Below are 72,089 nucleotides of genomic sequence, written 5' to 3'. Positions count from 1 at the left end.
GGGTTCCCCATCTCCAGGCCTGCGGGCCCATGGGAGTGAACATGAGCACCAGTGAGGATCTCTTTAGGGAAAACAGGACCCTCTGGGGAGGGCCAGATTCCAGTTAGAGCAAGAAGGAGAAAGCGGTGTTCAGAGAAATGATTAAGATATACAAACGTTTGCCATTAATGGACTGTGATTTTCAGAGGGCACAGTGGAAGGATTTCGGGAGTTGAAGAGACAGAAGAGAATGTAATAGGAGATGCACAGGTGCTTATGAGAATCTGAGTATGGGAATGAGAAGACAACAGGGAACCAGGGTCCTAATAAAGACATGACATGGATAAGGATCATAAGATTATTCCTGTAACTGCAGATCACAGAGGGCTGTGAGGACACGGTGAGTGTTGAACAATGCAGAATGATATAATCAATATGTATTCACCATTCAATTTAATCCATCCAATCTGGCTTCTGCTCCAAATCCCACTGGGAGTTTCCATGAGGATCACCAGCGATGCTCATGGGCCAAATCCGGTCCTCATACACTTGTCTTCTCACTAGCGCTTTGTAGACTTGACTTCTCCCTCCCTCGTAGAGTCCCCTCTCTTGGCTTCAGCAATACCATTCCACCCGGGATCTTCTCCTCTTTCTAGCTATTCCTTCCCATACTCTTTTGTTGGCTCTTTCTCTTTTATCCTGGCCTTAGCCAGAATTTCTGACTCTGATTCCTCTCTGCTTGATCTCAGTGACTGAAACACCATCCAAGCGATACCTTATGTCTGAGCTCCTGACTGGTATATTCAGCTACCCACCCCCAGTGAACAGCTACAACCTGACGTCTCTCAGAGATGTCACAGGTTACATGTCTAAACTAGAACTAGATTTTCTCTCACAAAACACCCCTGCTGCCAACAGCAGCTATCTTCATTTCAGTGAGTAACATGACATCCGCCGAACCGCAGAAGTCAAAACACCTAGGAGTCAGTCCTGCAGCACCCACATCCAAGACATGAAGTCCTATCAACACAATCTCCAAAATATCTTGCAACTGTCCACTTCCCTAGAGCTCCCCAGCTACCACATTAAGCCAGCCCTCACCACCTCCTTCCACCCACCTGCCACCCAGCAAGTCTCTCTCTCCACATCCACCCCTGCTCTCCTCAGGTCCACAAATCACACAAAACCAAACATGAGCTCTTAAAATACAAGCCAAACCATATCATCTCCTTGCTTGAAACCATTCAAAATAAGAGTTCCAGATAAAAATATAGTTGAGTTTATTTATAATTTATTTATAATCTGAAAATGGAAAAGTTCTTTTAATCATGGTTTAAATCTGGGCACCGTTAAGACCAACTTGATAAATATCACTGCTTGAAAATCAAAACTCTGGATTGCAAAATATCAAACTAGGAAAACATACTTGTCACAGTATCACCAGGCATAATTTCCTTTTTTCTTTAACATTTTATTTATTCATTTGAGAGAGAGAGAGAGAGAGAGCATGAGCAGGGGGGAGAGGCAGAGGGAGAGGGAGAAGCAGGCTCCCCGCTAAGCAAGGAGCCCCGATGCGGGACTCAATCCCTGAACCGAAGGCAACGCTTAACCGACGGAGCCACCCAGGTGCCCCAGGAGGTAGCGGTTTTAAACCGGTGAAGGACAATTCAGCAATATCCTTCAAAAGTTTAAAAACACATAATAATGTTACTCAATAATCAACTTGCAAAAGTGCCCCGAGATTTATAATCAAAGATGTTTTGGGGAGAGCCTGGGTGGCTTGGTGGATTAAGCGGCCGACTCTTCATTTTGGCTCAGGTCATGATCTCAAGGTTGTGAGATCAAGCCCCGCATCAGGCTCTGAGCTCAGCCAGGAGTCTGCTTGAGGATTCTCTCTCTCTCTCTCCCCCCCTCTTCTTCTGCTCCTTTCCCCTCCCCCCACTCTCTCTCTCTCTCAAATAAATAAATAAACCTTTTTAAAAAGATGTTTTTGGCAGTATTGTCTGCTATGACAAAACAAAATCAAAAGGAAAGCTACAAAAATATCTGTCAATAGATAATTGGTTAAAAAAAGATCACACATCCATAAAATAGAATATTATGCAGCTTTTTATAAGAATGCAATATTCTGCATGTCAATATATTGCTCAGTGAAAAGATAAATATAGAACATAATGTAAACATGATCCCATTTGTTTTTTATATATATAAATATTCAAGTATTTGCATAAAATTTGAGGGAAACACAAGAAACCTTAATAGTGACTATCCTTCGGAAAAGGGCAAGAGCATCAGAACAAGAGAAAGAAACACGTGTGTGTATTTAAATGTATAAAAACAAAACTTTTCTTTTTAATCAAAATATTAGGCCATCTGGGCAAGAAGACTGAATTATTTAACTTTTGCATTTCTATGTATTAAAATACAAACAACTAAATGCTATACAATTTAAAAAGAAAAAATCTAGGCCTAAAAATGACAATTACAATTGTTTTAAAGTATCTTCGATGACTCGCCACAATCTGGAATAAGATCCAGCGTTCTTACTAGAGTCTAAATCCTTGACCTTGCATGATCTGGGCTCTGTCCACTACTCTTCTCTGCTGATAAACAATATCCTCATTGTATTCTTTGAATTTCTCAAATATACCATAGTACCAGAGCCTCAGGGCCTTTGCATCTGCCAGAGATATTTTTCCCCTGACTTTGTATGGCTAACTCCTCATCCCTTAGGTTTTCGCCTAAATGGCCCCTCTTCAGAAGGTCTTTCTCTAGTTACTCTAAAGATGTTCCTTCATCCCCAATTATTACCTCAGATCCCCATTTGATTCCTTCATATTACTCTGTAATTTTTGCTTATTTTTTCTGTCACCTTTTTTTGGAGGGGTGGGGATTGGGAACCATGTTTGTGTTGTTCACTTCTGTGTCCATCTCCAGAGCCTAGCATATAGTGGGCGTTCAGTAGAGTAACCATATAATTGATCATCCAAGCAGGGACACTTTTTTTTTTTGAGAGAGAGAGAGAGAGAGCATGTGCAAGCAAGAGGGGAGGGAGGGGCAGAGGGAGAGCGAGAGAGAGAGAGAATCTTAAGCAAGCTCCACACCCAGTGTGGAGCCCAATGTGGGGCTCAACCTCATGACCTGAAGATCATGACCTGAGGCAAAATCAAGAGTCAGACTCTTAACCGGCTGAGCCACCCAGGTGTCCCCAAGCAGGGACACTTTCGAGAAAGAAGGGGAGAGATTAAAATTTTTTCCACAGTCACAAGTATTAACAGGGGAATCCTAATAAACTTAGAAATGTATACACCCTACAAAAAACACATTTTGAAAATTGCATGAATGACTATTGATAATGAAAAGCTTAAAGATCCATTAGAAAAAAGAGCTCAAAATTGGCAAGTATTAGAATTTGTTTTTAGAAGTTGTTTCCTGATCTCCTCCTCCCTTCCCTTCATGCTGTTGTTTCTTATTCTTGCTATGCATAAACAATAGTGGCAAGACTTCCAATTTTCCTTTTGGCTTGGCCTTCAAATTTAATTCAGCTAGCTAATCTATATGATCTGCCTCAAGCTATAATTCTCCTCAATTCTAATTATTGCCCCTTTACTGCTCTTGACTGAAAAATAATACCATGCAAACAGTCCTCAAGAAAACATTTCTAACTTAGAGCAGGACTTTGTCAAAGCAGAATTCAGAACCACAGTTAAATATAGTGCCAATTACCCCTTAAGTTCTGATAACTAAGTTAATGAGAATCAATTTTATTTTCTACTGCTCAGCCAGAATAGATTACAAATCAGTAAAGATTTAGCCCCATATCTTCCATGATCAATCTCATTAAATAACTCAGCCTCCCACAATGCCCTGGAGTTCCACTCATTTATCAAACCTATTACACACACATGTTCATTCAAACACACACACAGACACACATACAGAATAAAAGGTAGCCTGCAAGACCATAATTCCTAAAATTCCAGGATGCCCAAACATTTCAAGGGGACAGGAATATCCCCTCACAAATTTTTGAGATGATCGCATGAGTTGGATGAACCTAAGTTCAAACCAGGCTCAAGCAATAACTGCAGAACCATTTAGACTTTCTCCCTCCATTTCTAATCTTTCCAAATGAGGTCTGTGTTCATCTACGTGGTGGGGTTTTGTGAGGATTGAGTGGAAAGGAAATAGCAGCTCACACAGCACCAGGCTTATATTCCATGTTCAACAAATGTTAGCAGCTTCCGTGTCTTCTCTCTTCACCCCAAACCTCCACAAGGGACCAGCTTCGCGTCCACAGGCCACATCCACCTACTGTGGTGATTTGGGGTATGGAGGAGGGTGTGAGGGAAGAAGGGGAAGGGGAAGGAGGTGCCGATCCGTGACTCACTCTCCCGTGGAGCTGTTTTGCTTTCTCGGTTCTGTTCTCTGTTCACCCTGCACTCTGACATATGAGAGCCTTTTCTCAGTAGCTGCGCCTTCCAGATACGGGATGTTCTCACAAGCCGACCTGATACAGGCACATCTCCACGTTTTAACTTCACCCTAAGAAATAAGCAATTACACTTTCAGGTTTTTTTCCTATCAAGTACTAGGTATAAAAGAACGCCCTCCCTCCTCCTGGGGAGATAGAAGTGATGCCCTGAGAGACGAGAGTAAACATCCAAGACAGGCCACCAACAGAGGTGGGTGAAGGGTCTGGAGGGAATGACAGCGCAAACACTTGCTGGCTCTGCTTAGGGACACCACGAGCGAGATCCTGAAAGTTGTTTTGAAGATCGTGAAATATCCATGATATCAAATCAGACACACCCGTGGTCCTGTCTCAGCAACTCCCAACAAGACTGGACTCGCCGACCCTGTCCTCTCCAGGTCAACCCCTCGGACCAGATCTCAGACAGAAGACGAAGAGCTGACTCTTTCACTAAGCTTCCAAAAGGGTAGGCTGGCCCTTAAATTTTGTAGCACTTTGGTCTAGGCTGAAGTCATTACCACTTAAAGGACACAACACCCAGCCAAATTCAAGTCCGAGGAACCAAGAGGGAGCTTAGGAACGACAGTTCTGTGGACTTGACTTTCCTGGTTGGTACCAGCACTGGCTCTTCCTACCGTCTCCCTCACCACTACTTTATTTAAACACCTCAGCCCCAGTGTTTTGGAGTGCCTCCATCAGCCATGTTGCTGTATATCCTCATGTTAACAGAGCTCTTAAGAGATCACCTTATTTTCCCAGCCCTCCTGACAGGGCCACTCAGGTTAGGATTCACCTTCTGGGACTCTTACTACCAAAAAAAAAAAAAAAATCAGCTTCAAATTTTTCAAATTCCACAAGGGATTTAATGCCATAGTTTGAATCTTGTCAAATGTATCTGCAACTCCTCCTGATTTTTTTGGTGCAAAATAGGAATGTAATTAGTCATCAGTATTTGAAGTTTCTCTTTGTCTATGTATAAAGCTCCAGCTCAAAATATTTTAGTATCTGTTCTTTCCTTCAGCAACGTTAAATGAAGCATCACAAATTTAGCCTTACACATGATGCTTTTTAAAAAAGAAGTCCCAGAAAGATGTAATTATTTAAATTCAATTTCATAAAGATTGTAACTGCTTGAAAAAAAAAGGAAGATAATTATGAAAACTGTCCCTGATCATTTTGGCTAACAACATGCAACAAAATAGAATAGGCTAAAGCCTGCATGTAAGTGCATTTAATGTAAATGAATGATTTGCTGTAAAAATGATGCATTTTTTTTTTAAGATTTGTAACAACCTCCTGCTTCAGGGCCCCTCTGTAGGGACAATAAATTAGGAATAGTAAGAGGCCAAATGGGGTGTAGCTGGCCGTTCATTTTGTCTTAGAATTGGCCAAGCTGCATCAGATCACATGAGCAAATGGGATCAGGTTGATTTCCTATCATTCTTAGCTGCACTGATGAATTCATCTTCATCCTGTCTCTCTCGAAGCGCACGCTCCCCTCCCCACAGGCCTTTTGGGTCCCCCACACAACATGTTAGTTCAAATGTGCTCACCTCTTCAAAGTCCTCTACACCTGGAATAACCTCCTACATGTTCATCCTGCTCACCTTAGGTTTCAAAGAGGGAGGAGTAGTAAAGTGGAAAGAACTCTGGCTTTCGAGCCAGACAGATCTGAACTCGTAGTCTCTCTACAGCTTTTTCTACCTATGATTCCTTGATCGACCTATTAACATCTCTGAATTTGTCTTCACATCTTTAACAGAATGGTAACACTTCAATATTTCATGGTACTCCTGCAAAGATTAAATAGACTAGTGTATAGGACACGCCCAGCATGGTGCTACCAAATTCTAAACTCTAAATGAGAGGAAGTTGCAGTCTCTAGGTGACCTCCTGGGACCCTGGTCTTCAATAAGACTTCAAGTAGTGTCAGTCAAATATTCATCACTTCAGTCTAACCCAAGGTGCTATAAAATGAGTAGTGATGGTGGCTATACTGAAATATGGGCTGACAGTGATACTGACCAAGTGAACTGCCTCTCTGTTGGATGAGTTATCATCAAAGATAAGGTTCCTGAAGTTTTACTAACAGAGGACCACTCAGCATAGACCTTTATTTACCTTTACTCTATTCAGAATGTTGTAGAAAGTGCCTGTATTTTCCAAACTATTTGTTTATCTATTGCTGTGTAAAACACTAACCCCAAAATTTAACAGTTAAAAATAACAACAACAAAGCAATTTCTTTGAGCCAGGAGTCTAGGAAGGGCTTAGCCGGGGGCCTCTGTCCCAAGGTCTCTCACCAGGTTGCATTCAAACAGTAAACTGGGGCTGTGGTCTCATCTGAAGCCTTGATGGGAGGGGAGGACGGAGGGGTCCACTTCCAATCCCATTCATCTAGTTGTTGTGAAGGCTTGGTCTCTCACCAGGAGGGCCTCTCCCCAGGATAAGCAATCTAAGAGAGTGAGAGAGAACCCAAGGTAGAAATGCGGTTTTTTTATAACCGCATCTCACAGATGACACCTCACAATCTGTCATAATCTGTTCCCTACAAGTAAGCCCCTCAGTCCAGCCCACAGTCACTGAGAGGGAATGGCACAGTAGTATAAATGCCCAGAAGTTGGGATCACTGGGGGCTACCCCTCATATCGTCAGTGACACAATCATTTATATATCTGAAAGCAAGGCTAGCTGACTGCTCTGTGATGGGAGACACTTTGTTGAGTTCCTGAATTGGCAGAGCACCATGGCTCTCTCCTCCACATTTCTTCCAAGTGTAGAGGAACTGGAAACCCACCCCTTTTAGGAGAGTTCATATCCAGTAAATACATCACAGTGCTTTCAGACCATGTTTATAGCCAATGCAGGTTGCATGCAATTTCAGGATGTGCTTTCATGGAAAAGGTAAGTGGGGAGCATGATCCAAAAGATCCTCTGTCACCGATATATCTTTCCAAATTCCACCCTTGGCCAGACTAATACAATGTAGTTAGAACCCTGTGCATTCCCTGGACTGTCCTGGTATTTACAAGCCTTCCAACTTAAGCCTGAATATTTCCAAAGACATTAGTTCAGTCCTTTGGAAATATTCAGGCCATAGTGGAATACACTAATGTATTAAATGTAGAGATGTTACCCGTGGAGTTTGCTAAATGTTTCTCTTGTGACCCAAAAGAGCTAATGTGACATACATGGCCTAACTTGTAATGAGGGTGGCACTTGAGCACTGATGATAATAACGCTTTTTATATTGGCATCCTACTGAGATCTTGGTTAGAATTTTTTTAAAACAATGCACAAGCATATAATGACTTTTTATTTTGTGTCTGGAGAACTAGAAATAATATTTAAATACCACTTCAAGTCAAAGATTACCAACAAAAGAAACACACTGTTAATGTGAAAGCTAAATACCTTTGCTTCAAATGCCAGAAAACATGTATTACTATTACTCATGAGGAACCGACCAATTACGGCCATGAAGGCAAACTAGTAAACCACAATTTTCAAGCCATGGTTAATGGAGTTCTGGGTTCCTGAAAGATGCAACCGAGGACCCACAGGAAAGGGAGAGGGGAAGCCAACTAGACAGGGCTGTGGCCCTCCCCAGCTAGGCTCTCACCTCAACTACAGCTCAGCCTCCATCTGTTCTACAAACTGAGCTTAGCTTAAAATGTCACACAAAACTGATAATTTGCAGGACTGGCAAGTTTATGAGAAGTGCAGTTTTATACATCGTAGGGAGGAACACAAATTATTACAGCAGTTTTGGAGGGCAATTTGACATAACCTACTAAAGTTTAACTCTGGTACTTTGTGTCCCTGAGATTCCATATCTGAAGTACCACAACGAGCTAAGAGTTGAGTCTGGTGTGGCATAAGCTCAAGCAGGGTGATACATTTACTAGGAGAGTGAACACCCTTTGACCGTGGAATGATACAGCTCCTGACTGATTTTGTGAATTAAATTTTTATTTCCCTGTATTGAGACACTGTGACACATAGGTATTGACAAAATTTAAAGGGAAGACCACCTTCAGGACACTGTTTCTCACTCAATGGGCAGTAATTTCTTTTTTGTAAAAGGACCGTTGTTTGTGTTTTTATATCCAGTAGCAAGACCACACCCTGACACAAAGAAAGTACTAAAACTGTTCCCTGAGCAGGTAAGTGAACAAATGTTAGGCAATATGTAAATACAGTAAAGTACCAATTATGTACGCGTGTATAAAGAAAAAGGGATAATGACTATCTTTGCTGGACAGTGGAGCTGGAAATGCCCCCTTAGGAAAACAAAACGGCCATTTCTTATATATTCCCTCACCCATTTTCTACTCAGACCAGAAGGAAGGAAGGAAGGAAGGAGTGAGTGAGTCATGGAAATGATAAGTTAAACAGATTGCTTCAAGACCATGAAAATAATTGTTATATACCTAGAACAGTAGCAGCTTTAAAATTATTTTCATTGTCATGAGGGCAAGAACTATTTTTTGACATCTCCAGGAAATGAAAAAATATGTACAGTTAGTTTTATACTGTCAGTTAGATATTGAGTTACCAACATTATAATTCTACTCTATATTTGAAGTGATAGCATAGAGGAAGTTTGCTTGATCTGAAACATAATTTTCCTTGACACACTCGGTGTCACTCCATAAATATTTTTGTACTTAATGGACAAGATCTGGAAATCCAGCTTTTTATCACATGCCCAGAGAAACAAAGTCTATGCTACAATGCCATCTACGTTGTATTTCTACCAAGAAGTGAAATATAGGGTTAACAACGCAGTGTAATACGCAAGTATTATTTCAACAAGGGCAGGGAATATATCTATTTAAATTTTATATTCAACAGCTAATATGGTATTTGACATGTGGTAGATGTCAATAAATATTTGGTGTTAATGATGCCCCAGTGGTCATTACACACACTCTATTCAGTATCATTTGTCTTTTCTGCTCCACTCCCATCAAAGGGCTTTATTTGGGTATAATTGACATGCCATCAAATTCATTTGAGTGGTAGAATTTATATTCTTTACCAGGTGGGCCAAATCTCTGAAACACCTATTATGTGCAAAGCTCATTCTAAAGGACTCCTGCCTAGGGGCTCCTTCTTAACTACCTTCACACCATGCTACCGCCACATTGCCCCTCATATTATGAATTAGTTGATTTAATAAGGAATGGACTCTAGACCCAAAGGCAGCCAGTCTTCAGGAATCCCTTGGCCCATGGGATGAGTTAACAAGAAAGTTCTGCCCAGTAGGGAGGGTGGTGACCACCTGTACTGATCATATACTTCTCTGAAAGTCCAAACAGAAGACATAGAAAATTGAAGACCCAAAAGCTAAACTACAACACCCAGAATATAGCAGAGACAAAGTGAGAGGCTGCTATCACACTAAAGGGATAGGAGAGAGGAGAGGAGAGGAGAGGAGAGGAGAGGAGGGGAGGGGAGGGGGGAGGGGAGGGGAGGGGAGGGGAGGGGAGGGGAGGGGAGGGGAGGGGAGAGGAGAGGACCCCTGCCATGAGAGATGAATGAGAACATCAGCTCCTAGAATTGAAAGACCACTCCAGCCCAACTCCATGGAGGAGTGAAGGAGCCCCACCTAGGAATGGAGACACAAGGTTTACCGGTGTTCACTGTTTAGCTGAGGCTGTAACCAGTCTCCCAAGGATCCTAACAATAGTTGATCTTGACCCTCGTTATGCTCATTTCAGCAACTTTGTACACAGTCCTTGATCATATAAGCACCAGAGGCTTGTCTATTGCCTTGGGCTGGTAGCTCAACTGGGGGTTCAGTGATTTATTTTCCCCTAAGTCATTGCCAAAACAATTTGGCTTCTAATGAAAATGATAGTAGCAGTAGCTTGCATTTATTTGTTGAGCACTTATTCTTTATTAGGCAATATTTTTTGGATTGAATTTTTCCCATTAATCAAATAAAGTAAGATTGGTCATTATTCCCATTTTACAAATGGCCTAAGTCTAAGAAAATATGAAGTAGCTTGCCCAAAGGCACAGAGCCAGTTGGTAAAGTCAAGATTCAAGCAAGGACTACCAGATGCTATGACCCAGAACACCTAGCCACTAAGCATATGGCCTTGAATTGATTGGTTCCAAAGGGTATGAGTATGATCTGGATCTCCCAAGAAGAGGTTAAGGTCAAGAGAGAACCTAGAAAAGTATGTATAGAATTCCCTGGTGCTCTGTCAGGATTATGACTTAAAAGAAACTATACTGCCTTCCAATCCCTTGAGACCTAGCTTTGTACAATATCAGCTCTTCTTTGTAAAGGCTAACTTTGTGATAGAAATTACTATCTTCTTGACGTCCTCATAATAAACTCATACTACTTAAGGCAGCGTGAGTGTGTCTCAGCTACTTGAAACCTTGAAACAAATGAAAAAGCAAGCCAACAACAAAAAATCTAACTAAAACACATGCTGTTGCAAGGAAAAGGCATTCATCCTCTGTTTCCTTCAAATAAAGAATGGATAATAGAGTCAGGAAGACAGCAAGATGGTGAACATGGTGATTATATCAGTCAGGGTCCCAGCAGGAAAGAGCTGGTACACTCAAATGGGAGAATTTGAAGAGAGTTTAACAAAGGGTTATGTACAAAGATTTGAGCATGCATCAGGGAAATCACACAGAATGATGATGGTGAGGGGATGGAGACATAACTAGAATCTGAAGACACAACTGTGTGGGGAGGGTCCTGTGGAAGGCACTTCAGTCTTTCATCATTCAAGGAGGAAGCAACAAGCCCAAGGTGACCCTGAAGAGAGGGAACCAGGGGAATAAATACCCTGACCTTACCGCTCCTGACACCTGCAATTTTCCATCAGCCAAGTTCAGCTTGAATCTTGAGGAATAGGAAGCCTCTTGCTGTGGGTCAGCGTTCTGGGGCAAAGAAAGGGGGGAGAGCGCATATGGAAGGGAAAATTGGAAAATACCTGCATATAGTGGTAAAAACAAAGGGTTGGTGGAGATCAGATTTAAGAAAAAAGGAGAAATTGTGACAATATGGAACAGGTAGTTACACAAATATGTCAGGTTAGTGAATGGATACCCACAAAATCCTTTTGCACCATCTCCCTTTGGCTCCTTGGGACCTTGTGACCAACACTCTTGTTCATACTGCCTCTGCAAGATCCAAGGTCAGTCACTAGCACAAGGCCCTGTTATAAGACTGATTCTAATGAAACAGTCTTCCCAAGTTTCTTCCCACTGTTAAAACACTTTGTCCCTAACATTTAAAGAATTAGCACCAAGCCATCTCAAACTCTTCCAGAAACTTTAAGAGAACACTCACAAACTCAATTTTTTAAGGCCTCACTACTTAAATACCAAAGCCAGATAAGGACATTACAGGAAAAGAGAACTACAGGCCAATGACTCTGATGAATACAGATATAAAAATTTTCAACAAAATATTAGCAAACTGAATTCAACAGCACATTAAGCTTGATCCATGATCAAGCAGGATTTATCACGGATGCAAGAATGTTTCAACTTACATAAGCCAATAAATGTGATTCACAACATTAATAGAAAGAAAGATAAAAACCATATGATCATCTCAGTAGATGCAGAAAAAGCATTTGATAAAATACAACATACTTTTATGATAAAAACTCTCAACAAAGTGGGTGTAGAAGGAACATATCTCAACAAAATAAAGGCCCCATATGACAAGCTCACAGATAACACACTTAATGGTGAAGGGTAGAGAGCTTTTCCTCTAAGATCAGAAACAAAACAAGGGTGCCCATTCTCACCACTCTGTCTGATACAGTGTTGGAAGTCCCAGCCATACCAATTAGGAAAGAAAAAGAAATAAAAGGCATCCAAATCAGAAAGCTAGAAGTAAAACTGTCATTATTTGCAGATGCTATGATCTCATATATACAAAATCATAAAGACTCTACCAAAAACTGTCAGAACTAATCCAAAAATTCAGTAAAGTTGCAGGATACAAAATCAACATAAAGAATTCAGTGAACCAGCTGCCATAAAACAAAAATGCTGAGCCTAAAATTTATATTTCCTAACATTTATGGGACCCAGGATAGCCAAATAATATTGAAAAGAACAAAACTGGAGGACTCACACTTTGAAAAGATCAATAAAACAGATAAATCTCTAGTCAGATCAATATAGAAAAAAAAAAGTGGAGAATTCACACTTTACCAATATCAGGAATGAGAGAGGTACATCACTACAGATCTTCCATCTATTCAAAGAATAATAAGAAAGAAATGGATGAATTCTTTGAAATATACCAACTACCAAAGCTCAAAAAGGAATAGATAAAGGGTTTATTTATGGATTAACCATAATGAGCACGTATTATTGGTGGTGGGTGATAGGCAATTAAGGGTTCAGTATGCTATTCTCTCTGCTTTTATGTATTTTTTGAAAGGTCATCAATTAATGTTTTATTTTTTTAACATTTTTTTATTTTGTTATGTTAATCACCATACATTACTTCATAAGTTTTTGATGTAGTGTTCCATGATTCATTGTTTGCGTATAACACCCAGTGCTCCACTCAGTACATCCCTCTTCAATTAATGTTTTTAAATAGATACAGCACAAAGCAAAACAAATATTTATCAAATGTTCAGCTTTCTTTGATGAGATTCTATGTAGTCTCTAATCTCCACCAGCAAATTTGATGGCCTTAAGCAAGCTATTTAACTTCTTTAAATTTCAGTTTTTCTATTTGCCAAATGAAGGAATTGACCTAAATCATAACATTCCTTCTAGCTCTCAAGTTCTATGATTTTGAGCTAATGAATTCCAAGACTTCCTATAAACACAGGTTCTGCTTGATGATTTCACTCTTTATATTTCCTATGAAATAAGACCCCTCTGACAAAATGGTCCATGTTATCCAGAGTTGTTTCTGCGCACTGATTCATCTGTCTCCGATCTTCTTCTTGTCTAGGGTGGGGGTTTCCCTAAGTGCTTTTCTGTGATGAGGCCAGGAGGTGACTGTGTGAGTATGTGTGAAAAATGTTGAATTGTGGCTTTCGTGGGAAGACAGCATTTTACTTCTTTCCAAAACAAACCAATCTGTGGATAGCATCAAAGTCTAATGGGTTGCTTTGTTGTGCTTAAAGTATTTCCGGCAATCATACTGGGAAAAAAAATATTTCTCCTCTGAAACTCAAATTACTCTGGAACGGGACCTTTCATAGGCTGTTTACGTTGTAATGTGTCTGTAAGTTATCTCCAATCTGAGTTCACAAAGGGAAGGGATGTGAGTACGGAGCTTTTAATAATTGCTTTTAGCTCTCACGTCCTGATCAAAGACCAGTTTTGATAACTGCACCTTGCTCTAAAATTCCTTGCATATCGAACTGGACGTAATATATTCATTTATTGTTATAAATGGCGATGTCTTACTATCTCATGATGTTTTAAGGCTGTCCTTCTTCGGCCCTGGGCCATTTTACACATGAATGCAGTTAATCTAACACCAGTGAATTCATAGCACTGTTATGTACAAAAGCTCCTTTGGGTTCAGGTTCCTCAGCTTTCAGTTTAAATTCCAATCTTTAATTTTAGATAAATTTAGCACTTCCTTAACTCACTAGAACAACTGGTTTTACTGGATAGAAGCAAAATTCTGAACATTATTAATGAGGAAAGAAAAAAATGGGAAGAATATGAAAATGAAGATTGCAAATATGGCATGCCTCATCGCAAAATGATGATTTTAAGAGGACTACTTTAATCATGAGAGTTATTCTTTATTAAATAAGCTCTATTTGATTGCAAGGAGCACTCTTAACTAATGGGAATACTGGAATGTTAACGGGTGAATCGAATGCTGAGAATTTAGCTAAACTGCTCCATACCATTGCTGCCTCAGCCTCCATTCTGTGGGGACAAGCGGCCTGCAGGGGCTGTGAACTGACACGAGCTGCCCTCCCCCCACCACACCCCCAGAGCATGCACTAGATAACAGCCCACAGAGTCACAAGCAAATGTGATTTCCTGTTTGACTGCTCCTTAGGCCCTTGAGAAAAGCATTCTCCGTCTCCTGGAGCCTTCCCTTGGTGTACCCCTTAGAGAAGACCCCTGTGAAGCTTACCAAAACCCAGCGCTTTTTGTTTTGTATCGACCAATCTGGCCTTAGCTGGGGGAAACTCCAAAGCACTTCACCCTCGGGCTGTAAAAAAGGCACGTGCCCCAGATCCTGCTGGGTGCTCATTGCCTGCATGCTGCCTCGACCTCCCCACAGGGTCCTGCCAGGCATGCCCTGTACCTCCTCCAGGACTTGGGAGTAATAAACTTCTCTCTTTTATTTCCCTTGTGGTCCTTTGTTAAATCCATCTGACACACTGGGGCTCTACTGAACAAATGTTAATTTAACAAAGTCACAACAGTACCTGAGACAAAAAGCCATCCGAGCACTCATGCTCCGGGACCGGGGGCGGGGGGAAGGGGTTGGGGGGCTGGTGGGAAGAGAACACCATTCGATATCCTTCAGAACACCTAAATCACCCAGTGATCCTACAGCAGCTCTACCCCAGTCAACGGGCCATTTCTCAGAAACAAGCTGTTACTCCACATCCTGGTGTGTTTCTGCCTGGTCTGTGTCCTATCTACCTTTCTCTCTGCGTGGGCTCACTTCTACTGCTTAATACCCTGCATCTAATACTGCCTACTGCCTTTCCTCTGTGTGGATAATATCTCCTCCAAAGAGAGCATCTTGTGGGTAAGAATGTCTTCATCCCTGATGATACACCCTATTAAGCACAATTCTTCCACCAAGACAGACACCCTACAGACCTTTAATGCCGTCTTAGCTTGAGTAGATCTTACTCTCTCAGGGGTCACAAGAAATTTAAAGAATGTTTCTCAAAATTGTAATATCTCTGGATCATTAGATGGACATTTATATATATGCTTCCAATAACAATTTTAGGTAAACATTGTATGAGAATTACAACACATTTAAATAATAAAAGCATACATTTTACATATTAATAATATTTTACTAACAATATTACTTGTTTCAATACGAGGTAAGATAATAGGTTTTTATACAGACCACTGAGAGCTTGAACCATGGGTTCTTATCCAGGAAGTTTCTTAATTTTTACTTCTACAAAATTAAAAATCTAAACTCAAAATAATATTGGGACCAGCAGTAAGTGTGTAGTGTCTTTCTTTTCCAGACAGCTTTGTCTTTTCAAGATGGAATGTGGATTTAGAAACTATGGATTCCAGAAGACATTAAAGAGATTAAAAATGATATTCATATGCCAGAAGATTGAATATTACAACTTTAGAGATGGTGGAAGTAATTGGATTCCTTTGGCTGCATTCAGTCCTGAAAAGTATTTCTTCATGCTCTATTTCAGCATATGAATGTCATTTTATTTTAAAATACGCCCAATACTATATTAACAGTGTCGATCTGTAGGCTGGCAGAAGCTTCAAAATGTCATTAATTCTTTTATTTAATCTTAAATAAAAATTAAAACCTCAAAATCATGAAGCTCAGGAAAAGAATCACAATATCTAAGAATATTTAGACGATGAATATGAAAACAGAAGAGAAAAATATAAAGTTTGGTTCTTAATTTTGCATTTGTAATTTCATATTATTTTTCTTCAAGAGGATTCCTAAATTGTATAAGCTTCAGGTTCCTCAATATCTGGATTTGACACTGCATTAGATAACAAAAATCAGACACAGTGGCTGACAGCATATCAAATCATATCACCATCAACAGTGAGGCAACAGTAAGAGATCAGTAGAGACATCAATTATTCTTTGAATGAAAAAGCTGCATATAGATACACATTCGGCTACAACCTCTTATTTGTATCATAAATCCAATCTCACTTCATATACAGTTATTTCTTTAGCCTTAATTATGGCTCACCTAATATTTGTTCATCCCGACCAAAAATCTCTTCCCCTGGAGCGTAAGTTTTCATAGAGAAGAGAACAACCAAAATCACTGATATTTCTTATATAAGCACCCTCTATATAACATACCTAATTTATAATCTGCTACCTATGGGATTCAATCAACTCTAAATTGAATGATATGCTAGTTTGTAAACATATCAGTTACTGCTATTCCACATTGGTGGCAATGTGAGGGAATTTTGCCAATACTTCCATTTGGCTTTCTTTTATTGTTTTTATTTTTTTTAATTTTATTATGTTATGTTAATCACCATACATTACATCATTAGTTTTTGATGTAGTGTTCCATGATTCATTGTTTGTGCATAACACCCAGTGCTCCATGCAGTACGTGCCCTCCTTAATACCCATCACCAGGCTAACCCATCCCCCCACCTCTAGAACCCTCCGTTTGTTTCTCAGAGTCCACAGTCTCTCATGGTTCGTCTCCCCCTCCGATTTCCCCCCCTTCCTTTTTTCCTTCCTGCTATCTTCTTCTTTTTTTTTTAACATATAATGTATGATTTGTTTTGGAGGTACAGATCTGTGATTCAACAGTCCTACACAATTCACAGCGCTCACCATAGCACATACCCTCCCCAATGTCTATCACCCAGCCACCCCATCCCTCCCACCCCCCATCACTCCAGTAACCCTCAGTTTGTTTCCTGAGATTAAGAATTCCTCATATCAGTGAGGTCATATGATACACGTCTTTCTCTGATTGACTTATTTTGCTCAGCTTAATACCCTCCAGTTCCATCCACGTCGTTGCAAATGTTCCATTTGGCTTTCTATTCAAATATAGTAATGGTCATTAATGTTGGGTTCATTTTGTTTTTATATTTTAAACATATAGAATAATACAAGAATAATATGACAAATGCTTTCCAGCTTGAATAAGCATGGGGTTGACATTAACATTAACACTACAGATAGTTAAAATATCAGACTATTTGCTACAAACGTAGCTTGTCTGTGTGGTTCTTTGCGTAGCCCTGTCTCTGCTTCTCTGAACCAAATCTGGTCCAGGAGGGTGTCTGCCATCTTCTATTTACCCACTTCCTGCGCTTAATACAGTTTACTAGAAATACAGACCCATTGCACTTTGCTTCCTCCTGGATAACCTCTTTCCTTACACGTAATTTAAATGCACAGATAATCACTCTCCAGATGACACCTTCCATATATCAAGTTTCAATAAATATGCAGGCTGGTTCTGAGCGCTCTATTCTATTCTGTCAATCTATTTTTGGATCAAATAGTATACTATTTTAAGTTTTTCCCAAGTACATTATAGTTTTATTGTCATTGTAGACATCAACTTTTTAAAGTTATTTTCAATTTTTCTGGTCTATAAGAATATAGCATTATTTTATAATACTGGGTGGCTCAGTTGGTAAAGCATGCAACTCTTGATCTTGGGGCTGTGAATTTGAGCCCCATGTTCGGTGTAGAGATCACACTGTTTAAAAAGAAAGATGGGGCCCTTTTGCCGCGTCGCCGGTGCCTGCGCCGCCCGCTCTTCCTCGCCTGTCCTCTCCCGGCCGAACCCCGGGGGACCAGAGCAAGACGCGGGGACCATGTTCCGATGCAAGCTGACGGCCCTCGACTACCACAACCCGGCTGGCTTCAATTGCAAAGATGAAACAGAATTTAGAAACTTTATTGTTTGGCTTGAAGACCAGAAAATCAGACACTACAAGATTGAAGATAGAGGTAATTTAAGAAACATCCACAGCAGTGACTGGCCCAAGTTCTTTGAAAAGTATCTCAAAGGTGTTAACTGTCCTTTCAAGATTCAAGAGCGACAAGAAGCAATTGACTGGCTTCTTGGTTTAGCTGTTAGACTTGAATATGGAGATAATGCTGAAAAATACAAGGACTTGGTACCTGATAATACAAAAAATGCTGACAATGCAGCTAAAAATGCAGAGCCATTGATCAACTTGGATGTAAATAATCCTGATTTTAAGGCTGGTGTAATGGCTTTGGCTAACCTTCTTCAGATTCAGCGTCATGATGATTACCTGGTAATGCTTAAGGCAATTCGCATTTTGGTCCAGGAGCGCCTGACCCAGGATGCAGTTGCTAAAGCAAATCAAACGAAAGAGGGCTTGCCTGTTGCTTTAGACAAACATATTCTTGGTTTTGACACAGGAGATGCAGTTCTTAATGAAGCTGCTCAAATTCTGCGATTGCTGCATATAGAAGAGCTCAGAGAGCTACAGACAAAAATTCATGAAGCCACAGTAGCTGTTCAGGCAATTACTGCTGATCCAAAGACAGACCACAGACTGGGGAAAGTTGGAAGATGAACATTTTAGGATTTCAGCTTCTCACCTACTTAGTACAATTGGGAACCATTTACGCTCTGGCATGTGTTTGGAAATCAAATGTCACATTTTCAAGGAAGAATCCTAGAAAATTGTTCTCGAGATTCACCATCATTGCTTTTTCTTTAATAAAGTTCAGGAAATGGAAAAAAAAAAAAAAAGAAAGATGGGGTGCCTGGGTGGCAGAGTCGGTTAAACGTTCAACTCTTCAGCTCAGGTCTTGGTCTTAGGGTCAGGAGATCAAGCCCCAAATTGGGCTCCACACTCAGCTCAGAGTCTGCTTAAGACTCTGTCTCTCTCTTTTTCTCCCTCTGCCCCTCCCCTCTGTGTTCTCTCTCTCTAAAATAAATAAAACTTTTTTTAAAAAAGAAAGAAACTTTGCTGTATTCTCTTCACTCTAATCATGAGCCAATTATCTTGGAGTTTCTATGTGGACATTATAGTCTGCAAATAATGACAATTTTGTTTCATTGTTTTTAACTATAAATCTTACCCATTTTCATATCTTACTGCAATGGCTGGGATCATAACAGGAGTAATAATAATAAGCATTCTTGTTTTGTTGCTGACTTTAATGAGAGCATTCAAACAAAATTCATCATTTTAAGTGATATTTCCTGTTGGTTTTACACAGATTACTCCTTACCAAATCAAGGACATCACCCTCTATCCTCAGTTTGTCATTTTTTTCCACACAAATGGCTGTTAGACTATTATGAAATGTCTTATCTATATCCACTGAGACAGTCATATTTTTTTCTTCTTTTATAGGTTTAAATTAGGCAAATTAAAGAAACAGATTTTTCTGACATTGGGATTCTTGCTTTGCTGCTCCACAAATTCCATGTAATACTTTTGTCTAGAATTTTATTTCTACCTTATTTTTAAAATTCTCAAATTAATCAGTATTAAAGATTGTTTTCCACAGTGAGTGTTTAGTTTTAACTCTCTGTTGACTAATTTCTTTACTCACCTGGATACTTTTGTATTCCTTTCTTGATTCAATTTTCTTCATCCTGAAGCAAACTTTTAATGGATTTTTCACTGAAGATTAATCTCTGATTAGTAAGCTCTCAGTCTTTGTCTTTTTTTTCCACTATTATTCTTGAAAACAGTACATATATAGAATCCTCAGTTGATAGTTATTTTTTGCTCAGCATTTTCAATATATTCCTCTGTTACGCCCTAAATATGTCTAATTATGCTTAATTCCATTATGCCACTATTTTTTTCTGATAAGAACTCTGGTGTCAATCTAATTGGTACTTCCTTCAGATGATCTTTCTTTTCCGGTGGCTTTTTAAATGGTAAATCTTGTTCCTTGAGGTACTGCAAGTTCACTATGTGTCCAGGTTTCTATTTATTTTTATTCATCTAATGAATTCTTGATTTCTGGAAAATTCTTATGCATTACTTCTTTCCATATTATCTCTCTTGTATTTATTCTTTTACTTAAAAAGATTTATTTATTCATTTGAGAGTGAGCATGCATGCACACGCAAGCAGGGGAGGGGCAAAGGGAGAGGGAGAGAATCTCAAGCAGACTCCTGGCTGAGTGTAGAGCCTGATGAAGGGCTCCATCCCTGGACTCTGAGATCATGACCTGTGCCAAAATCGAGTCAGCTGCTCAATTGACTGAGCCACCGAGGCGCCCCATCTCTTATATTTATTCTAAAATGTTTTCCATGTCTCTCAGTCACTCTTTAATATTTTCAGTCACTTCATTCTGTTCTCTACATGACTTCCTTCAGTGCCAATTTTGGCTCCTTAATTCTCTGTTTAATTATACCTAATTTACTACATAATACATTCACTTTTTATTTAAATTCCAGTTAGTTAACATACAGTGTAATATAAGTTTCAGGTATACAATACGGTGATTCAGCACTTCCATACAACACACAGAATGGTTTATAATTGTTTTGTTATTGTGACCTGTTCTTCTAGGGCTATTTTTTCCTGGACAGTGGCAAGTACTCTGGATTGTAGAAGAGTTGCTTCTATAAAGTTCTGCATTTCTACTGCAAAAGTTCCAAAGCCTTCACTAGTCCTAGATCAGTAATTTTTTAAATTATATTAAGTACAGCTGGCATAAAAATAAAATCCACACGAATAAAATAAACAATTTGATAAGTTTTGATATAGTTATGCACTCATGAAATTATTACTGTAATAAAAATCATTAACATATTCATCACCTAAAAGAGATTCTGGTGCCATTTGTAATCCATTTCTCCTTGACCCACACCCCATTCCACCCCAATGCAACCACTGAGCTGCTTTCCACCACAATAGATAAGTTTGCATTTTCTAGATCCTTGTACTAAAGGAATCACAAATTATGTACTCTTCATTGACTTCACTGAACTATAATTGTTTAAAGATTCAACCAAACTGGTTTTTTTTTTAAGTTTTTAATCTATACTTGGTTTCTTGTGATTTCTGAGTAGTATAACACTGTATGACTGTTCTACAGTTTGTCAGTTCACCTGCTGTGGACACTTGAGTTTTTTCAGTTTGGAGCTATTATAAATAAAGCTTCTATGGACATTCTTGTACAAGTCTTTGTATAGACATATGCTTTCATTTTTCATGGGAAAATATTAGGAATGGAGTGCTGGGGTAATATGAAAGGTATATATTTACATTATTAAAAATTTCCAAACTGTTTGCCAAAGTGGTTATAAAATTTTACATTCTTGCTAACAGTGTATGATGGTTCCAATTCATCCACATACTCATCAACACTTGATACAAACAATCTTTTTAATTTTAGCCAGCCTAATAATTGTATCATGGTGTCCCATTGTGGTTCTAATTTGCATTTCCCAAATAACTAACTATAAACGTGGAGAGCCCCTAATGCTTTGGCCCCAAGAATTTCTCCCTCTTCCTCAAGTCCACACAGTCTTCAGCAACTCATCCAAATTGCCATGCAAGTGTTCCTACTAGAGTTGAAGGCTCCAGTGGTTTCTTTTCCAGGTAAGCAGATTTTGATTTCTGTATCTCTCTGGATGTGTCCATCTCTCCAGATTTGGGGGTAGCAGTTTGCCCTAATATTTCACCTTGCTAAAAGGCCCAAGAAAAGTCTTTAATTTTCCATTTGTTCAGCTTTTTCTCACCGTGAGGATCTGAATGATAAGTTCCACACTCATTACATGTCAGAGTGGAAACTGGATGTCTATGAAAAGGTTAACTAAAGGTTTTAAACAAAATTTAATTTATTCTATAGTTATAGGGCTAATCTGGTTATCTGGTGTGGGTTTTTTTTTTTTTCCTTTTGTGAGCTGTGAAAGTTTGTGTTCTCAGGAAATTTGCTCACTTAATTTGTCATATTCATTGGCATTAAGTTTTTCATATATTCCCTTAATATCTTTAATGTCTGTAAAATCTGTAATCATGTCACCTAACTCAATACTCATATTAATGATTTGCATCTTCTCTGTTTCCTGATTACTTTAGCTAGAAGTTTATCAATTTTATTATCTCCTCAAATAATCAACATTTACTTTCATTGATATTCTCTGTTTGGTTTATGTTTCAATATTATTCATTTCTTCTTTGATCTTTATCATTTTCTTTCTTTTGCTTAACTTAGGTTTCATTTGCTTTTCTTTACCTAGCTTCTTAATAGATGAAAATTAAGATCATTAATTTGAGAATTATTTTTCTTTTCTAATAAAGTTGTTTAGTGTTACAAATTTACCCCTGAACTACTATTTTAGCTGCATCTCACGTATTTTCATAAGTTGTTTTAATTTCCATTTAGTTCAAAATATTTTTAATTTTTTATTGCTTCTTTGAAACTTGGATTACTAGCAGTATGTTATTTAATTTCTTTAATTAAGGTATAACTTATATAACATTATATGAATTCAGGTGCATATAACATAATGATATTTGTATATACCACAAAATGATCACCACAGTAGGTCCCGTTAATATCCATCACCATACATAGCTACAAAATTTTTTTCTCATGATGAGAACTTTCAAAATCCATTGTCCTATCTCCTTTCAAATATGCAATACAGTATTATTAACTGTAGTCACCATGCTGTATATCCCCATGATTTATACATTTTGTAGTTGGAAATTTGTACCTTTTCACACCCCTTCACTGATTTTGCCCACCTTCCACTCTCCACCTCTGGCAACCACCACAATCTGCTCTTTATGCCCAGGAGCTCTGGTTTTTGCTTGGTTTTTGTTTGTTTGTTTGTTTGTTTTTTTAGATTTTTAATCTAAATTTTTTTTAGTTTTTAAATATTGTGGTTTTTCCTGATCTCTTTCTGTTATTGGCTACTTATTCAAAATTAAATTTTGTTCAGAGAACATCACACAGTATGACCTGACTCCTTTAAAATGTATTCAGATTTGTTTTATGGCTCAAAATATGGTCTACCTTAATAAGTGTTTGCTTTCACTTATTCACTTGAAAAGTACCTGTAGCTGGGTGGAGAATTTTATAAAGGACACAGTTCAAATTGGTCAATACCCACTTCAAGTCTTTATATCTTTGTTTTCTACTTGTTAATTATTGAGATAGGGTATTAAAATATTTAGTAATTGTGGATTTGTCAGTTACAGTTCTATCCAGTTTTGCTTTATTTTAGAGCTCTGTCATTAGGTACACAAACATTTAGAAATTTTATTTCCTCTTGATAAATTGACCCATTGTAACATTATGGAATTACCCTCTTTATCCCAGGTTCCATATAGTTTTTACTCTGAAATCTAAAATGAAGATAACCACCCTATAGCTTTCTTTTGATTAAAGTGACTATGGTATATATATTGTATGCATCCTTTTCATTTTTAACCTATAGCTGTGTCTTTATATTTAATGTTTCTTGCAAGTTTCTTATAGGTAGCATATAATAATGTCCTGCTTTTTTATCTAATTTGACAATCTGTACTTTTTGATTAGGATGTTTATACCATTTACATTGATTGATTGAATTTTATTTAGGGAGGCTCCATGTCCAGCATGGAGCCCAATGCGGGGCTTGAACTCACAACCCTTAGATCAAGACCTGAGCTGAAACCAAGAATCAGACGCTTAACTGACTGAGCCACCCAGGTGCCCCTTTAATGTGATTTTTAAATACCTTTGGGTTTAAACAGACCATCTTATTAGTTTTGTTCTATATACTCCAACTGTTCTTTATTTTTTTTCTCTTTTTCTGTCTTGAGACTGAGCATTTTTTATTTCATTTTATCTCCTTTTTAACAGCTATAAATATATAATATATATGTATATATATAATATATACATATACACATATATGCTATTTTCATTGTTACTTTAGAGCTTATATCATACACTAAAAATTTATCACAATTTGCTTCTAGGTGATATTTTATCATTTCTTTTATAATACAAGAAATTACAGATATTTTTTACAAAAGTTCTTTAAAGGAAAGTTTCCAATTCTCTTCTACCTTTATGCCTTCATGCTTTTTCTTTCATACATTCTATTTATGTATGTTATAAATTCCAATGCATTTTTATTTTTTATTGAAGACTTAATCACCTTTTAAAGAAAAGTGTTTAAACTGAAAAAGAAAAGTCCCTATATTTACCCATGTAGTTACTGTTTCTGTTGTTTTCCCTTTCTGTGTGCAGATCCAGGTTTCTGTCTGATATAATCTACATCTTCTTGAAGGACTTCTCTTAACATGTCTTACACTGCAGGTCTCTGTGTGAAGAATTATTGCAACTTATGTATGCATAAGAAAAGTAATATTATAAAATAAGTCTTTAAAATTTTTTTGAGTTTGTTATTTTCAAAAACCTCACTACTGGAATAAAGAGTTTAATACAGGTTTGTAAAAAAGGAAGCCCCCATGAGGTTGTCACTAGGATGAAATGGGATGAGCTTTGTAGTTCTCAATCCTCTTCACAGAAGAATGCAATTTCAGTTTCATTGGAGATTCTCACAGATTCTCACAACTTTGAGAGTGTTGCCTTCTTCTAACAGGGGTCTGTCATTTTTCAAACACAAGTTAATCTGTCTTTGATTTATGTGCTTGACGAGTTATCTTTAGTTTATCATATTTGTAAGTTCTGAATGGTGGTGCAGGCTGGTCCTTAAAGAGACATCTTGCTTTAGAAATATTATAAGTTCCCTTACAGTTTGGTCCAAATTAACTCCATGATATACTACAGGTTTGTAACTGCGATGCTCAAATGAATGAATGAGAAAAAACTCACTTCTCCAGAAGTCCTGTGAGGAAATTCCTTTTGATCCAAAATTTCATTCACAGGTAGGTTCCCTAGGGAATCTCTCACATACGTACAACAAGGAAAACTCTGTTAATATATTTTGCCCAGGGGCGCCTGGGTGGCTCAGTCGTTAAGCATCTGCCTTCGGCTCGGGTCATGATCCCAGGGTCCTGGGATCGAGCCCCACATCCGGCTCCCCGCTCCAGGGCAAGCCTGCTTCTCCCTCTCCCACTCCCCCTGCTTGTGTTCCCTCTCTCACTGTGTCTCTGTCAAATAAATAAATAAAATCTTTAAATATATATATATATATATATATATATAGCCCATTTGGTTTTACTTTGACCCTCAGCAAATGAAGCCTATAAATAGTCAAAACTGGTATCCCAATATTCTTTTCTGAAGAATATTTTTGATGGATATGTAATTGTAGGCTGATAGATTTTCTTCTTTCAGTGCTTTAAAAAATATTGCACCTTTATTTTTTTCTTCTATTCTTTCTAGTGAGAAATCTATACCTTTGTTCTTCTGAACATAAGGTATATATTTTCTAAGGGATTTTGAATTTTATCACTGGTTTAAGCAATTTGATTATCATGTGACCTGGTATAATTTTCTTTGTGTTTTTTGTACTTGAGATTCTTTTAACTTTCAGGTCTACATGTTTATAATTTTCACCAATTTTTGATATATTTTAGCTACTTTTTCTTCAAATATTTTTTTCAGTCCCCCCTCTTTATCCTCTTCTTAGGGGACTCTAATTAATGTATACTTAGCTGCTTAAATCTGTCTCATGGTTCACTAATGCTTTTTCACTTTTAAGTATTTTTTCTCTCTGTTTCATTATGGATATTTTCTATTGCTATGTCTTCAAGTTTATTAATATGTATTTTGTGCTTTATTATCTAATCTTCTGGTAATCCTATCCAGTGTATTTTTTATCTCAGAAATCATAATTTTTATCTTTTCAAGTCTGATTTGCTCAGTCTTCCCTCCAGCTTTTTGTACATATAAAATATAGTCATGATTAATCTTTTATTATCCTTTTTACTAAGTTTACCATTTGTGTCATTTCTGGGTTTATTTTCATTGATTGATTTTTCTCCTCATTAAGGGTTGCATTTTCCTATTTCTTTGCATGCTTCTTAATTTCACTTAGATGCAAGCCATTGTGGTTTTTGGGTTTTTTTGTGTGTGTTTTTTATAGTCTTAAATGTTTATTTTAAAGCAGGATACAGACAAACTGTGATGGACCCACAGGCAACATCTGGCCTGCAGCCTGTTTTTGTTTTTTTGTTTTGGGGTTTTTTATTTCTTTTTTTAAATTTTTTTAAATTTTTTATTTATTTAATTTATTTATTTATTTAATTATTTAATTATTAATATTTATTTATTTAATTTTTAAAATTAACATATAATGTATTATTTGTTTCAGGGGTACAGGACTGTGATACATCAGTCTTACACAATTCACAGCGCTCACCATAGCACATACCCTCCCCAGTGTCCATCACCCAGCCACCCCATCCCTCCCACCCCTCTTCACTTCAGCAACCCTCAGTTTATTTCCTGAGATTAACAGTGTCTTATGGTTTGTCTCCCTCTCTGGTTTCATCTTCTTTCATTTTTCCCTTCCCTTCCCCTATGATCCTCTGTCTTGTTTCTCAAATTCTTCATATCAGTGGGATCACATGATACTTGTCTTTCTCTGATTGACTTATTGTGCTTAGCATAATACCCTCTAGTTCCATCCATGTCGCAGCAAATGGCAAGATTTCATTTTTTGATGGCTGCATAATATTCCAGTGTGTGTGTGTGTGCGTGTGTGCGTGTGTGTGTGTGTGTGTGTGTGTGTATCAATCACATATTCTTTATCCATTCATCTGTTGATGGATGTCTAGCAGGCCATTGTGTTTTATAGCTTGTTGGGTGCTAGATACTTCCGTATTCCTATAAATATTTTTCAGCTTTGTTCTGGAACATAGTTATTTAAAAACTATTTGATCCTTTTGGGTCTAACTTTTAAACTTTGTTACATGGGAACAAAGCAACATTTAATCTAGAGTTAAATTTTCCCACTGCTGATACCTCATTAGTTACTAAGTTTTTCACTCTGATTGTTGGCCCATAAACACTATTCCCAGTCCTTTGTGAGCTCTAGATAACTGTTCCCTCTACTCATTTGGAGTATTTCTTCTGTATATTTTGGGTAATCTCCTCATAGGCATGTACTGTATTGCATATTTGAAAGACTGTCTCTGCTGATTTCTGAAGTTTTCTCTCCGTGCAGTTTTCTTCTCTATGTTATCCTGCAAACTCTAGCTGTCTCAGCCTCTCCAAAATTCCACATCTGTCTCAACTAAGAGAGGAGGCTCCTCACTAAGACTTGTCCAAGCAATAAGCTGGGGCAATGACAGGGCTCACCTAATGTCTTTCTCATATCTAAAGATCAACATTCTTAACTGCCTGATGTCCAGTGTCATGAAAGCCTTTGATTCTTATATTTTGTCTGTTTTCAGAAGTTTCAGGATAAATCTCACCCCAGTTACTCCATCTTGGCCAAATGAGGAAATCTTTTCAGAGTAGTTTTATATGAATTATTTCTCAATTTGATATACTTGCAGCATGTGTAATATTTATACCTGAGCCTTCCATGGGCTAGGAAGGGAGATTGATTTCTTAAGGGTGACTTTTTTCTACCTCTGCTGGATTCTTGAGGTGAATAAAAACAAATCTACACTTCAAGTTCCAAGGATGTATGCAGAGGTATTTTTCCCAGTTTCCTTTTCAAAACCTGAAGTTATTTGATAATCCCACAAAATGGGATGTGGCTTCAGTCTGCTGTGTTGGGAAAATAATTTCACTTAAATTTGCAGCTTGTTTTAGGTTTCTTGGCCATACTAAAACACATATCCTTTTTCAGGTATGCAGAGTATAACTTCATTTATGATCCATTGTTTTGTTTTGGCTTCTTCTCTGCCTTTAATATCAAAATATATCAATTTTATACTGGAAGCAATATGTTATGCTTATTTTGGAAAAATTTGATTTTACTGGAGAGGTCACTGTGCTTTGAGAATGACATGAAAACCTCTCAGGGTTCATGCCATGTCTTTCAAAATTTTGTGAGATAGGTCTAGGGCCAGATGGTTTCAGACAATCTTTCATTGTACTCTTTTTTCTTTTTCTAATCCTTAAGAAAGTTATCACACTTTATATTCTATTATTCAAGCTCACAAACCCTCACACTCCATACTGGCAGTGGAACCTTTTTCACTATGTACATTTGGAATATTCTTTAAAGTTGTAATATTTAAATTACTGTCATTTTGAGATACAGATTCATCTTTTGTGAATTGCTTATGTAATACAATTCATATAATGTAATAGCAAAAAGGTAAATTCAGCAGGTATAACAATAGCATACAAATGATGTAAAAATAGGTTAGCCATTTTAAAGTTCACCTTGATTACTGAATATTTAAAAAGACTGATGAATGTAGTCCTAAATCATCCACTGTCTCTAAGGACATAATGATTAAAATAAAGAATAGTGTATTTCTCTACAAAATATGAGCAGTCTTATATTTCAAATGTATAATGTATTTGTGTGAATTTTTCTCTAAAAATTGCCAAGAGCCTGCTGAGTACTCTATAGTCTTACAAGGATTCTGAGTTGTACATTAGCTACATTTTAAGAAATGCTGCCTTCAAAAATTCAATAAAACTGTAAAGGCTCTCAAAGAAATTTGCACAAATGTCCCTGAAATCCATTTGTAGACCTCAGGCTAGGAATCATTCAGATGTTTACTTTGATTAAGGCACAGATACTCCAATAAATTTGTTATGGCCAAGAAAACAGAACATTTTGCCCCAAAGCCTAACAATTTCTTATGAAACAACTACCTGGGGTTATTTTTCCAAAAGGGGATTGTGACAGGGCAAACAATTGCAATTCCATGGGTTGTCCAGTCTGAAAACCAAAATGAAAAAAATCTGGCACGGTCATATATCAGGCACTGTGGCAGTCAAATACCATTCACAGGAAATTGATTATCACTTATATGTGTTCAGTTTTAGAGAAATAGCTAAAGCTCTTTAAATAGTTCTAGACTAGAAATTACTGGAAAGTCTGCATGATAAATCTAGATACTAGAAAGGCCAGAAATACATTTAAATGAGGCAATGATGCTTTGACAAAACAAAAACACAAAACCCGATATGAATCTTAGTGTTTTGGCTTTGCCATTAGTGTAGACCCTCTTGCAAATGAGTCTTGTTTAGACAAGAATAGAAAGAGGACATTTAGTCAAATTGCACTCACAATTCGGATATTACAGGTTTTAAACTCACTAGTTACTATCCACATCTATGATCCCTTTTAAAAGCAAAAAGATAATATTCTTTTCAAATGGCACTGCAATCAGATAACTGTAAGTGAAAGTAAAAAAACAATAATACTTCCTTTAAAGTTGAAATTAATTTGAGTGTAAAAATAACAAACAAAGATGCTTTGGAGAGGAATGATTCAAGATTTATCTAACTAAATATGGTAGAATTTGGTTTAAGATGGTTGTTTAAGCCCCTCAGCCTACATCCTCCCGTAACCTGAGTTACAGTCTGAGACCTGTCCCATGTACTGACCTCAAATCAGCTGACTTTCATGAAATATTATGATCCTTTATTAATATCTCAAATGCAGGTGGACATATTTCAAAGATACCTTTAAGAGATCTCAAGGAAATAATTTCCCTACCTACCAGACATAGCATAGCACTTCTGATAATTCATGGAAATTTTACCATCTCAGTAGTACCCAGTCTTTCTCAAGGTAGGGTGAAAATTGAAACAATATCAGAAAATTAAAGTCAGCCCTGCAATCTTTACAACACAAGACTATTAATTTGTAGACCCTCTAACTGAGTATCTCACAGCTGGATAATTAACATATCCTGGTTACAGTGGGAACTTTCCAAATCTCTATTCCTTGATGACTTTTTAGAACAGTATCAATAAAGCATTTATAAATAAGCACAGATTTTCCCCAGTGGCTTCATTCAAAGTCTGAAACTGCCTTAGTATGAGCAAAAAGGACTGAAACGTTTTTAAATATTCACTGGCAGCAGCCACAGTGTTCCAGAGCCTGGGGACATAATAGAGGAAAAAAAAAAAACCTGAGCTACTTGTTCTTAACTAATTTAAGAAGTTATCAGAGGAATGCATAGAGCATGTACAAGACTTAAACATAGAGTGATAGAGCCAGGGAAGTGTGATTGGAGCTACTGTATTGAGAGAGGAAGAAAACACAGATTAATCGGTATAATCGGACTGCAGCCTTTTGCAGTGGAAAGCAGCCTGGATTTAGGTCAGAAGATCCGAGCCCCAGCTCAGCTATACCATTATCATCTATATGGCCCGAGGCAAGTGACTTATAGTCTCCGATTCAGTTCCCGCAGAAATAATAAAATCCTCCTAGGACAGTTATTAGAGATGATGATTTTTAAAATAAAATAAAAGCACCTGGGGCCTAAAAAGATGGGTTTTAATCTTAGCTCTGAAATGTCTGATTAATGTCTTTGAATATGTCATTTAACCTCTCTCAACTTCAGTTTCTTCATACGCTATATAAAAAATTGCTGGCGTTCAGGTAGACTGCTGGAAAGCAAATGTGCACCCGATCCATACCAAAGGGATTGAGACTGGAAGGATGAGAACCAGAAATGACCTACACTAAATGGACAATGGACACCAGTGTATTATACCGGCAAAGAGGATGGTTCCTGGAAACTGGTGAGTGAATTGTAACTTTGTGAGTGTGTCTTTCCTGGGAATTTGTGGTCCTTTTCATTTCGGATGGCTTAGAGACAAGCTGTTTGATAGGACACAGTTTTTGGTGATCTTTGCAGGACACAAATGGGATCCATGTAGAGAAAGTCCCTACCAGGTAGCCTGGGGCCTACTCTATAGAACAGAGATTCTTGCAAAGTTCTTCATAGCAAAGGTTCCCCCCCACCCCCACCCCGCTGCCCTAGTTCTTCTTAAACGTACACTGACACAGACCAGAAGAGAAGAAGATGATCTCAACATGTTAAAGTTAATGAAGGTGGAATAATAAAGGTTCTATTTAGTAGTATTTGTCCTTTTACAATGTCCTTTCTGAAACCAAAACTAGTAAAACAAAAAATGAGAAGCAAAAAAAATACCCCAAAAACAAAAAAACCTGCTCCATCCGTCTGATACAACTAGAAAAAGCTACACCTCTGAGTCATAATCTATGGTGAATGGTGTTCAAATACAGTACAATTTCAACCAAATCCAGGAAAAAATGCTGAGAGCAGACATGGCTCTATAGAACTCTGGTAGTGCCCCAAATCCACCCAAAGTGGGTGGCAAAAATGATGTAACAAACCAATGATCTACTACTTGAAGTAGCAAGATCTAGGAGCCTAGGAGCCTGAGCACAGGGAAGGCCCCTGAGCCATGCAAGAGAAGAAACAAGGCACAGAGAGGACTCCTTCAGACTTGCCAGCCGTCAGACAAGTACACTAAGAGTGAGGCAGAGAAGAGGAGCCCATGGCCATCAGTCCTGCAATGCATAGAGAAGTCAACGCCAGATTGTCTAAAATATTAAAGGCTGATGAGATACATGGTTTCACCATTAGCCAGGTCATTATCTGGTCAGTCAGAGCAGCTATGTAACTGAGAGACCACATCATGAATAAAATTAATAATTAACCTTGCTTTCTGCTCCAGCTTCTTACCTTAACCTTTCCCTTACACTGTTTTTCTTTAAATATCAGGCATAGAAAAAATGGCCCGTTTAAAGATCAGTGATGTCTGAAACAAAGAAAAAGAAACAGTGCATTTATCGTGTAAGAAAGTAAAAGCAAATTGATAAAAGGTAAACAAAAGTTAAAAGTATTAAAAAGATGGAAAAACCTTGAATAACCATCTCCCCATGAACTAAACAAAATATCATCTCTCTGAAAAAAAAAAAAAGATCTCAAAGAAGAGATAAGAGATAATAATCTATCAAAGTAGATTCAAAGTGAGATGCTGTGAATTCAAATAAGAAACATAAGAGAAAAATAAATAATTATCAAGATGAAATTAAATTGAAAGCCGCAAAAAGGAGAAGAGAGATAGTTAGGTCCAGCACATGGTGAACAGAATTGTAAAGTAGAAGAAAATGAGATTTAGAAGACCAGAGTTAGGTGATGGGCATTCAAGGGGGCACGGGATATGATGAGCACTGGGTGTTATATGCAACTAATGAATTATTGAACTCTACATCTGAAACTAATGATGTACTATATGTTGGCTAACTGGATTTAAATTTAAAAAATGAAAATAAAAGACCAGAATTAAATAGAATTAAATATAATAAATATAAAATACATATATAAGCCAGCAAAAGTCTAATGGGTGTTCCTGAAGACAAGAATAAAACAAATGGAACAGAAAATAAAATATTCAAGGATACAATAGCAGGAAACTTTTCTGAAATAAATGAAAACTTGAATCTGCTTATTGAAAGGACATACCATATCTAATGTAGAAGGGGGCATATTACACAGAAAAGTATACAGTAAGGTATTTCTGGGTCAAGAAAATTACTGGACTTGAACATTAAAATGTAATATTGAGGGGCACCTGGGTGGCTCAGTTGGTTAAGCATTTGCCTTAGGCTCAGGTCAGGATCTCAGGGTCCTGGGATACAGCTCTACATCCAGCTCTCTGCTCATCGTGGAGTCTGCTGCTCCCTCTCCCCACCCTCCACTCCTGCTCTCTCTCTCTCTCTCTCGCTATCTCTCTCTCTCTCAAATAAATAAAAATCTTTTTAAAAATGTAATATTGAGACTATTCAGAAAGAAAAAATAATCAACCCTGATTGGCATGAGACTTCTTAGCAACATACAAGCAAGAAGACTGTAAAAGAATATCTTTAAATCTTCTGTTACAATAAGCCAAACTTTCCCTTTTTTAAATTTAAGGCAATAATATTCCAGGACTTGGGAAATGTGATGAGGTATTCTTTAAAAAATTACTCAATTATGAAATCCAGCCATCCAAAAGATGGACTGAGAAACAAATGTAAAACGATTGGTGGGGATATCTACTTCTGCCCCAGAGAGAATAAGAGAGGCTGGATTTATCCTCCCTTTTCAGGGAAAAAAAGCAAAAGGACAAAATATATGAAACAATAGATTTCATGTCACTGGACATCAAGTAATGAAGGGCTGTAATGCCTGAGAAAAAAAGAAACAAAAGAGATAACACATACAATTATCCCAGCTTAATGCCTAAAGTGTCCAGGTCACTGTGCAGGGATGGGGAACACAGACGGAGCCAGAAGATGCCCCATGTTGAGGAGATGGGACTGAGAGTACAGGAGATTAAAACAACTGGCATTAATAGGACAAAGAATGAAAGAAGAAATTGTTGGAGACAGAGAGAGAACCCCAGAGAACTGCAGTAGGTCCCTCTCCAATATTCAGCAGAATGCTGATAAAGTATTCGTGTAAGGAGACTACCTGAAGCCCAGAAAAAATATCTAAACATTATTAGAGAACAGTGCCTGCTGCTCACACGGGGCCAGGAATAGTGCCATATTCCATAGCAAGATTGGAAAAAAACTTGTAATTCATGAGGTATTATTAGGTAGACTTCTCAGGAAGGTCTTGTAGTAGGTCCCTTGTAGAGGGAACAATTAGTCCTAGCTTGAGTACTATTCCAGACATACCAAAAACATCATTCAAAAAGGCACAGAAGAATTAAATTGTTTCCAAGTAGGTTAACTGCATCATAGGATAAAGACTGAGAATATGTATAAGAATAAAAAATATCTATCAACCAACAAAATAAAATTCACAATGTTTGGCCTCTAATCGAATATTACCAGGCATGCAAAAAAGCAGAAAAACATGATCCATAATGAGAAAAATTAATTAAAACTCACTAGGCACTGTCACAGATGTTAGAATTAGCAGACAAGGACATTAAACCATTATTGTAACTCTATTCAATATGTTTAAACAATTAAGAAGAGACACAAAAGATATTCAAATATATATTTTTAATATATTAAAATATTATATTTCTGTGTGTGTGTGTGTGTGTGTGTGTGTGTGTGTGTGTGTGTGTAAAATCACCAGAACCATAGTTGGTTCTTCTGGCCATACTGGTCAGGAAAAAAAGAGAAAAGACAAACTACCAATATCAAGAATGAAAAAGGTGACATCACTATAGACTCAAGAGAAATTAAAAGGATAAGGGAATGCTGTGCCTAAGCATTTAAAAACTTAGATGAAATGGGCAAATTCTTTGAAAGACAAAGCTCACTTAAGAAGAAACAGACAACATGAATAGCCCTATATCTCATAAAGAAATTACATTGGTAATTAAAAGCTTTACATTACATTAATTACATCTGTAATTAAAAGCCTTCCCACAAAGAAAACTCCAGGTCCAGATTATTTCACTGGTGACTTCACCAAACACTTAAAGAATATCAATTTTTCATGAACTCTTCCAGAAAGCTGAAAAACAGAAGAAACTTCTCATTGACTCTTTGAGTTCAAGGTTAATCTGATATCAAAACCAAACACATTACCAAAAACAAAGAAAAAAACTCTAGGCCAATAAGTATATGAATATAACTGCAATTTTTTTTTTAATTTTAGCAAACCTAATCCTACAAAATATTAAAATAATGTAGGGTTGGTTTAAACATTAGAAAATCAACCAATGTAATATAAAACTGTAAAATGTAAAACCAATGTAAAAACTTCATTATCATCTCAATAGATGGAGAAAAAAAGCATTTGAGAATATCCTATATCTCTCCCTCATAGAATCTCTTAGAGGACTAAGAATATAAAGGAACTTCATCAACCTGATGAAGGTCATCTATAAATAACAGGTTATATCATACTTAATGGTGAAAGACTAAATGCTTTCCCCTTGAGATCACAAAAAGGAAAAGAATGGCCACCATCACCACTCTTATTAAACATTGTACCAGAGTACCTCGTTGTACAATCAAGTGAGTAAAGGAAGCAAAATGCATCCAGCTTAGAAAGGAGCAAACTATTTATTTGCAGATGATGATGATATGTTAGGTTTACGTAGAAAATTCAATGGACTCTAAAAAAGAAGGTATAGAATTAATAAGTGAAATTAGTAAGTTTCAGGATATAAGACAAGTATATAAAATCTAATGTATTTCTATATACTAGCAATATATAATCAGAAATTGAAATTAAATAAGCCCACTTAGGATACGGAGAAAGGGGAACCCTCCTACACTGTTGGTGGGAATGCAAGCTGGTGCAGCCACTCTGGAAAACAGTATGGAGGTTCCTCAAAAAGTTGAAAATAGAGCTACCCTATGATCCAGCAATTGCACTACTGGGTATTTACCCCAAAGATACAAATGTAGGGATCTGAAGGGGTATGTGCACCTCGATGTTTATAGCAGCAATGTCCACAATAACCAAACTGTGAAAAGAGCCAAGTTGTCCATCAACAGATGAATGGATAAAGAAGATGGGGTATATATATACAATGGAATATTATGCAGCCATCAAAAGGAATGAGATCTTGCCATTTGCAACAATGTGGATGGAACTGGAGGGTGTTATGCTGAGCAAAATAAGTCAATGAGAGAAAGACATGTATCATATGACCTCACTGATGTGAGGAATTCTTAATCTCAGGAAACAAACTGAGGGTTGCTGGAGTGGGGGTGGGGTGGGAGGGATGGGGTGGCTGGGTGATAGACATTGGGGAGGGTATGTGCTATGGTGAGCGCTGTGAATTGTGCAAGACTGTTGAATCACAGACCTGTACCTCTGAAACAAATAATGCGATATAGGTTAAAAGAAGAAGAAGAAGAAGATAGCAGGAGGGGAAGAATGAAGGGGGGTAAATCGGAGGGGGAGACAAACCATGAGAGACGATGGACTCTGAAAAACAAACTGACGGTTCTAGAGGGGAGGGGGGTGGGGGGATGGGTTAGCCTGGTGATGGGTATTAAAGAGGGCACGTTCTGCGTGGAGCACTGGGTGTTAGGCACAAACAATGAATCATGGAACACTACATCACAAGCTAATGATGTAATGTATGGTGATTAACATAACAATAAAAAATTTAAAGAAGAGAAAAAATAAATAAATAAATAAGCCCACTTAAAAAAGCATCCAAAATACAAATACTTATGAACAAATCTTCCAAAAGATATGCAAGACCTGTACACTGAAAACTTGTAATAAATGAATCTCAAATAATTATGTGCTGAATGACAGGAAATAAGTATGAGTATCTACTGAATTGTTTATTTAAAATTCTGGAAAATGCGAAGTGGTTTATAGTGCCAGTAAGCAGATGGGCAGTTGACTGCAGATGCTGGGAGGTCAGGGTTGGGGCACAAAAAGGAAGAATTTACAAAAAGACATGAGAAAATTTTAGGGCAAATGTATATATTCTTTAACTTGACTCTGGCTATGGCTTCAAGTCTATCTCATATGTCAAAATTTATCAAATTGCGCACTTTAAATATGCAGGTTATTGTAATAACATGCCTCTATAAATCTGAGAAAGGAAGTGGTATTCTGGGTATATGGCATTCAAGGTTTGTGAAACACATTTTAGATAATTTTATAAACTTAGCTAGTATATAACATTTTGATAACTCACTACTATGTGCGTAGTTGATCATTTCAAATGCAAGAGAATTCATAGCAAATTTTCTTTCTTTTCCTCTCTCCTCTTTTTACCTTGGATTAAGCCCTGTTTGACATACCTATAAAAATTCAGAGTAACTTCTGGTGGTTGAGATAAGTTTTATAATTAGTGATTTCTGCTGCAGCTGTTTATGACAAGCTGAGTGAAATAGAAGCATTTCTGACAATTTCTAAGTCTAAAGCCAACACAAAGTCTCATTTTTCCAAAATATGACAGCCCAAGATCACATATATGTCATAATAAAAATGAGAAAAACTGAACTATTAAATGGAAGACATGGTCAAGACTGGGTCCAAAAAAGACCCAATATTTTCTGTCCATAAGAAATAGATTTGCAGCAAAGTCATTTAAAAAGATTGTAAGTTAAAAAAAATAGGCAGAATCATACTAGGAAAACACACATACACATACACACACACTTGCACACAAGGAAACTGGATACTAATACTGGATTAGTTGGATATTAATATCAGACAGTGTTAAAAAGGATTAAAAAAGGGAAATTGATAAAAATAAAGCATAAACTTTTATATATTTGTTGCATCATATAGCATAGTATCATCACTCAAAATGCCAACCAAAATAACAATAACAGAAAGTAGAATAATATTAATATAACGTTCATTCACCTCTCTCAGCTCATAAAAACTTAAGTATATAATACAAATAAGTAACAATATAGAGAAGACTTTCTCAAATTATGGTTCAAGGATCACTTGCAGTGAACTCTGCTAGAAGTCTTATAAAATAGAGTGTATTCCAAAACCCTACTCCAGCATACAGCCTTACACTAATATATTTATATATAAATATACACTAAATAAAATATATAATTTATAATCAAATGACAATAGAATATTTACAAAAATGGACCAGAAAGTGCCATGAAATATAAAAAGTAGAAATAATGAAGAACACATTTTTTCAAGAATTTAAAGAAAGAAAAAAGCTAGAAATTAATGTGGTTTTTGGCATTTTTTATTTTATTTTATTATGTTACATTAATCACCAAACATTACATCATTAGTTTTTGATGTAGTGTTCCTAGAAATTAATGTTTTTTAAAAAGAAGGAAATTACATCTTGACCAGATGAAAATTTAAAACTCTCTCTCAAACAATGTGAGCCAAAGAGAAAAATCCAAATCAAATTTCAGAAAGGTTAGAAATTAAATTGATAGCAATGGGACACATCAGAATCATGGAATATAATTTAAAAGGTTTTGAGAGATACTCATAGCCCAAAGTGTTTAATTACTAAGCAAGATAGAATAATGGTAAGTAAATATGTACTTCCTCTCAAAACTTAGGGGTGTAACAAAAAAAATAAAGCCAACAAAAAGAGAAGAAAGCAATTAATACAGATAAAAGATTAATGCATTAAAAGTGAATCCTAGGGGCACCTGGGTGGCTCAGATGGTTAAGTGTCTGCCTTCAGCTCAGGTCCTGGTCCCGGGGTCCTGGGATCGAGCCCCATGCCAGGCTCCCAGCTCAGCAGGAAGTCTGCTTCTCCCTCTGCTTCTGCCTCTCTCCCCTGCTCATGCTCTCTCTGTCTCTCTCTCAAGTGAATAAATTAAAATCTTTTTTTAAAAAAAAGTGAATCCTACTATACATAACACATAATAAACACTAGAACTGTTTCTTAAAAATAGTAAAATAAGTACTGAAGATATTAATAAATAAAAATGAAAACAATCACAAACAAAAGATTACATATTATATGATTCCAATTATAAGAAATTTTTTACTTTCTTTTTTTTGTTTCAGAATTTTATTTTATTATGTTATGTTAATCACCATACAATACATCATTAGTTTTTGATGCAGTGATCCAGGATTCACTGTTTTCATGTAACACCCAGTGTCCATGCAGTACGTGCCCTCCTTAATACCCATCACCAGGCTAACCCATCCCCCCACCCTCCTCCCCTCTAGAACCCTCAGTTTGTTTCTCAGAGTCCATCGTCTCTCATGGTTCATCTCTCCCTCCGATCCCCCCGCCTTCATTTTTCCCTTCCTTCTCCTAATGTCCTCCATGCTATTCATTATGTTCCACAAATAGGTGAAACCATATGATAATTGACTTTCTCTGCTTGACTTATTTCACTTAGCATAAATCTCCAGTCCCATCCATGTCGATGCAAAAGTTGAGTATTCATACTTTCTGATTGCTGAGTAATATTCCATTGTATATATGGACTGCATCTTCTTTATCCATTCATCTGTTGAAGGGCATCTCGGCTCTTTCCACAGTTTGGCTATTGCAGACATTGCTGCTATGAACATTGGGGCACATATGGCCCTTCTTTTCACTACATCCGTGTCTTTGGGGTAAATACCCAGGAATGCAATTGCTGGGTCATAGGGTAGCTCTATTCTTAATTTTTTGAGGAACCTCCACACTGTTCTCCAAAGTGGCTATACCAACTTGCATTGCCACCAACAGTGTAAGAGGGTTCCCCTTTCTCCACAAACTCTCCAACATTTGTTGTTTCTTGCCCTGTCAGTTTTTGCCATTCTAACTGGTGTAAGGTGGTATCGCAATGTGGTTTTAATTTGAATTTCCCTAATGGCTAATGATGATGAACACTTTTTCATGTGTCTGTTAGCCATTTGTATGTCTTCTTCAGAGAAGTGTCTGTTCATGTCCTCTGCCCATTTTTTGACTGGATTATTTGTTTTTTGGATGTTGAGTTTGAGAAGTTCTTTATAGATTTTGGAAATCATCGCTTTGTCTGTAGTGTCATTTACAAATATCTTCTCCCATTCTGTGGGTTGCCTCCTTGTTTTGTTGACTGTTTGCTTTGCTGTACAGAAGGTTTTTATCTTAATGAAGTCCCAAAAGTTCATTTTCGCTTGTTTCACTAGCTTTTGGAGATGTATCTTGAAAGAAGTTGCTGTGGCCAATGTCAAAGAGGTTACTGCCTATGTTCTCCTCTAGGATTTTGATGGATTCCTGTGTCAGATTGAGGTCTTTCATCCATTTTGAGTTTATCTTTGTGTATGGTGTTTGAGAATGGTTGAGTTTCATTCTTCTGCACGTGGCTGTCCAATTTTCCCAGCACTATTTATTGAAGAGACTTTTTTCCATTGCATATTTTTTCCTGCTTTGTCAAACATTATTTGACCATAGAGTTGAGGGTCCATATCTGGGCTCTCTATTCTGTTCCATTGGTCTATATGTCTGTTTTTGTGCCAGTACCATGCTGTCTTGGTGATCACTGCTTTGTAATATAGCTTAAAATTGGGCAACATGATGCCCCCCGCTTTTTCTTTTTCAACACTTCCTTGGCAATTCGGGGTCTTTTCTGATTCCATACAAATTTTAGGATTGTTTGTTCCAACACTTTGAAAAATGTCATTGGAACTTTGATTGGGATGGCATTGAAGGTATAGATTGCTCTGGGTAGCACAGACATTTTAACAATGTTTATTCTTCCAATCCACGAGCATGGAATGTTTTTCCATCTTTTTGTGTCTTCTTCAGTTTTTTTCATGAGTGTTCTGTAGTTCCTATAGATCATTTACCTCTTTGGTTAGGTTTATTCCAAGGTATCATGGTTTTTGGTGCTATTGTAAATGGAATCATTTCTCTAATTTCTCTTTCTACAGTTGCATTTTTAGTGTATAAGAAAGCCACTGATTTCTGTGCATTGCTTTTGTATCCTGCCACATTACTGAGTTGCTGTTTGAGTTCTAATAATTTGGGGGTGGAGTCTTTTGGGTTTTCCACATAAAGTATCATGTCGTCTGCAAAAAGAGAGAGTTTGACTTCTTCTTTGCCAACTTGAATACCTTTCATTTCTTTTTGTTCTCTGATTGTTGTTGCTAGGACTTCTAGTACTATGTTGAACAATAGTGGCAAGAGTGGGCATCCTTGATGTGTTCCTGATCTTAAGGGAAAGACTCTCAGCTTTTCCCCATCGAGGATGATATTTGCTGTGGGTTTTTCATAGATGGATTTTAAGAACTTGAGGAATGTTCCCTCTATTCCTATACTCTGAAGAGTTTTAATCAGGAAAGGATGCTGTATTTTGTTAAATGTTTTTTCTGCATCAACTGAGAGGACCATATGGTTCTTCTCTCTCCTCTTATTAATGTGTTCTATCACATTGATTGATTTGCAAATGTTGAACCACCCTTGTATCCCAGGGATAAATCCCACTTGGATGTGATGGATGATCCTTTTAATGTACTGTTGGATCCTATTAGCTAGGATTTTGTTGAGGATTTTGGAATCCATATTCATCAGGGATATCGGTCTGAAATTCTCCTTTTTGATGGGGTCTTTGCCTGGTTTGGGGATTAAGGTAATGCTGGCCTCATAGAATGAGTCTAGAAAACAGGTGCATCTTGCTTGGGTTGTGGTCAATAATTCGGACTCTATACATTCCCTCAACCACCCCTCAACAGAATGACTAGGAGAAAGAACCCCCAAAATAGGAAAGACTCAGAGCTTATGACTTATGCCACAGATTTACAAATGGATTCAGATATAACCAAGATGTCGGAGATGGAATTCAGGCTAGCAATTATGAAGACAATAGCTAGAAGGGAGAAATCAAATAATGGCAACATAGGGTCTCTGAGGGCAAAAATAAAAGCTGAATTGGCAGAACTTAAAAATGCTATCAGTGAGATCCAATCTAATCTAAATAATATAACAGCTAGGGTAAGTGAGGCAGAAGAACAAATTAGTGACCTGGAAGACAATTTAACACATAAAAAGGGAAAAGAGGAGGCCAGGGAAAAAAACTCAGAATCCATGAAAATAGAATCAGAGAAATAAGTGACACCATGAAGCATCCCAATGTCAGAATTATTGGAATCCTGGAGGGGGTGGGGAATGAGAGAGGACTAGAAGATATATTTGAGCAAATCATAGTTGAGAACTTCCCTAATCTGGGGAATGAAACAAACATTCGTGTCCTAGAGACAGAGAGGACCCCTCCCAAGATCAAGGAAAAGAGGCCAACACCCCAGCATGTAACAGTAAAACTTGCAAATCTTAGAACCAAGGAAACCATCTTAAGGGCAGTTAGGGGGAAGAGATTCCTTACGTACAGAGGGAGGAACATCAGAATGACGGCAGACCTATCCACAGAGACCTGGCAAGCCAGAAAGGCCTGCAAGACATATTCAGAGTACTAAATGAGAAGAACATGCAGCCAAGAATACTTTATCCTGCAAGGCTGTCATTTAGAATGGATGGAGAGATGCAGAGGTTCCAAGACTGGCAGAAGCTGAAAGAATATGTGACCACTAAGCCGGCCCTGCAAGAAATATTAAGGGGGGGGTTCTATAAAAGGAGAAAGATCCCAAGAGTGATATACAACAGAAATTTACAGGGACAATCTATAAAAACAAGGTCTTCACAGGCAACATGATGACTATTAATTCATATCTTTCAATAATCACTCTCGACATGAACAGCCTAAATGCTCCCATAAAATGTCACAGGGTTGCAGATTGGATAAAAAGACAGGACCCATCCATATGCTGTCTACAAGAGACTCATTTTGAACCTAAAGATATAACCAGACTGAAAGTGAAGGGACGGAGATCCATCTTCCATGCCAGCGGACCTCAAAAGAAAGCTGGGGTAGCAATTCTTATATCAGACAAATTAGATTTTAAACTAAAGACTGTAGTTTGAGACACAGAAGGACACTATATCATTCTTAAAGGGTCTACCCAACAAGAAGATCTAACAATTGTAAATATTTATGCCCCCAACATGGGAGCAGCCATCTATATAATCCAACTGTTAACCAAAACAGAGTCATACTGACAACAATACGTTATTGTAGGAGACCTCAATACTCCACTCTCAGCAATAGACAGATCATCTAAACAGAAAATCAACAAAGAAACAAGAGCTTTGAATGACACACTGAACCAGATGGACCTCATAGATTTATACAGAACATTCCACCCTAAAACAACAGAATACTCATTCTTCTCGAGCGCACATGGAACTTTCTCCAGAATAGACCACATACTGGGTCGCAAATCAGGTCTCAACCAATACCAAAAGATTGAGATTATTCCCTGCATATTCTCAGACCACAATGCTTTAAAACTGGAACTCAATCACAAGAAAAAATTTGGCAGAAATTCAAACACTTGGAAGCTAAAGACCACTCTGCTCAAGAATGTTTGAGTCAACCAGGAAATCAAAGAAGAACTTAAACAATTCATGGAAACCAATGAGAATGAAAACACATTGGTCCAAAACCTATAGGATACTACAAAGATGGTCCTAAGGGGGAAATACATAGCCATCCAAGCCTCACTCAAAAAAATAGAAAAATCCCGAATTCACCAACTAACTCTACACCTTAAAGAACTAGAGAAAAAGCAACAAACGATGCCTAAGCCACACATTAGAAGATAAATAATTAAGATTAGAGCAGAGATCAATGAATTAGAAACCAGAAACACAGATCAGATCAACGAAACTAGAAGCTGGTTCTCTGAAAGAATTAATAAGATCAATAAACCACTGGCCAGACTTATCCAAAAGAAGAGAGAAAGGACCCAAATTGATAAAATTATGAATGAAAGGGGAGAGATCACGAGTAACACCAACGAAATAGAAACAATTATTAGAAATTATTATCAACAACTATATGCCAATAAACTGAGCAATCTGGATGAAATGGATGCCTTCCTGGAAACCTATAAGCTACCAAGCCTGAAACAGGAAGAAATTGACAACCTGAATAGACCAATAACCAGTAATGAGATTGAAGCAGTGATCAAAAACTTCCCAAAAAACAAGAGTCCAGGGCCTGATGGATTCCCTGGGGAATTCTACCAAACATTCAAAGAAGAAATAATGCCTACTCTTCTGAAGCTGTTTCAAAAAATATAAGAAATTTTCTAAAAAGGCAAAACTATAGAGACAGCATATCAATCATTCCCTGGAGGTGGAGGTGGGTACAGGGACTGACTGCAGATGGGCATGAGGGAAATGTTTGGGTCATGATTGCACAAAGTATAAATCTATTAAAAATCATCAAACTGTATACTTAGAATGAATAAATTTTATGTTTAATGGCATAGTTGTACTTTAATGAAACTGCTAAAAATTACATTGATAAAAGATCCCACTTACTGTAGCAATAGAAAAATGGAATACCTAAAAATGTGAAGATAGTATTTTTTGAGGGACATTAGCTAAGATTTAGATGGATAAAGAGACATGACTTGTTCTTGGATAAAAGATAGGATGTTGGATGAAAGACCTCAATATGAGACAGAAATCCATCAAAATCCTAGAGGAGAACATAGGCAGTAACCTCTTTGACATCAGCCACAGCAACTTCTTTCAAAACACATCTCCAAAGGCAAGTGAAACAAAAGGGAAAATGAACTTTTGGGACTTCATCAAGACAAATAGCTTCTGCACAGCAAAGGAAACAATCAACAAAACAAGGAGGCAACCACAGAATGGGAGAAGATATTTGCAAATGATATTATAGATAAAGGGCTGGTATCAAAGATCTATAAAGAACTTCTCAAACTCAAATTCCAAAAAACAAATAATCCAGTCACAAAATGGGCAGAAGACATGAACCAGACACTTCTCCAAAGAAGAAATATGACATATAACAGACACATAACAGACACAGAAAAAACTTTCAATATCATTAGCCATCAGGGAAATTCAAATCAAAACCACACTGAGATACCACCTTACACCAGTTAGAATGGCAAATATTAACAAGGTAGGAAATAACAAATGTTGGAGAGGTTGTGGAGAAAGGGGAACCCTCTTACACTGTTGGTGGGAATGCAAGTTGGTACAGCCACTTTGGAAAACAGTGTGGAGGTTCCTCAAAAAGTTAAAAATAGAGCTACCCTAAGACCCAGGAATTGCACTCCTGGGTATTTACCCCAAAGACACAGATGTAGTGAAAAGAAGGGGCACATGCACCCCAATGTTCATAGCAGCAATGTCTGCAATAGCCAAACTGTGGAAGGAGCCGAGATGCCCTTCAGATGAATGGATAAAGTAGATGTGGTCCATATATACAATGGGATACTCCGCCATCACTCAGCCATCACTCAGCCATCACAAAGGATGAATACCCAACTTTTGCATCGACATGGAGGGAACTGGAGGGTATTATGCTAAGTGAAATAAGACAAGCCGAGAAAGACAATTATCATATGATTTCACTTATTTGTGGAACATAAGGAATAGCAGGGAGGACATTAGGAGAAGGAAGGGAAAAATGAAGGGGGTGGGATCAGAGGGGGAGACGAACCATGAGAGACGATGGACTCCGGAAAACAAACTGAGGGTTTCAGAGGGGCGGGGGGTGGTGAGATGGGTTAGCCCAGTGATGGGTATTAAAGAGGGCCCATACTGCAATGAGCACTGGGTGTCATACTCAAACAATGAATCATCGAACACTACATCAAAAACTAATGATGTACTGTATGGTGACTATCGTTACATAATAAAATATATATATGTGTGTGTGTGTGTGTGTGTGTGTGTGTGTGTGTGTGTGTGTATGTCTGTGTGTGTGTATACACCACACACACCTAAATTTATCTAAAGATTTAATACAATCTCAACAAAAAAATAAAATAAAATCATAATTAGGCAACTGCATTTAATTGGGTAAAATATGATTGTTCAGTGGATGGTTGGGATGACCATTTAATGAGGGACTAAAAAATATATTATTCGCTCCCAACATTCTAATAAATTCCAGATGGAGAAAAATGAGAGGATATTTTGTATAATTTGAAATACAGAGGTTTTACAGGGAGCACACATAACCTAAAATCATAAAGGAGGAAATGGATCAAATAGACCACATAATAATTAAAATGTGTTAATGGTGAAAAAAAGAAATCTATATTAACATGCTATAAAAATTATCCAACACATTTAACAAAGGTTTGATTTTATTATTGTAGAAATAACTTTCAAGTTCCACATCAAATATGTTACCAAATCCTGTTGGCTCTAATTCCAACATATAGTTAGCCTCTGAGCACTTCTCATCACCTACATGCTGCTACCTGGATCCTGTCACCATCATATCTTACCTGGATGATTTCAACAGCTCCCCCCCCCCCATGTCTCTCTCTGTGTGCCCTTGCTTCCTTTCAAACTATTCTCAAACAGCACTGATATGATCCAGTTAAAACTCTGTCAACCTACTCTTCTGCTCACAAGTCTCCAAAGGCTTCCCATTCAAATGGTTTTCCTATCTTTTTTCAGAATAAAAAGGTGTTTTGAGTCCCTACACAATATGGCTTCCATATCTCCTACTTCCCTTACTCACTCTACTCCAGCCACGCTGGTCTAATTGCTGGTCTTGAGCTTGACAGGCATATGTCACTTCTGCATTTGCCATCTCTACCTGGTGTTCTGTCCCTCTAAACACCTTATGGATTGTGCTCTCACCTTCTTTAAGCCTGTGTCCAAATACTTTCCCAGTGAGGCATTCCCTGATTATTCTTATTTAAAATCACAAATCGTACCCTACTCCCAGAACCTCCTTTTTTCCCTCCTTTTTCTTCCCCTGGCATATTATGTATTTTACTTACATATCTGTTTCTCACTACTAGAATGTAAGCTTTGTGAGGACAAAATTTTTGGTCTATTTTGGTCTCTGCTATATTTTTAGCACTTCAAAAAGTGCCTAGAATATAACACTCTCTCAAAAACTTTCATTGAATAAATGTGAAAAGATGCCAACAACCCCATATAGGGACATGAGTCAGAATACATGGATGTGAAGATGTCCAACCTCATCCGTAATTGAAGAAGTACAAACCAAAATAACTGAAATAATTGCTATTCACCTATCAATTGTAAAGATCATTTTATGTAGATTAAGGTATGGGAAATTGAATATTTTCATACATTATTAGAGGAATGTAATTGTTGCAACCTCTCTGAAGAAAATTTGATAATATCTTTCACAATCTCCAATGTACATATCCCTTAAGAATTGTCCCTAATACCAGGCTTGCACATTTGTGTACAAAGATGTCAACTGCAAAAGACTAAATATTTATTAGCAGATATATAATTGTAGGTAAATAACTGTGAAATTCAATCATATAATGTGCATGTATTCATGCAGCAAATGTTTATTGAGAGCCTTTTATGTGCCAGGTATTGTTCTAGATGCTAGTAATATGAGACAGATACTGGTAAAAGAACAGATGAATGGATCAATAGAACAGAATAGAGAACCCAGGAGTAGACCCACATAGCCACAGTCAACCAATCTTTGACAAAGGATCAAAGGCAATACAATGGAGAAAAGATCATCTTTTCATCCAACGGTGCTGGAACAACTGGACAAGTGCATGCAAACATCCTTACATCCTTCACAAAAATTAACTCAAAATGGATCACAGACCTAAATGTCAAATGCCTAGCCTTCTGGCTAGAAAGGTCAATGCACAAGTTTAACATTACAATCAAATTATACCCAATGAAAATGAGGTTATTTTCTAAAAGCAAATTAGGATGCTTTTAGGTAAGGGAAATGGATACCAGTCAACCAAAGAAGAAAAATGACTAATTGGATCCAAAGAGAGCATAATAATAAAATTTCTGTTCAGATGTACCATTGTCTTTTCACTGACAGTTCCATTGCTGAATCAAAATGAGGATGTGAAAGCTTATTTAACATTCATTTAACAGATTTAGGGACATTCTGAGTTTTTCTAGTAATGCATCTACTGTCTAATTAACAGCCAGAGGTAATTAATGATGTTGACATTTACACCCCTCATTTGCGTCACCAATTCCTCCATCATACTAATTGGCATTCAGAGCCACGGGAAGCATGATTGTGAACTGAATACTGACACCATCATGCTGTTGCAGCTTTTTTTTTTTTTTAACTCAAAGACCTATTGTCCTGTTGACATATTAGTATCATTTTCTAACAGCATTTGCTTAGAGAAATTACTCTGAAATCGTAAAAACTTTGAATAGGTAAACGTTATGTCTACTTTTACAGTTAGAAGTTATCAATGTGAGTTTACTCCCTAGGGTACTTTTCAATATAACAAGCATAACCACACAGACATTGGGGTTTAGTAGCAAAAAACTATTACCTGTACTCTTGAATTCAAGAGAAAAAAATTACCTTGCTGAAAGGTGCATAGCTAAGAACACTGGGCTCTTGAGCCCCAAACTGCCAGACTGTGTCCCTTTACTTTGCATAACTGAAATAAATTGGTTTTTGTACTGTTTGACATGTTGACTTTACTGGACAGTATTTGAGTTTATGAAAAGAGAGGGGAAAGAGGTTGGAGGAGAGAAGACAGAGGAGAGAAGAGAGAGGAAAAAGGAAGAAAATGAATAGATATCAGGAACATGATCACATGATGATGCCAAGCACCATTAAGGAGAAAAGGGGTGTCACCCTCCAAAGGGGTCCCTAAAGTAAGTACAGCTTCTCCAATCCTTTCTCATTTATTCATAATCCACCCCCCCAACATCCTCTCCTCCCCCACACTGAAAGAACATGTGGAAGGAAAGGTAAGCCCTGGACATAGCAGTGTCCACCAGGGAAACACAGGGGGGCAACATAATTCACACAAAGACAGCGTTTTGTTTTATAGCTCAGATGCCAAATCATTCTTAACAGCCACTGAATGAATCACTGGGTGTCTTTCACCTTTCCCTGGATGCAAAATTAATTTTTCTAAATTCTTAATCATCCTTCCTGGCAATATTCCAAAAGAGAGCCATCCCCAGCAGTACTCAGTCTAATTAACTACCTTGGGTTTTACCTACTTAGGCATTCAAATTACTCCTTTGGTAACAGATAATTTGCTTGCCAACATTTAATTCTTTGCATCCAAAGTTAAAACTGATCTGGACCATTAATCCATAATACTTTGATACCAGGGAGACTATAATTCTATTCAAAAAAATTTTTAATGTATCTCTTTTCATAAAAACATAGGGACTCAGCATCAGGGAAATCCAAATCAAAACCTCAATGAGATACCACCTCACACCAGTCAGAATGGCTAAAATGAACAAGTCAGCAGACGACAGATGTTGGCGGGGATGCGGAGAAAGGGGCACCCTCCTACACTGTTGGTGGGAATGCAAGCTGGTGCAACCACTCTGGAAAACAGTATGGAGGTTCCTCAAGAAGTTGAAAATAGAGCTACCATACGATCCAGCAATTGCACTACTGGGTATTTACCACAAAGATACAAATGTAGGGATCCGAAGGGGTATGTGCACCCCAATGTTTATAGCAACAATGTCCACAATAGCCAAACTGTGGAAAGAGCCAAGATGTCCATCAACAGATGAATGGATAAAGAAGTGGTATATATACACAATGGGATGTTATGCAGCCATCAAAAGGAATGAAATCTTGCCATTTGCAACGACATGGATGGAACTGGAGGGTGTTATGCTGAGCAAAATAAGTCAGCCAGAGAAAGACATGTATCATATGACCCCACTGATATGAGGAATTCTTAATCTCAGGAAACAAACTGAGGGTTGCTGGAGTGGTGGGGGTGGGAGGGATGGGGTGGCTGGGTGATAAGACGTTGGGGAGGGTATGTGCTATGGTGAGCGCTGTGAATTGTGCAAGACTGATGAATCACAGATCTGTACCTCCGAAACAAATAATACATTATACGTTAAAAAAAAAAAAAGAAGAAGAAGAAGATAGCAGGAGGGGAAGAATGAAGGGGGAGAAATCGGAGGGGGAGACGAACCATGGGAGACGATGGACTCTGAAAAACAAACTGAGGGTTCTAGAGGGGAGGGGGGTGGGGGGATGGGTTAGCCTGGTGATGGGTATTAAAGAGGGCACGTTCTGCATGGAGCACTGGGTGTTATGCACAAACAATGAATCATGGAACACTACATCAAAAACTAATGATGTAATGTATGGTGATTAACATAACACAATAAAAAAAAAATAGAGACTCTTTTTCTTCTTCTTTTATTTTCCCCCAACCCTCATTTTAAAAAAAGAAAAATTCAGATGAAAAATGTTTGCCTCATATTCTTTTGAGACAAAAACACCTTCAACCATTCTATCTTATTGCTGAGCAAAATAGACACCCAGACAGACTTTGACTGTGGACTAACTGCCCATTGTAAAATGGAACCCACAGAGGCATGGGACCCTCATTACATGCAGCAATGGTCACGTGAAATCCAGGTCTTTCCTTGGATTCCCAATTCTGTGCTATCATGCACACACATCCAATTAATTCCTAAACCCTGTTAATTTCATCTCCTAAATACATCTCCAAACTACTCACTACCTTTGCCTTCATTAAAGATTCTATTTTCCATCCCACCCTGAGCTATAACAGGTACCTCCTAAGTGGCCCCTTTATCCAATCTCCTTCCACTTAATACCATGTCAACCAAATGACCTTTTTCAAGCTCAAATATGATTATGGAGCTTCCTTGCCTAAAACTCCTTAACGTGCCGCACCGCCTACAAGGTAAGTCCAAACTCGCAGAGCCCACGCGGTCCTCCAAGACCTGTTTGTGCCCAGCTCTGCATGCTCATGTCCTTCCCAGAGCCTGCGTCATGTCACATTCTGATTCCCTGAACACATTATGTATTTTCACACCTCACGCCTTTGTTCATGGTGGCTTTCTGTCTGGAATGTCTTCTCCCCCTTCCTCTGTCTTTGCCTACCTCCTTTCATTCTTTAAGACCCAGTTCAGGCCTCACCTCATCCCCAAACACTACCCTCCCTCCAGTACCAGCCCCCGAGGAGCACTTCCTCACGCTCCTGCAACCTGCGTGCATTCCTCTGCCCTTGCATTTCAGACTGTAATCTTGATTCATCTAGAAAAGTCTATTTCTTCTACTTAAGGGCAGAAATTATGACTCTATCTCCATCATCTGCCTGTGACCCAAAAGTGCCTGTGTAAGTTTTTGTTGAATAAATGTAGGAACAGTTGCTACACAGCATCTTTCCTACAAGCTCTGAGGTTCTTCGCTGTTGCTGCCCTAGCATGATACCACTGCCCATTACATGGCTCATATTTAAAATGAAAAGTACATAAAATAGAACAGATGTGATCCCACAACTGAGACTTTCTCCCTGAATGTAATGTTGAAGTTAAAATAGAGTGGTTTATATTGAGTGTGATCTCTGTTTCTAGTAAGGGAGAGAAGAACAGAATCACCATGAAATCACATAAACTCAGAGCAGGGAAGTCACTTTGTCCTGATCCCAGCTACCAGAAAAAGAATGAAGCCATCTTAACCTGCCCCAGGAGGCCTCTCTACCCTTGTCACCTTGTCAGAGAGGCAGATGGAGGTACAGCTCAGCTCCTTACATGATGCACTTGTTCCTGTATGACCCACTTCCATGGGAGAGCAGGTAGCAAATGTATGAAAGCCAAGAGGCTCACTTCAGCAGCAAAAGCAGCATAAGTCCAGGTCCCTACCCGCAACTAAGCAGATGAATTATTCTTGACACTGACTCCATAAGAGCACCTACTTTACCTGTCTGTTCACTCAGGTACTGCCCAGCACTAGCTTTGTGGATGCAGTGAGACAATCAGGACGTGAGTGAAGGGGAGAAGAGGGAAAGCACAGCAAGGCTTTAGGAAGTGCAAATGAAGTGAGTCATTTAGGGGGAAAAAGTTGAAAGGACAGACAATTCCTTGTAGAGTTTGCAGCCAATATAATGCAGAGGAGGAAGACAGCCTTTGGGCTAAAGAGAGGGGGGTGTCCTCCTGGCCAGAAAGACTGAACCCAACCTTAGGACCTCTCTGTCCCTCCAGCGTGGCCTGACCTCTGGGTTTTGCACCCCATGGCTTCCATATTGTAGGTGTGATTGTTCTAACTCCAAAGGAGCAGGGAAGGCAACACAAACAAGTTTGAGGGCTTTTTAAATACCCTTATTAGTTATTACAAAAGTGTATGTTTATGGTAGAAAAATTTTTATTACAAATAAGTGGGAAAAAATTATATCGTCTATAATGACACAGCTCGGCAATTAATACATATGGAAGATAAAAGTAGAATTACAGTACTTAGGAAATTTGCTTTTCAAAGTTAACAATAGGTTGTGAAGGTGTTTCCAGTGTTGTTCGGTGTTCTATTATAATGTTATTTTTAGTAGCTAAATAACATTTCATTGTACAGATGGACCATGATTTAGTTAACCAATTACATATTGATGGACATTTAGATTACTTCCAATTCTTCCTATTATTAGCACTTCTGGTATGAGCATTTTTATCAATAAAACTTTGACAAGCTATAATAATTGCTTTAGAAGGAGCTACTGTACATAGAAGTACTAGGGTCAAAAGATCAGAACATGCTGAAACTTTTTATATGTGAAGCCAAATTACGCTGCAGAAAGGTGGTGTTAATTTGTACTCCCACCAGCGGGAGATAAAAGTGCCCATTTCCCAATCCCCGGTTTCTAGTTTTGGAAAGCAAAGTAACTGAAAATATTCTACAAAGCTCCTACTTAGAAACTAGTCTATTGATCACAGACAGGTTATTCATCCACTTGGATTTGATTCCACAATTACATAGAGAGCCTTTCCTGTGCTAAGAGTATAGACAGGACCAATAGGTTTAATTAGTCTAATAATGCTCTAATCAATTTGGCCAAAATAGTCACACTGGCCAGTACAGAAACACCCTTAAAAATTATTTTCCAAGTGTTTTGTGCTCAAAATTTCCATTCTGAAATCTACCCTCCCATAGTTTCTGATGCTCATGCAGCCTCCACCTGACACAGAGTGCACCACTGGACCAACTCATGCCCAAGGTCAGAGCCTTTAGTTACAGAAAAGATCACATTGAACCCAAAATTTCTCTATAAATTCCACATATTAGTCATTATTATTACCTAAGGAAGAGTCCATTTTCTCTTCAAATGTTCTCCAGGCAAACAGCCCTAAAACCTCCCACATTTCCGTATATTATATTATTTCCAAGATTTTTGGTTTCGGCCATCTGGAATGCCTACAGTTATTTTCCTTCTCTTCCCTCCATCCTGGTGGTTCCTACACCAAGGGGACTTCGTTCTAAGTTCTGCACACGAGTCACTGTCCATGATCCTTCACCCATCCTACAACCTCTTCAGAATTAAGGATTCCCCTTTCTGCATTCCCATAGCATTTTAGACAGATCTTTACTGTCAGCCTTAATGACTCAATGTTTTAATTATTTGTTTGCATGACTGTCTTCATGCCTCACCGAGGACCTCTTTGAGGATAAAGACCATGTCCAAAGCACCTAAAACACATCCAAATTACCTGTTTAACATGGTAGTTACTAAAGAATGCCTACCTACATTAAATAAAATAGTCAAAGTTCACCAACTGGCAGGATAACTGAGACATGAATATAAATAACTATAGTAGAAAACAAGATACAGAAGGCAGCAAATATCAGAGGATGATTAGAAGTAGGTTCTGTGGAAAAGCAAAGATAAGGCAGAAAGGGAAAGGCCTCCAAAACCAAGCTGAGGTCATTGGCTTCTCACCATAGACAAATGTGGACACATTTTGAACAGAGGATGCAGGAGAGCTCAGAAGGAGAGGCAAAGACATAGTCCACGAGCAAGCTAATACGGAGTCTGAACCAAGATCAATAATAATAAGATGAAAAGGACAGATGAGGAAGCGTGGGGAGAGAAGCCTTACATTTGGCCATGAATGAAATGACAAGAAAACTGATGATGGGGGGAAAAAAGGAAGAAGAGACATTCCTCCAAGATGTCCAGCCTGAGTAATTAGTATACTATTGTTACCCAAAGTTTGCAAATGTATAACTCCCACGAAAATGACACTTCCGGATACGGATTTTATGGCTCCCACTCAGAGTGAACTTTTTCATTTGAAGGCCTATATCGGTGGTTATGTTACCTTCAGCACATCACAACTGCCACCACTCTCTTTTGTCTCAGACTCAGGGAATTTCACTCACTTCCATTTTGTACTTGGCACCCGCAGGCATTTAAGTTTGTGATTTCCTAGTAACAATAACGGAAATTTTAAGAAGTCAAGAGTAAAAGGAACGAGTTCAGGACAAATGTGGGTAACTCAGTGGATTCCAAACATTTTTTCAACACTGTCACCCTTGAGAAAAATGAAATCTTGCTTGGAAGTCTCACATATCAAACAAAAGAACAAAGGTGCTCCAGGTAAGTTGAATTGGAAAACCGGGCCCTCGTTCTCACAACCACTAGCCCCACCTCCAGTTAGCACCTACGGCATTTCCATGAACCTGAGGGGTCTGGAAACCACAATTCAAAAACCTATGATGGAAGTGTTGAATCATTATATTGTAGAGTTGAAACAAATATAGCACTGGCTGTTAAGTACACTGGAATTAAAATTTTTAGAAAATTAAAATAATTTTTTAAAACCTGTAAATGATAAATTGAGATTTAGATATGTTGCGTTTGAGGTATCAAAAGATCCAAAGGTGAAAACAACAAGAAAGTGCACCGAGAAAACAGGAGATTGGGAGAGAGTTAAGATCTGGATAAAGATTTGGGAGCCATTGGTGAGAAGGTGACATTTGAAGCCGTGGTGACGGACCACACGATGAGAACAGGAGTGGGCAGGGAGGTGAAAGAACACGGACTTTGGGAAATGCCTACATTTTTAAGGTGGGCAAAGGAGGAAACATCAGCCTCGCGGTTGGATGCATAATCTGACAAGTAGCAGGAGAATCCGAGCAGTATAAAATGTTAGAAGTCAAGCAAGTCATTGCAGGAGGAGAAGGATGACGCAGAGCGTCACATACACCGGGAAGAAAGACGGGATTGAGGGAAGGGAATGTGCCGGAGCATCGTCAGACAACTAAGAGCACGGCCTCCCAACGAGCGACTTCAAAATCACGGTGCAGACAAGAGGCAGAACGCAAATGGGACAAGGCGTGAACAGGCAGAGTGTCTACTCGTTTGAAAAGTCTGGAGGGCAAAGAAAAGGTGTCGTGACAAAAAGGCCCCTAGCCAGAACTATGGAGAGGCTGCTAGGAAATGTTGCGTTATAAGAAAGTCAAAAGCATTTTTATGGCAAGCAGCTCAACCCGGCAGAAAAGTAAAAACATACACCAGCTGTCTATGTGTGATCCCCAAATTATTACAGAGATAGTGAGGACTGAAGTACTAGCGATGTCTCTATGAGCCCTGAGAGTCTAAGGCTGTGTGTCAGGTAAGACCTTAAAGCAGTTTTAACCTCTCTCCAATAGAGATTATAGATCAACAAGAACAAGTGAGCTTGTTTTGTTCATGGGGAGACAGAGGAAAAGGAAGCACGCCAAGGTGTGAAAGTGAGTGAACCTTCTATAGGCTCAGAGACATTCTTCCAGCACAGGCCAATACCTGCTAGGATAATTTAGCCCTGCTCCAAGTTGTGAAGTCATGGTCCTGGTTTCAATCCCGATGTACCAATACCCATTTCTTTATTTGAGCTGTGAATATATCACATTCAGGGCCAGTGATCTTATAAACGTTCTTTGCTGAACATAAATAAAATCAGGAGAGAGAGAGAGAATGTGTCTGAACAAACCAGCCTACCATGGAAAATAATTCAAAGCGATGGTGCAGTGATAGTAGGTTGGAAGAGACAGTTTCCTTTGTGAAATTTCTTACTGAAGCCAAACCCAGAGTGAGAGGAGTTGGAATATACCATGTGGATTTCAGAATCTTGGAACTGTAATCATAGAAATATAATGCCAACAATTTGATGATGACAATGACAACAATTATGTATGGATCCCCTACTATGCTTCAGGCACTTAATATACCTTGTCTCATCTAATCCATACAGAAATCACATAAAGTAAGCATTTCAAAACAGAGATTCACAGAGGTTAAATAACTGCGCAAGGTCATTTTGTTGATAAGGGACAGAGCAGGAGTGAAAATCCAATCTCTTAGTTTCATGTGAGTGGTTCCCCACTAGTCTACACCGCCCGAGAGTAGTGTTAGATGGAATCCTCCACTCCCCATATGCGGATTGACTGAGGTCATTCTTTGAAGGTCAGGCTTCCACCAACAGACCCAAGTATTATTTGCCAGCTCTCTGCCCCTCCAGGACTGTCTGCATCACCGGACCGGACCACACTTTATGTGTCCCAGAAAGGCAGAGTATCAAATAAAGATACAAAACAATTTCATTCTTGGAGCACGCCAGATAAGAAAGGAAATGCGGTTGGTACTTTCTGACACCCTGGGGAAGTTCCAGATCAGCAGAGTGAGCTTACCCAAATGATGACGCTTGAAAGCCAAGACTATTCTTGTAAGAATTACATGCATATGGAGGTTTTCCTTTTTTTTTAAAGGTTTTATTTATTTATTTATTTGAGAGAGAAAACAAGAGTACAAGTTGGGGGGGAGGGGCAGAAGGAGAGGGAGAAGCAGATTCCCTGATGAGCGGGGAGCCCAACGTGGGGCTCGATTCCAGGATCCTGGGACCACGACCCGAGCCAAAGGCAGATGCTTAATGGACTAAGCCACCCAAGGCGCCCCTGTATGGAGATTTTCGAAATGAGAGAGAGCCGATCTCTGTTTCTTCATATAAATTATTTTTCTCTACCAAAGTCCTGGGAGAGAGGAAAGGGAAGGGTTCCACTGCACCCTGTGCTGGCAAGTGTCAGGACATGCTGAGGAGACCTTCGTTCATGACAGTGTGGGGCAGAGATGATGAATATGGACAGCACGGGTAGGTAGATAAGATTTCCTTCTTGCTGCCAAGGTTTACTAATTGGTTTCTCCCATGCCGGGCAGGTACAGATCCCAAGATTTTATCATTTCAATTTGAAAATCTGCACAAATCACACTAAAGGTTGCTTGCTGCCCAGATATATTTGGTTCCTCTTACCAAAACGGGCCCCACACAACACAGTAGGTACTTAAGGGAAAGGAAGAACACCACATCCTTCCCATTCCTCAAGGAGATTCAGGACGTCAAAGATTACCTGGTTCTTTCCTCTGTGCTTTAAAAGGAAAGATCACGGGGCCGCCAGGGTGGCGCAGTCCGTTAAGCGTCCCGCTGGTGATTTCAGCTCAGGTCATGATCTCAGGGTCAGGAGATCAAGCCCCATGTCATGCTCCATGTTCAGCAGAGAATCTGCTTGAGATTGTTTCCCTCTGCCCTTTTCCTCCCCGCCCCCCGCCGCCTGTCCCTCAAATAAATAAATATTTTAAAAGGAAAGATCATGGCTTGCTTGTCCTCATTATGTTGCAAAGTTGAGAGCATCCTGGTCGGGGTGGGTGCTGTGAGGTGTAAACTGCTTGTCTTAACTGAGGTCAGGAATGGACACAGGTCTCTGAGTCATAGGGAAGATACAGGCTCCCTTGGTATCTGGCCAGGTGGGGGCACTGAGGGGAAATGGCGCAGGTGAGAAATGAACTGGGCCAGTGATATCACCACAGCTGTCTTACATTTCCTCATCAGTAAATGAAGGATACTTTCCGGCACCAACCCTTTCATGAGTCAGGAAACAGCCCACAGATGGACCATGCCCTCTAGATACACCACTACCTCTTCAGAATAACCAGAAATTTTTACTACTTGACTAGAGCAAGATGCAGCTGTACTAAACTACTTTCTTATTGCTGTGGTAGGCAAGATAAGCTTTCATGTCAAAAATAAATAAATATCCATAGATCCATGCTGATATGAATAAACGGGCGGAAGAGAAAAATCCCCTGTGTGAAAAAATTCCAAATTATTTATGTAGATATTTCACCTTGAAAGAAACAGAGCTTAACTCCTCACCCCTTAAACATGGGCTGTATGGTAACTTCCTTCCAAAGAGTACAGTAAGGAAGGGGTAAAAAAAAAAAAAAAAAAAGAATTACTTTACGGTGGAGAAACCTGCCATAAACCACCTCAGTCAGGTGATGAAAATCAATTTCCACAGCAATGATTTGTATTGATAGGATCTATCCCTGATAGGATCGTGATGAAAATGGCACTTTCCTTTGGAGGCTCTTCCTTCCAAAAACCGATGACAGACTAGTCTGAGAAAAACATCAAACAAATCCCAACAGAACATCCTACAACATACCTGACCAGCATTCTTCAAAACTGTCAAGGTCATCAAAAGCAAGGAAAGTCACAGCCAAGAGGAGCCTACGAAGTCATGGTCCATGAAGGTGATGTGGTATCTTGGATGGGATCCTAAAATAGAAAAAAAGGACATTAGGTAAAAACTAAGGAAACCTGAATAAAATATAGACATTAGTTCTTGCTAATGCATCAATATTTGCTCATTGATGGTAACAAATGTTGCAGACTCATGTAACATGTTAATAGTGGGGAAACTGCGTGACATGTATATGGGAACTCTTTCTACCATCTTCATAATTTTTCTTTAAATCTAAAACTGGCATAAAAAAGTAAAGCTTATTTTTAAAAAGGAATGAATACATAAATAAATAAAAATAGTATCACCTTCTTTTTTTAAGGCAGAGAGTTGGAATGGAAAACAAGAATTGAGTGTGTGCCCTGTTACTGGGTCTGCGCCAAGCGGGCTGACACACCTTCTCAAGCCCTCATCTCCACATCTGTAAAAGACAAGTGTCGCGTAATGGTTAGGATGCCCAGCCTCTGGGGTCAGACAGTCCTGAGTTCGCAGTCCTGCTCGGCGTGTTACAAGCCCTATGAACTTGAGCTTTCACTTCATCATCTGAGGATAATAACAACATGTGAGGATTTAATGAGATAGTGTGCTTGGAAGCATCTAGAGACAAGGAAGTATAAAAGCGTGAGACATGATTCACTGGAGGAAGCTGGACCCTCAGCAAAAACAAAGCCCTGTGATCACTTGCATGAATGGACAAAGTGTGTCAGCCATTGTCAGCAGTGACTTGTTCTCAAAATCAAGCAACAGAAAATGCAGAGACTGTAGGGCTAATCCTGAACTTTTATCGACAGGGCTTGGGAGAGTAGGACTCCTTCTTCAGTCTCCGGGAGGCACCAGTCCTGATACCCTCCCCTCCTTAGAAAGACTGAGAGCTAAGGAAATGAAGCTGGGCTGCTTGTCTGGACCTTTGGACGAAGAGGAAGAGCCTGACAAAATGGTCTTGGATGATTTATAAAGAAATCAGCTGACCATTTTATTTATTTCAGCTGCTTAAGGGAGCACATCTTTTTTTTTTTTTTTGGTCAGGGGATATTAAAATTTCTTTCCTTTCAAAAGAATGATTGCTGCACCTTCCTTTTTAGGACCGCTCACCTCGTGTTTAAAACCTGGCTCTGGAGGAGAATGAAATATTTTCCAGAGCAGGTAGGAGTTGGAGCTTTGGCAGTAAGTTTCTTCATTTAGCTGCAGAACTCAAGTCAAAGAATGTACTCCAAGCAAGCCTTGGTCTCTGCACCTTTGTTCCCTGCAGCCAAACGTCCAGGAGTCCTAAGGCAGCGCTACCCTGATTTCCCCCTACCCGAGATGCGAAATTCAGCCCAAGGCTCACACTGAATCCTTTGAGGGTTACATAATCCTTCATAAAATTCATCCTCTCTTCCTTTTCAGCTTTTGAATTCACAGCCTTTGGTGATCCTTGTCTACGATCCCACTGGGGTCAGGGAAAGACCTCAGCAATTATGACTCCTCAAGTACTGAATGGCAAGAGTCAGAGAATGTCTTTGGAGTAAGAGAAACTGGAATTAAAATCCTGGTTCTGCACCTGTTGGCTTGGTAAACTTTCAGGCAGCTTGTTTACCTTCTCTGAGCCTTACTTCCCTTGACAAGACTCAGATTGGATGGTGAATGCAAAACACTTAGCGCAACACTTCGTACCTGCTCAACATTCCATAAACAATATGTTTATCGTAATATGAGTTTCAAATGAAACAGAGATGGATCCAGAAGACTTTGGGAATTTGCCTAACATGGGAGGAAAAACAAGGTTACAGAAATGGAGCCTAATAATTTGAAATTAGTTGGTTGAGAAAAAAATTAACTCTTAATGAGAGTGTGAATCATCCCATTTGGTTGATTGGCCTTGTTCCCAGTTTAGTCGCCATGGTTTTAATTTACAAAATGAGAAGTGAACTGCTTCTGAGAACTAAGAGAGCAGCACAAGGGCAGTCTGATCAATCCCTACCACCTTCCACCACCCCCACCCGTGACCCACATGGCCAACTAGCATCCCTCCATCTTCCCGGGAGCCTCTTGGACAGCTCTGTGCCTCTAGAAACAGGATCTATTCATATATATTGTCATAATGGAGGCCCATGGGCCCAAAGAGGATCCCATCTGCTCCTGTCACAGGTGAAACCCTCCCAGCCAGAATCTGCAAAGCAAAGCCAGTTCTGTGTACTCTTTCCATGCCTTCTGGCTGGTTCAAGACCTGCGCGAGGCTGAAGAATTCAGGACTGATTGATAACAATTTTGATCCCCTTAGGCTCACTTGTTCCTTTTTTAAAAATGCCAGTCTGCTTAGCAGCTGCTTCTGTTCATAAATGCCAGTGGAACGGTGGTACCATATGTCTTCTGGTTATCTGGGTGTCTAATGAAAAATGTATTTAAAGGATTCATCAGATCCTAATAGAAAGGCTAGAATGCGAATCAGCCTATCCCAAACCTGATGTTCTGGCTCCCCGGCCCGAGCTGTGTAGCCACAGGTCCTCCCAGCCTGTTCTCGCTGCCTCTTCAATTTGCTGCTGGTGCCTGCCATGGACATTCGCACGGGAATACATATTTAGTAGATACGTATTAAATTTAAGGGAACCATAAGTATAAGGGAAGAGTTGCCTTGAGTTATCATATAAGCCGAGAGGTTTAAGAGAAATTAAGTTCTGGAAATGTATTTGCTTATGATGAGTGACATATGCTTATATATTCATGATTTTCTTTTTGATGCACGGACTTGAATGCCTTGCTCCCAAACTTATATATTGGAGATGACTTTTTATTGACCACTGCCTACGGGTGACCATAAACCCTACTTCTCCTACCAGAAGACTCTAATTGGCTATTTACAAATAAAGAAACTACTTTATGAATTTAAAATTAATAGTTAATAAACTTAAGGGACTTACTGAAGAAAAAAATGCTTGACAGTCTCTCAGAACTTTATTCTTTGTCTTTGGCAACTCTTCTAGAATTGCAGTTAATTGGTCTCTTTCCTGGTGATTTCCCCATACACCATAGAGCCTTAAGGGAAGAGGCTGCCTCTCCACACGTATCCCCAGCACAGAGCATGGTGTGTGGTGCTTGCAGCCAGAAATATGGAATAGGGAAAAACCTGAGACAGGACCAAGGTTAACAGTTTTTGCAATACTCAAGGCAAGTGATAAAGGACCATCCTACCAAGAGCAGTGGATGCTACAAGAATGACAAAACAGGGGGCCTGGTCAATTATCTCTCTCTGCATGAATATAGTATCCTGTCTTTCCTTGCATGAAATCTCCACTATGTGCCCCTTTCCAGGCTGGGCAGCAAACCTATAAAGAATATCTTTGCAAGCTCACTGTTAAAACATGGTATCTGGGGAGATCTAGCCTTTTAGCACCTTTGCATTCTACGTTTTGCTCAGAACCAGCCACAGGACCCTCTCTGCATGCAGGCAACACTGAGTAATCCAAGTCCTAAGTACATCCCTGTCCTTACACATCACCTTAATGCGAGAGAAGGATGAGTCCAAGCCCACTTCCACCAGGGCCCAGTAACAGAGACAATCTCACCTCTTCTCTTTCCAATATTCCCACAGGCTGTCAGCCTGCCAGCCTCACTGTGGTGTTTTATAAATTCCGCTCTCACCACAGACAGGCCGACTGGGGAAAGGGAGCTCATGCAGCAGAGGTCTGGCCTGAGTTAAACGCCTCTCCAGTGCTTCTGAAAGTGTCACATCTCGTCTGATGTGTATTAACTCCAGCTGCACAGTCCCCTGGCAGGAGGAGCGTGGCCCTGCTTCTCAGCCAACCTATTACCTCTGAATCCCTGACAGTCAAGCTTCCTCGTGTCCGACTCGTCCCAGCTCCTGCAGGGAAATGGGCTGTTTAATGCAACCATGAAAATGGTATCGATGGAAATTCATGGGCTTCCTATAGCAGCTGTGTTTTCTCACAGCAAGAGTAGGGGTCATAGGTTGGTTGCTTTGATTCCTTTTATTTTTAAATAACTTGTGGGCGAGTATGCAAAATATTTGAAATGGTGTGCAATCAAGTTAAGCAATATCTAGCCTAGAGGCCAAGGCAATTGAGGGTTAGCCAGAAAGGATTTCAGGGGGCCTAGCTGAAACTTCCTCTTACTTGCAAGATGGCAAGGAGGAGGAAACCAAGAGTGACAGTCACATTTGTTGACTCAGCTGTCCTGAATTAAAGATGATATTTATTAAGGATTTCAATACCCCACACTCAGGATGTTGTGAAAAGTTGCAAGAATGGTTTTCCTGAAACGAAAATTCTTAAGGGAAATTTCAGTTCTATGCATCACATTACAGCTGAGAATTCTTCTTTTTTTTTTTTTTAACTTTCAGCTTCTATTTTTGTAATAGGCTCCTAGAAGCAGGAAAATACCATTCATTTCCTTTCCAGCTTCAGCCTGTTCCGTTTAGCAGGCCATGATTTCTTCCCCCCCGCCCCCCCCCCCCAGAAGACGATCCTTGTGGAGTCAAGGCGATGAGGCGGCTGTTTACCTCCAGGGTCCAAGGCTCTGAGGTCACTGCATAGTCCAGGATGGGTGGGCACCTCTGGAAAGCAGGGCAGTTTTCGTGGTTACTTAATTCCTGAAGAGGGGAGAGGGTGCTTAGAAAAGTAGAGGTTTCTCTCTGACTGAATAGATTTTAGATACTCAGAAAGAGCTTTATCTACATAGACAACAAAGAAGCAATCCCACTTCTAACACCTATAGGGACAAAAAGAGTTCTCCTCAAAAATCAGAGGCCGCTGAGGATGAACAGTAGCTGAGGAATAAAGGGGACCTCATATGCGTGACTTAGACTGGCAGGGAAAACGGATTCCAACAATTCGATGGGGGTTAGCCTTATAGGTAAGAGGCATTGGATCTCCTCCTCTCCCTCCAGTCCTCCTTGCTCTTTTCCCACCGCTCACATCTCTTCTGTTTTCCAGTCTCTTTCCCCTGTCCCCTCACCCTGCCCAATTTAAGCTAACTGGAAGAGCGCACAGATGGCAAAGAATGAGCTCTCTGCTAAGACATTGGAAAAAAAAAAAAAAAAAAACCCCACCTTAAAATGGAGAAACACTAAGTCTGTAGCTTTTGAAGGGTCCTGGGGCAGGGGCAAGGGTGAATCCATGAAGTGGGCAGCTGTAAGCTTCAGAAAACTCCCCCTCCCACCTTTGCCTGGCTGCTCTCTCCCTCCCCTGGCCAACCTACACATGGCGGTGCCACCAACAAAGAAGGCCACATGGATGGTGGGGCTGCACAGATCAGCCTCCCTCAAGTAGACTCTTTTCCCAACAACCACTTCTGGGTTGTCCTTCTGGAAGTTTCTTCCCTGCATCCCAAGCTCCTCTACCCCTACATCCACCTGCCACCGCCCACTTCATTACCAGGCACAATCTGGAACTCCCAGGGCTACAACTGCAGCCCAAGGCTTGCTCTTCCTTCCTCCAGGAGAGAATAACCTTTTCATCAAGCCTTCAGTGTGGGACTCGCAATCCCATGAAGAAAAACCCTATTGACTGTGCCTAAAACCACAGTCTCACTTGGGGACTGTTCTAGGAGCTCATCTTTAGCAGTTAATTCTTTTGGAAGTCTAAGCTATTTAACGCTGACTCCACAGAAATTCTCCAGCAAGAGGGCTTAGGGTGGGCTTTGACCTTCATGTTCCAGGGAGGAAACATTAAATCCCATACAACAGAAGCCTGCCAGCACCCCTGCACACACACACCCCACACACCACCCCTCCACAAGACAGCTTGTGTCCTCAGAATCAGCTTGCTCCGGGCCCATACTGAAGTCAGAGCGTCTCTATACTCTGCACAAGCCCTGGTCTGGGCTTCCCGCCGTCGTGCGGGCAACAGGCCCTGGTCTGGGCTTCCCGCCGTCGTGCGGGCAACGGGCCCTGGTCTGGGCTTCCCGCCGTCGTGCGGGCAACGGGCCCTGGTCTGGGCTTCCCGCCGTCGTGCGGGCAACGGCAGGCTACTGCTTCGTTTGACCTCTGACTCCAGGTCATGCCCAGGGCTTCTCTACAGAAGAACACAGGTCCCCTTTATCACATGAATCACTTGAAAACTGCCCTTAAAAAATGAGATCTGGCCTTTTCTGTCTCTATCAGATTTGAAAGGACTGAAGGTTTAAAAATACACAGAATGAGGAAGAACATGAGGAAACAAGTACACCTACACGTTGACTTGGAGTAGAAATTCGGATCATCTCTTCGGAAACCAGCGTGGCAATTTCTCTCAGCTTTCCAAATGTCCCCACATATATGATGTGTATATATGTATATAGGTAGCAGTGTGATTAATAACATAAAACTGGAGGGGACTTCAAGTTCCACCAGTAGAACCCCGGTTCAGTACACTACGGTATGTCACTACAACGGAATGACTTGCAGCTATTTAAAAAAATTGACGGCTGTCAATCTACATATAGGCTAATAGGAAAGATCTCCAGGCTGGATGGTAAAATAGAAAGGCAACGCATAACCATTATGGCTCATTTACATAAAAAAGGCTACTTATATGCGTATGCCTATAGAATCTTAGAAAATTTCTGGAAGAATGTTGTGTATCCGTCAGTGTCCAGACAGAGAACAGACTACCATGGGTATTTCCAACATAAGAACTGAACACACTTGTGGAACAGACGATGACAAAAGCTGAGATGCCAAATGGTGTAGGGTGAGATGCTGCAGAGTTTAGCAAAAAAACAGGAAGTCTCTATCACCGTTGGTTGGAGGAACACGGAGAGGAGAGTGTTACCAAATCCCTGGTGCTGGAGCCACCCCAGAGAAGCTGCAACCACGATGGGCCCCCGAGAGGAAGACAGGACCACAGAGGAGGTGCCCTTGCCTTAGAAATGCCACCTGAAGCCAAAGGGGCACCACTCAGGGTCCTGCCAGTATAGTCCATCGGCCAAACCTTCCCAGAAACCTGAGGATAAACCAGAGGGTGGGCAGGGAGTTCCCCGCCACACAGAACAGACGAGAGACGGGATCTGAGGGCAACCAGGAAATGTCTGGCAGAATAATATAGTAACTCCCTCACTGGGGTTACCTCTTGGGACTGAAATGTGGGTTTAGTGATAAAGGAAGACTCTTCTTCTGTATTTGTTGAACACTTTTAAAAGTACACGTATTATCACTTAAGTCTATTATGCTTTCCTACAAGAACTCTCCCCTCTTAAGGGACCACGTGACCTAGAGTCCAGCGTTGCCAGATGCAACCATAGGTAACTGTTCAGCTGAGCAGAGATGAACTTGAGCATAACGAGGGACATGGAATCTGTACATTTTTAGTAAATCTTTCCACTTATTTAGCCATACATGGACTTCCAAGGAAGTTTATAATTTTCATAACTTTCTCTATACATCTCTAGCACATATTTAATTCTGTTTTCTGTTTATTTCTTGTATATAGAAATCCAATCTATTTTTTATAGTGGTCTTTTATCCAGTCACTGCAGCAGATGCTTGGGGGGCCTGCATCACATTTTGTCATCCTGTTTCCAATTTTAGCCCAACAGTGGTGGGAAATTTGATGTATGTAATACCAGGATCCTACCTCAGACATATACTTTGGTGACTCTCCACCAACATCCCATGTTTGGAGGGATAGTTCTAAGTCACTGTCTACACAGACCTTCAGAGAGTCATCAGTGGAATTAAACTGCAGTTGCCCACAGCAATAGCTAACTCAATAACACACCATATATTGGCTTTTCTTACCCCCTGTCCCATTCTCCCAGCCACTTCACTGCTACTTCCCTGAGGTCGCCACCCAAAAAAAGCCATGCATCCTAGCCCCTTTCTCAGACTCCACTTTGAGATAAATACCTGTATTGTTTTTAATAATCTCACTGTAGATACTTTTGCATTTTCTATGTATTCAATCATAGCACCTTTGTCATTGACAGATTTGTTAGTTCCAATTCTTAGGCATTTTGTACAATATATTCTCTTACGCTAGCTAGGCCCTCCAGAAAAGGTGACATGGGCATCTGTATCTTATTCCTAGTTTCTAAATAAATGCTTCAAACAATCTTCCATGAAGAAGGATATTTGCATTCAATTTTTGTTAGATATCTTTAAGTTAAGAACATTTCTTCATAGTCATATTTCACTGAGTGTTTCTCATGAAAGGATGATGATTTTTAAAAAATAAGTCTGCATTTTTTCAGGTGGTTATATATTATCTTCCTACTTTCATCTGTTAATGAGATAAATGACATCTGTAGGTTTTCTGATATTAAACCACTCTCGGATTTCTGTATTAGACCAAACTTGTTTATTATAGGGATGCCTGGATGGATCAGAGTCGGTTAAGCATCTGCCTTTAGCTCAGGTCATGATCTCAGGGTCCTGGGATCAAGTCCTGCAAAAGCAGGGAGGCTGCTGCTCCCGCTGCTTGTGCTCTCTCTCTGACAAATAAAATCTTTTTTAAAACTTGTTTATGTTATCATTTTATATAGTGTTAGATTTGGTTTGCTGATAATTTTTTTTTTTACAATTTATACATTTATATTCACAAGGGAGATTTGTAGATAACTTTCTTGCTCATGCTGTCCTCAGTTGGTTTTGCAATCAAGGTTCTATTTAGCTCCGTAAAATGATTTGGGAAATATTCACTCTTTTCCTGGGTTCTGAAAGAGTTTGTATAAGCTTAAAATGATCTTTTAGGCACCTGGGTGGCTCAGTCGGTTAAGCACCTGACTTTGGCTCAAGTCATGATCGCAGGGTCTTGGGACTGAGCCCCAGGTAAGACTCCACACTCAGTGGGGAGTCTGCTTCCCCCGCTCCTTCTGCTCCTCGCCCTGCTTGTTGCTCTGTCTCTCAAATAAATAAAATCTTTAAAAATAAAATAAAATGATCTTTTCATTTAAAGTTTCACAGAAACCATATTTTCCTTGTGTTTTCTTAATATTTTCCTTGTATTCTTCTAGCAATTTAATTTAATGATTGCTATGGACTGAATTATGTTCCCTCCAAATGTATATGTTGAAGGCCTAACAACCAGTATGCCTGTATTTGGAGTAAGAAAGTAATTAAAGTTAAATCATGTCATAAGGGTGGAGTTCTGATCCTAAAGGATCAGTGTACTTATAAGAGCTGTTAAACAGCTACTTTTTTTCTGCCATGTGAAAGTACAGTGGGAAGGCAGCTATTAGCCAGGAAGAATTCTCACCAGGAACAAAATTGTCTAGCACCTTGACTGTGGACTTCCCAACCTCTAGAATTTTAAGAAAATAAATTTCTGTTGTTTAAGCAACCCAGACTATGGTATTTTTTATAGAAGCCTCAGCAGACTAATATAATGGTTATAAAAGTATTGAGGCTTTCTATTTCTTTTTAGGTTTTTTTTTTAGGATTTAATCCAAATGTATTGGTATATGTAACATTTTCTTTCATACGTGATCAGATTGAAGCCTGGAGAAGTTAAGTGACCTACTTAAAGGCACAAAGTTAGTTAGTGGCTTGATTGAAAAATCAGGTTTTTAAAAAATTGTATTGTCGGTTAATAATCCTTGAAAATATACCAGTGCAAAAACAGGTTTAATTAACAATTCTGATGCTCCAAACTCCATGGACTAGAAATTCTAACTTTTAATTAAATGTTATTTGAGATTGCATATTCAACTAGTATAACCTTTGGAGAAAAGTTTAATAATCATACTGTGCATTAGCCAGCTCATTTCTTTCAAATTTTCAACACCTAAACCCCAAAGAAGAGATAGCTATTACATGGACATTAGCCAATTATCTCTCCATAACATATTTTAGAGCAATGGGTGGATCTGTCAAAAATTGTATTTTAGATGTGAGGCAATTGAATGACATAAACAACTTCCATGAGTAGCTTGTAACATGGCTGGGTGTCATGGCCATAGCTAAACAACCAAAGCTGGGAAAATAGCCAAATCCATATGGTAATGATTTGTTGGCTAATAAAAGATGAAGTCCAGACACGGAAATCAAGCATTCACTTTGATTATAGAACAGGCAGTAGAAGCCTGAGGGAAGAGATCATCCAGGAGAACATGGTAGGAGTGTAGTTTCAGAAGTGTGGAGAGAAATTAGGGGAAAACAAAAAACAAAAACCCAAACCAAACAGCTTCCTTGACAAATCCTTCTAGAAATGTTGTGCCTGCAAAGTTAGACACAGAAGACTGAAATTCCCAGTTAGACGGAGATAGAGCCTCATTCCAACTGCAAACCCCTAGTTAGGTATCTGCATTCTGAGGGCCACAGAGAAAATTCAAGAGTCTGTAAAACCTGAGAAGAAAGAAGTAAGATTGATAAACATGACAGCCACCATGGATAGATTATCAAGTCTTGGCATGATGCTTTATGTGCATCATTGCATTAAATTCTCTCAACCACTATATGAAAGAACTGAATCTGTAAGAGCCAACATCTTCCAGTTTACAAAACCTCATACAGATGTCAATTCCACTGGACAGAAAATAGAGTTGGATTTTCCCAGCTCCACAGAGAGTGAAGGTTTTTGATACATTGACATGCTACCTCCTTACTCCATCAGAAATATGGCAGGAACATCTGTTCATAAATGACCACTCATCCTGACTTCTGGAATGGAACCAAGGTAGGGCAAAGACAAAAGATTGGCATCTCCAAATTTGACAAAAAGCAGTGTGTTTCATTATCTATCATGTACGACAAACCACTGCAAGATTTAGGGGCTTTAAAACAATAATGATTCATTATTTCTCACAATTTTGCAGTCTAGGTAGGCTTTAGCTGGCATTTCTTCTGTTAGGGCTGGATTATCCGAGATAACTTCTTTTGCCTGTATGGTACTTTACTTAGGATGGATGGAACCACTGGAACTGTTCCCATTGTCCGAACATCTCTCTCTCTCTCTCTCTTCCTCCCTCTCTCTCTCCACATGGTCTCTCCAATAGTGCAGCCAGACATCTTCACTTAGTGCCTCAGGAATCCAAGACTGAACAGTCCAACAGTATAATATCCCAGTATGCAAATGATTCTCAAGACTCTGCTTGTGTCATGTTTGCTCATGTCCTACTGGCCAAAGTCCAGAATTAATATCAGAGGAAACTACATAAAATGTGAATAGCAAAAGTTACGGTATACATGCTGTAAAAGTTATAAATAGTATTTCTTCTATCTCAGGTAAAGCTTTAACAGGCAGAAAAGGATGGAGAGGAACCTGAAGTCAGTGCACCTACTCAAAGTAGTCTGTAAGGGGAGCAGGAGAAGCTCAACTACATTGCAAGCTTCTAGAGTCCTCCTCCAGCTTGGTCAGATATTGTAGCAAGTATTATTCCAGGATATCTACCAACCTCACATGAGTGTAACATGAGGAAAATGGGGTTTTATACTAAATATACTGTAGACATAGCATGGCAATATGGAATCCAGAAGCAAATGATGTTCAGGAATCAAAAAGGCAGAAAATTGATCTCAAAGGAGTAGATCCAATCATGGAATTCTTTTTCTTTCCTTTAATTTTTCATTGTTATGTTAATCACCATACATTACATCATTAGTTTCAATGTAGTGTTCCATGATTCATTGTTTGTGCATAACACCCAGTGCTCCATGCAGAACGTGCCCTCTTTAATACCCATCACCAGACTAACCCATCCCCCCACCCCCCTCCCCTCTAGAACCCTCAGTTTGTTTTTCAGAGTCCATCGTCTCTCATGGTTCGTCTCCCCCTCCGATTTACTCCCCTTCATTCTTCCCCTCCTGCTATCTTCTTCTTTTTTTTTTCTTAACATATATTGCATTATTTGTTTCAGAGGTACAGATCTGTGATTCAAAAGTCTTGCACAAATCACAGCACTCACCATAGCACATACCCTCCCCAATGTCTATCACCCAGCCACCCCATCCCTCCCACCCCCAACCACTCCAGTAACACTGAGTTTGTTTCCTGAGATTAAGAATTCCTCAGTGAGGTCATATGATACATGTCTTTCTCTGATTGACTTATTTCACTCACCATAATACCCTCCAGTTCCATCCACGTCATTGCAAATGGCAAGATCTCATTCCTTTGATGGCTGCATAATATTCCATTGTGTATATATACCACATCTTCTTTATCCATTCATCTGTCGATGGACATCTTGGCTCCTTCCACAGTTTGGCTATTGTGGACATTGCTGCTATAGACATTGGGGTGCACATACCCCCTCGGGTCCCTACATTTGTATCTTTCTACTAAATACCCAGTAGTGCAATTGCTGGGTCATATGGTAGCTCTAATTTCAACTTTTTGAGGAACCTCCATACTGTTTTCCAGAGTGGCTGCACCAGCTTGCATTCCCACTAACAGTGTAAGAGGGTTCCCCTTTCTCCACATCCCCGCCAACATCTGTCATTCCCTGACTTGTTAATTTTAGCCATTCTGACTGGTGTGAGGTGGTATCTCATTGAGGTTTTGATTTGGATTTCCCTGATGCCGAGCGATGTTGAGCACTTTTTCATGTGTCTGTTGGCCATTTGGATGTCTTCTTTGGAAAAATGTCTGTTCATGTCTTCTGCCCCTTTCTTGATTGGATTATTTGTTCTTTGGGTGTTGAGTTTGAGAAGTTCTTTATAGATTTTGGATACTAGCCCTTTATCTGATATGTCATTTGCAAATATTTTCTCCCACTCTGTCGGTTGTCTTTTGGTTTTGTGGACTGTTTCTTTTCCTGTGCAAAAGCTTTTTATCTTGATGAAATCCCAATAGTTCATTTCTGCCTTTGCTTCCTTGCCTCTGGCGATGATTCTAGGAAGAAGTTGCCGCGGCTGAGGTCGAAGAGGTTGCTGCCTGTGTTTTCCCTTAGGATTCTGATGGACTCCTGTCTCACATTGAGGTCTTTCAAACATTTGGGAGTCTCTTTTTGTGTGTGGTGTAAGGAAATGGTCCGGTTTCACTCTTCTGCATGTGGCTGTCCAATTTTCCCAACACAATTTGTTGAAGAGACTGTCTTTTTTCCATTGGACATTCTTTCCTGCTTTGTCAAAGATTAGTTGACCATAGAGTGGAGGGTCCATTTCTGGGCTCTCTATTCTGTTCCATTGATCTATGTGTCTGTTTTTGTGCCGGTACCATACTATCTTGATGATGACAGCTTTGTAATAGAGCTGGAAGTCCGGAATTGTGATGCCGCCAGCTTTGCTTTTCTTTTTCAACATTCCTCTGGCTCTTTGGGGTCTCTTCTGATTCCATAAAATTTTAGGATTATTTGTTCCATTTCTTTGAAAAAAGTGGATGGTATTTTGATGGGAATTGCATTGAATGTATAGATTGCTCTAGGTAGCATTGACATCTTCACAATATTTGTTCTTCCAATCCATGAGCATGGAACGTTTTTCCATTTCTTTGTGTCTTCTTCAATTTCTTTCATGAGTATTTTATAGTTTTCTGAGTACAGATCCTTTGCCTCTTCGGTTAAATTTAATCCTAGGTATCTTATGGTTTTGGGTGCAATTGTAAATGGGATGGACTCCTTAATTTCTCTCTCCTCTGTCTTGTTGTTGGTGTATAGGAATGCCACTGATTTCTGTGCATGGATTTTATACCCTGCCACTTTACTGAATTCCTGTATGAGTTCTAGAAGTCTTGGGGTGGAGTCTTTTGGGTTTTCCACATAAAGTATCATATCATCTGCAAAGAGTGAGAGTTTGACTTCCTCCTTGCCGATTTGGATGCCTTTGATTTCTTTTTGTTGTCTGATTGCTGTGGCTAGGACTTCTAATACTATGTTGAATAGCAGTGGTGATAGTGGACATCCCTGCCGCGTTCCTGACCTTGAGGGGAAAGCTCTCAGTTTTTCCCCATTGAGAATGATATTCGCTGTAGGTTTTTCATCGATGGCTTTTATGATACTGAGGTATGTACCCTCTATCCTTTAAACTCTGAAGAGTTTTGATCAAGAAAGGATGCTGTATTTTGTCAAATGCTTTTTCTGCATCTACTGAGAGGATCATATGATTCTTGTTCTTTCTTTTGTTGATGTATCATATCACGTTGATTGATTTGCAGATGTTGAACCAACCTTGCAGCCCAGGGATAAATCCCACTTGGTCGTGGTGAATAATCCTTTTAATGTACTGTTGGACCCTATTGGCTAGTATTTTGGTGAGAATTTTTGCATCCATGTTGATCAAGGATATTGGTCTGTAATTCCCCTTTTTGATGCGGTCTTTGTCTGGTTTTGGGATCAAGGGAATGGTGGCCTCATAAAACGAGTTTGGAAGTTTTCCTTCCATTTCTATTTTTTGGAACAGTTTCAGG

General features: G+C 39.1%; 2 pseudogenes; one reads left to right on the top strand and one right to left on the bottom strand.

Moving 5' to 3' along the window:
* Positions 1-17,935: 17,935 nt before the first annotated feature.
* On the top strand, positions 17,936-18,889 carry LOC114211346 (tRNA-splicing ligase complex subunit RTRAF pseudogene; annotated as a pseudogene).
* A 5,709-nt stretch (positions 18,890-24,598) lies between these two features.
* On the bottom strand, positions 24,599-46,089 carry LOC148162701 (UPF0538 protein C2orf76 homolog pseudogene; annotated as a pseudogene).
* Positions 46,090-72,089: the final 26,000 nt, after the last annotated feature.

This window comes from Eumetopias jubatus, unplaced genomic scaffold (genome assembly GCF_037043125.1).
Source record: "Eumetopias jubatus isolate StellerSeaLion01/CBP00866 unplaced genomic scaffold, mEumJub1_p1.0 scaffold_13, whole genome shotgun sequence".
NCBI classification, from domain to species: Eukaryota; Metazoa; Chordata; class Mammalia; order Carnivora; family Otariidae; genus Eumetopias; species Eumetopias jubatus.
Note: the sequence above shows the minus strand (reverse complement) of the source record. Positions and strands in the feature narration are given on the sequence as shown.